This window comes from Protopterus annectens, chromosome 2.part0 (assembly GCF_019279795.1).
Source record: "Protopterus annectens isolate FY-2018-M chromosome 2.part0, PAN1.0, whole genome shotgun sequence".
NCBI classification, from domain to species: domain Eukaryota; kingdom Metazoa; phylum Chordata; order Ceratodontiformes; family Protopteridae; genus Protopterus; species Protopterus annectens.
The window spans coordinates 1,870,514,845-1,870,586,933 of NC_056728.1; positions in this window are offsets into that span (position 1 = coordinate 1,870,514,845).

The following is a 72,089-nucleotide window of genomic DNA, read 5'->3' on the forward strand; positions in this document are numbered from 1 at the left end:
TTTCTCTTAAGAGCACAACGAGATTACAGTCAGTCCAGGGGTGGTCGCTCCCTTGCTCCCCAGGTCCACAATAAGACTCCCCAATGGCACAGCTATAGGGTCCAGATCTCAGCCTAGCTGGCAAGTTAACCTCCAGTACCCTCTCTGTCTAACCAGTGCTTTGTGTCCCTGCCCAAGTAGCTGACACACATACACACACACTTTGACATAAGTAGTTATACAACTTCACAGACACTTCTGGGAAAGGCTGACACAGATTCTCCAGCTGTGCCCCTATACCCAGACTATATCATAGTAATTTCTGCCACCACCAGCTAATAATTATCAGCTATCCAAAGGCCCTTAAAACGGTGTACAGTTATTACTGTGCAATATTATTATCCAATTGGAAAGTGTGACTAAACAGTCTTAAGGCTTATTAGAGTGGCTTTGTACAATAAACTCTATAAATATGTAATGTACTCTAAAGCTTAACTTATCTCTACATAAACCAGCCACAGTTTAAAAGGATTTAAAATTATTTAATAATAAATACTAAAAACACAAGACAATACTACTACATCGCAGTGCTATTCCAGTTCAGAGATCACACAGAAACTTAAAATAATTCCATAATATAGTTCTGACATAACAGAAAAACATTTAGTCTAATCTTTTCTAATTTCCTAACTATTGCTACAAGAAAACATACTTCTAAAGCAGTGTTAAGTTGGATGTCCAACATCAAAATGTTTACGGTCTCTCTCTGAGCAATAGTTTTTAAAAGCACTAACAAACATTTCTGCTGGACCCTCCCAGATTACATCATTCTCATTTAGTTCCCATTGCATCATTTCTTTGGCACTTAGCCTGGAGTTCCCAGGCCAACAGGCTACATTATTTAGCAAGCTAACACCTGCTCAGGAAGTTACAACAGTAAAAGACATTTCATATGTACACACTAGTAATTATTCCTTAAGTTAAAACAATATAAAAAATGTGCTCAGCTAGCCTCTTCGGCACCACCATCTAGATCAAAGGTCAGATTTGAAATAATTTTAACTTCAAAAGAAAGATTTGAAATGCTTGACTTAGTTTTCCTTACAGCAGATGGCAATGTTGCTACAATCTTGAAGTTCAACATTTTACAATATTTTTCTTTCATTTAAGAAACAAGCCTGTATTTTACATTTGTATTTACAAATGCCAGAATTATGTATCAAATTCTATTTGGCTAGGCTAGCAGCCTTCACCCTTCTCTACCAGTCTTCACAGGTACTGATAAATGTTAAAGTATTGCAGAATAGGGGGAATCTCACAGAACAAGAAGAGAATCAACTGCAGTATGCGAAACAGAAAGTAAGGGATTACCTCAATAATATGCACACGTTTAGAAAGATTGCAGTTAAGCAACTGTTTTTTTTAAATAATAACACTAGAGCACAAAAACTTTTAGCACAGTGACTCAGGCAACAGAAAGTAAAAAGGGCTGACGCCAAACTTAAGAAGCCTATAAACCTATAGCAAGGAAGGTAATAAGAGATCCTGTAGAGGTATTAGAAGTATTTTAAAAATTCTACGGGAGTCTGTATAAAGCAGAAAAATATGAAAATCAAGAAAAGATACAAAAGGAAATGTTAATGGAAGAGCTTTTAGCACAATGACTCAGGTAACAGAAAGTAGAAATGGCTGTCACCAAACTTAGGGAGCCTATAACAAAAAAGGTAACAAGAGATCCTGTGGAGGTATTAATTTTCATCAGGCAGACAGCAAATTTTGGAGGTGTGAAGGGGAAGAAAGAGGTAATTGGGAACTTATTTTCTGGAAGTGCGGTAAGTCGGTGGACCTTAAGGATTCTCTGCGGAATACACTGCTGGATATGCTGGTTTTGGTAGATTGTTCTGATGAGGGAGAAGACTTTTCTGAGCTATGATACAGAACCGGAATTTCCTAGACATGGTAATGCCTTTCTATGTCTAATAATGGTGGCTGCCAAAAAAGCAATGACTAGAAAATGGAAATAAAAATTTAAACCAACTATACTGGAAGAAGTGAATATAGTAACAGATATTAAACAACTGGAATCAAGATCTTTGGAAAAAGGTAGGAGCAAACTACATAGGAAAAAATGGGAATTGTGGGAACAATACATACAAGGGAGGAATGAGGATTAAAAGGCAGCAGGACTTGAGCTATGTAATGTTTGAGTGAGAAAGATTGGGTAGATTATAAGTGATCTATAATGTTTGCAACTGGGTGTGTGTTAGTATAGTTTGTGATGTAAAATGCTTGCAACTAGGATTGTGTCAGTGTGGTTTATTTTTGTTTATATAAATTTATGATTGTCTGTGTAGTAAGTGATGGTTTAATAAAGATAGTTCTCATTTAAAAAAAGGCAGGAATTTAATCATTTCTGTAATATTGCTTAGGTTATATGATATATAGCAATATATGTGCATTATAATGTTTATGTAAATATAGTTTGATTACTTTTATATGAATGTAAACTTGCCTATGTCACAAGTGATAATTCAATAAAGGTGTTCAAAAAAAAATAAACAGTTGCATGTGATATAAAAGAAGACTACATTAATTACATTTCTTAACTCAAGTAGAAATATCAGTTGCTGCAGATATTTTTGGAGGTATTTACGATTAAGGCATGTCACAATTCAGTCTCCAGTTTGAAACCTAATTCCTGAGACTAATATGTGATACTGAATTTTATTCAAACTAAATCGTCTCCATCTGCTAAACAAGATGGCTGAAAGCTTCACACTTTTACAGATATCTTTCTTCACTGAGCTTACTAGCTACATTTGTTATTAAAAAGCACCATGTGTGATTAGGGTTGCCACCTGTCATGAAATTTTCCTGACAGTCAGGAAATTGGGATCTCTATCAGGAAATCTGGAAATCAGGCATTCTATCAGGAAATCCAATTATGGGGAGCACTTGAAATGAATTTTGAATCATTCTGAGAAAGCTAACACATTTCTCAAGTATGTTTCTTTAAATATTTACTATTTCACTTGGATTTACTATCTGCCCTCTAATGCAGTGTAAAAGCAGTCACTGCCATAGCTTATATTTTTGGATGTGTTGGGGGTGAAATGTATATAAGAGCAACAAGTTGGCTATAGCATTTTCTTTAAATTTCCATCACTGACAAACATCAATGTTGCACTCAATAAGTGGTTATTTGGGGGGAAATGAGCAAACCGTGTGGGGAAAAGATCATACAATTGGTACAGGGGTACAGAGCTACCATCTCACAGCTCTTTTCTCCCAGTGTGAGTTCTTGGCTGTGTCTCCATCTGTATGGAGTCTGTATGTCCTCTCAGTCTGTGAGTGTGTGTGTGTTTTTTTTTCAGGAGCTCCCATTTTTAGAAAGCATTTTATATGTGTGTGTGTGTGTGTGTGTGTGTGTGTGTGTGTGTGTGTGTGTGTGTGTGTGTAAAAATAATATTGGTGTGTGCATATTTAAATCTCCTATGTGGTGAAAAAATAAGGCATACAATACATCATAGAATGTCTAGAACATCAAAGCTTCTGGGGCCCATCATTCCTGGCTGTATATCTGGCTTAGTGACGTCTAAGCTGTGTGCCACCTACTCTAAATCTTACCCTATTCAGCTGTAGGCACAGAGATTGTGACAGCTAGTGTTTGGCTGAAGACAGTGGGATCATTATTTCTTTTAATGTTCTCAAAAATCCCCCTTGATAGGTGTGCACAGAATGACACTGTAGCTTGTCCAGGAACAGTACACTGTGCTGGAATAACATGTTGGGAAGGATTGCTGTTAAGTATTTTTTTCACTTTTTTTTACAATTGAAATCTGATATGTATACAGGAGGTTGTACAGTTGACAGCAACAGATCACAACAACATATTTCAACCTATTTCATCCTACTTTGACTTCATATGGATACACAGAAAAGAGATATGGCTACCCTTAGGCAAGGGGTGTGGTTTTATTATGCAGGGGTTGTGGCTTATTTTTCAGGAAATGGAAGGATGCAAAGGTAGCAAACTTAAGTTTGATACCGTCCAGGAAAAACACATAGTCCACCAGGCTGCTGTAATATCTCCTTTGTGCCCCCCTCCAAAAAAAGGTCATGAGAATCTGCTTGCTTATATATATATATATATATATATATATATATAAATATATATATATATATATATATATATATATATATATATATATATATATATATATATGAAGAGTGTCTGACACAATCACAGTAACTATATTGGGGTAGCTGTACTGTAAAATATACAGGAAGTCTGTATTTGTTAACACACTCAAAATATAAGGAACATGACTGCCATTCTGCACTGACACTTTCTCCAAGATCTCTAATTTAGTCCCCAATGTCTTCAATAAAAAGAAAAAAAAACTCTGCAAATGTACTGAAGATCTGGTAACCTGATCTCATCTCTCAGTCATAGATTCATAGGTTTATAGGTTTGTACTAGGCCAATGGCCCTGGAGCCTTTAGGAGCCTAGCCCATAGAAGTGCCCTGGCATCATGCTGCCAGTAGTTCCTAGTGCCTCCATCAAGTAGAGCCACTGGAGTGATCCCCTGGGTGAACTTTCTATTTCCCATCCACTCAAGATTTCTCTTGAAAAGGGACAGTGAGGTGCTCTGCTTGACATGTATGGGAAGTCTATTCCAGAGCATGGGCAGTCTCTGGGTTATGAACCTGTCCCTCCAGCATGTTCTGTTGATTGTGGTAATGAGATTGAGGTCCCTTGAGCATGTGGTGAGGAGGTATTGGGATTTCTTTAGGTGTAACATTTCTAAAAGGTTTGGGACAGACATGGCTTTGTAAGTCAATCAGAGATCACCTCTTAATAGGTGATATTAGACTGAGAAAACCTGGAGTTTTTTGAATCTGTCCATGTAGGGCATGTGTTTAAGGCCTAGGATACTCTTTGTGAGGTACTTTTGTGGCCTTTCCAGCTGTTGCAGTTGTTTAGTGAGGTACATGGCAAATGGGGCATTATACTCAATGACTGGTCTAATGAGGGAAGAGTAGAGAGAGATGATGACCTCTTTCTTCATGAATAGAAAACCCTTGGTAATGAGATGTGCCACATAGAAGGACTTTCTGGCCACAGTGGGAATGTGGTGGTCGAAGGAGATTTTGCTGTCAACCTGTGTTCCCAGATCTCTTATTATGCCTTCAGTATTCAGTGGGCTACCATCAATGTGGTAATTAGTGGGAAATGAGTTTTTCCCAAAAGAGAATGACAACGCATTTTTTTGCATTAAACGTATGGCCATGGTTTTGACACCAGTTGTTGGTCTCAGTGAGGCCTTTCTGTACGATGTCTACATCACTTGGGGAGTTAATAATGGCTCCCAGCTTGCAAATGTCGGTGAACTTGGTCAGCCAGAGTCTTTCTGTGTTGGCCTGGACTTCTGAGAAGTAGATGCCAAACAGGAGAGGACCTAGGACCGATACCTGTGGGACTACAGTCATGACTGTTCAGCAGTCTGAGTTGGAGTCTGGTACTTTCACACTGTGGGTTCTATCTGTGTGCCAATTTGCAACCCACCTAGTGATACAGGGGTTGATGCCAAGTTTGGAGAGTCTATCAATAATTTCTGAGTGGGAAATGGTATCAAAGGCCTGGGCCAGATCAAGGTAGGCTGTATGAGCTGCCTTGCCCTCATCCACAACTCTGGTGACTGACTCAAAGAAGTCAACCAGGTTGAGAAGGTATAATCTACCCTTCACAAAACCATATTGTGTGGGATCCATAGTTTGCAAATTCCCTATATCCTTGTTAATTAGGTCCATGATGATGCGCTCCATAGCCTTACATATCAGAATAGTCAGGCTAATGGGGCGATAATTCCTACGGTCTGTAGTCACTCCCCCTTTATGGAGAGAGATGACTTTAGCAGTGCACCATTCTGTAGTGACAAAGTCTGAGGTGAGGCTGTGATTGAACACGGCACACAGGTTCATAGGTTCATAGGTTCATAGGTTTATACTAGGCTATCTGCCCTAAGGCATTTATAAGCCTAGCCCAAATTTTTGTGGCTTACGCCACCCCTTATATGAAAAAATACTGTGCCCATTAGTTTGTTGTGCCTCTGTCCAGCAGTGACACAGAGATGATTCCCGGGATAAACCTACGATCTCCCATCCACAGGTCAAGATTTCTCTTGAACAGAGCCAGCGAGGTGCTCTGCCTCACATGGACCAGGATTTTATTCCACAGCATAGGGAGTCTCTGAGTGATAAATCTATCCCTCCAGCATGTCCTATTTATATCCGTGCTAAGGTTTAAGTCGCTTGCTCTAGTGGTTTTGGTGGATTTGGATTTTTTGAGGTGGAGCATGTCCATTAATTCCGGGTTGGACATGGCCTTGTATGTCAGGCACATGTCACCTCTGAGCAGATGGTATGCAACTGAACAGAGCTGGAGTTTCTTCAATCTGGCAGCATATGACAGATTTTGGAGTCCCTTTTTCCTTTTGGTGAGGAACTTTTGGGGTCTCACCAATTGCTGCAGATGTCAGGTGCGATACATCCCGAATGGGGCATTGTACTCGATCATTGGTCTGATAAGTGAAGAGTACAGGGGAACAATGACCTCACTAGATCTGGATGTGAATTCCTTCATGATCAGGTGGGCAATGTAGAAGGTCTTTCTAACCACTTTAGCAACGTGAGTGTCAAAAGAAAGGCCACTGTCAACCTGGGTCCCCAGGTCCCTGATAACCTCTTCTGTGCTTAGTGGATTGCCACCTATATGGTAGCTTGGGGTTAGCTTGTTTTTCCCGAAGGGTATGACTATACATTTTTTGGCGTTTAACTTCAGGCCATGGCTCTGGCACCAGCTATCTGTTTCCGTGAGTCCCTTCTGAAGGATATCCGTGTCCGATGCACTTTCCACTATGGCGCCCAGTTTGCAGTCGTCTGCAAACTTTGTCAGCCAAAGTCCTCCTATGTTGGCCTGTACTTCTGAGAAGTAGATGCTGAACAATAGGGGGCCAAGGACCGAGCCCTGTGGGACACCGCTTGTGACCGGCTTGGAGTCTGACATAGCGCCAGCAACTCTAACCCTGTGGGTTCTGTCCTTAAGCCAGTTCGCAACCCATCTTGTGACATATGGGTTTACATTTAAGCTGGTAAGTTTTTCTACAATACCCGAGTGGCGTATTGTGTCGAAGGCCTTTGCAAGGTCAAGGTAGGCTGTATGGACTGCCTTTCCCTCATCTATGGCCTTGGTGACTGTTTCGAAGAAGTCGACCAAGTTCAAAAGGCATGATCTGCCCTTGACGAAGCCAAACTGGGTCGGGTCCAATGTCTGCAAGTCCCCTATATCTTTGTTTATGAGCTCCATTATGATCCTCTCCATAGCTTTGCAGACTAGACTTGTTAAGCTTATGGGGTGGTAATTACCAGGGTCCGTAGAGGCACCGCCTTTGTGGTCTAAAAGGAACTGATTACTATGAACTGTAAGTTTAATTGATTTATTTTTGGTCTGCAGGTAAAAATCTACTGTGTGGTGCCAATTAACTTTGTACTTCATGTAGATCACAGCCAGGGATATTGTCAGGTCCCATGGAAGCTGTATTCTTGGCCTTGGACAATGCAGCTTTAACCTGTGCTGCAGTAATGCTAGGTGCCTGGTATTCTTCTGGTATTGTGATTTGTCCTTTGGGGGGGAGGGGTAAAGTTGACCACTAGCATGGAGTGGTCTAAAAGGAACTGATTACTATGAACTGTAAGTTTAGTTGATTTATTTTTGGTCTGCAGGTAAAAATCTACTCACACTATTTCTGCATGATTTAGAAATGTTTCCTCAAAGGTGTGCTGTGTGCTTAATTGTTTTAATTTGCTATTATTTTGACCTGGGCAGTTCTAAATTTGACACTTGAGATCTCTTACAATATATGCTATTGCAAAATAAATTATTATTAAGCTGCAAAACAGTCTATTAACTGATTTGAATATATGCTTTTTTATGAAAATGTGATTCATATTACCACAGCTAAATGAAGTTAAAACAACTAAACCAATAATCTTTGTAATTCATTCAAAGGTACAAGTTGGTCCTGTGCAGATTCCCAGCATAGTTGACTACAACACTTGTTGTCTATTTTGGCAATCAACAAAACAAGTCCAGGAAAGTTCAGCTGATGAAATTACTCTTCTAACAGCTGCATGACAACCACCATTTTATAATTCCAGTATTACTGCTTACTGTTGAATTGCTAGACATAGGTTTTAATGTTGAATGTTTCTTTTCTAATTTTTATTCTTCATATTCCTAACCACACTCATTTTCAAATACAGAACTTACAAATGAAGCACGTGCATTTATTATTTATGGTTCACAATATTCTCTTCTTTTTCAAAGATTTTTACCATTCCCATGTTTCTTTAGTATAATCCTAAATTTGCAGGTAAACACTACCCAGAATTAAGAGTATTTGTCACATGGTGGGTCTCACATGAGCCACTATAGCAAACAAAGTGAGTGGACACCTCAACAATGTGCTCACAAGGTGCATTGATTCCTGACTCTTTCTGGTTGGAGAGTGAGTGTCTGTGCTTAACGTACCTGATTGGTCTGGTTGCTATTCGAGGCATCTACCAGAAAAAGGCTACAAGCCTGGAGACCCTTGCAACATCTGGAACAAGATGTGGATCACCAAACAGGCCATGGCCTGCTTCTCTTCTTGGGATTGGTGCTAACATTTTGCTTCTGGTGAGAGAAGAAGCAAATGAGTATTGTATCCCAATAGAGTGAAATTGTGCTGAAATCAGCATTAGTAGTAGCCAGGCAGTAGCCTTTCATGCGACTCCCCTCTTTTCATCATTCTTGACAAGATAATTCTTTATTTTCAGTAAGTGCTGCTTGATTTCTTCCTAACTTTAGAAAATCTGCCTAAATACTTCATCCTTAAATTTTCAGGGTCTACGTATTAGTTTCCCCTCAAGTGTTTAGCAGTGCTCTGTACAGACTCAGACACTTTGAGTGACATTTTTCCCTGTAAAAGGCTTCAGTACTTAATATACTGAGTTCATATCCAGGCATGTATAAAGGTCAGTGCCCTGTGTTTTCTCCTGTCAACCTTGTGAACTTGGTCATTCTGAGGCAATGTAGCAACTGCCTCATGTACACAGACAACACCCTCCTCTTACCTCCCAACACTAATACTTGTGATAAATGCACATATATAGCCAGATTGTAAGCCAAGCACTCTCCAGCCAAGACTGAATTAGCCAGTCAAGAGGAGAAGGTTAACACCTGCACCACACCACATTCAATACATAGCCCTCCAGAACTTACACCACCACAACCGTCACATAGTATTTTAAAACACACAACTACTTTTGTGGAGATACTCAATGAAAATCTGCCCAAACAATAGAGACCTCCAAGGCAGAAACACAAACAACCACCACATCCCAGCACAAACCATGAGACACATAGCTCACATAAACAGTCTGCCACTCAACCAAAGCCCATAAGGCAAAACAACTTACCCAATACACTAATCATAGGTGACTCAATAGTAAGATGCACTGATGTCCCACTAACTAGGTTGAATAAGTGAAAGTTACGGTCAGCTTCCTGTCTGGTGCCACGATCCACCACATAACGCACACAGTTAGGTCACTCCACAACAGGTACAAATATGACTCTGTCATTGTCCATGTTGGTGTGAATGACCTGAGATGTACCTCCCTGGACTACATGAAAAGAGATATAGAGGGGCTCTCAGATCTTGTAGCCTAGGCAGGTATTATCCTTGCTCTGAGTAGCATCCTACCATCACCCAGAATGATACCACAGTACAAGCAGAAAATGATTGACTTCAACAATTGGCTAAGTTTCTGGTGTTAGTCAAAGGGAATCCAATATATATCTGCCTGGCGTGACATGATTGACAGACCTCAATGCTTTGCCAGAGATAGCCTGTACCTGTCACCCCAGGGATTCTAGATACTGGCCAAAGATCTTGCCAACCCTATAGTGCCTTTTTTAGGCAATGTCCTAAAAGACAAAATTACCACCATAACAGCTACAAGCAAACTACATTTGATGGTTATGCTACTCAATGCTAGAAGTCTAAATCTTAAAACACACTTGCTCAAAGCACTCCTTAAAATGAAGAACATCAACATCTGTGCAGTGACCAAGACCTGGTTCAAGGCTCTGGAGAGCACCCCAGCACTGTAATTCATACCACACCTTTTGGTACCTAAACCTGGACCGAAGCACTAAAAGCGGTGGTGTCTCCATATTCATAAAGGATATGCACACCTCCAGACTAGTAGCCCAACATAACGCATCAGAGATACTTCAGGTACAACTAAAACTGGGTAAAACTGCAATCCAGGTTGTAGACTGCTATTGATCCCCCACCATGTCCTAAGACTCCCAGTCCACATTCCTAAACACACTGGAAAATATTAGGGTGCAACCCAATACCCTTATCCTGCGAGACTTTAACTACCTTTCCATTAACTGGGAAAGTTACTCATGTACAAACACACTTGCTCAAGTTTTTCTGGAATTCATTAATTGCAACGCCCTGGACCAACTCATTCTTACCCCCAAAAGGGGTATAAGCATCCTTGACCTGGTCATTACTAACATGGGCGACCGTTGCTCTACACCAGTAATCAACTCCGTCCTGGTCAGATCTGACCACAAGCTAATCATCATGGATATCCACATCACACCCTCACCCGCCTAAAGGAAACCACTGCAAAAAACTTCTCCAAAGCCAATTTTTGGCTTCTAAAAACACAGGTGGCTAACTTCACAACACCCATGCAAATGGAAAATAGGTGCATGACTGCTGAATCATACACCAATGCACTGTATGAGCACATACACAAGTGCAAGGAACGGGTCATACCAAACAGAACCAAGATGCTCTCCTCCAAAAAAAGGAAGCCAATCTGGTGGTCCTTCACCATAAACAAACTCTACAACAGAGGGAAAAAAACTGTTGCAGAAAAGGGTGAATTCCCAATACTGGAAAAACTCCCTTATTAGCCACAGGAAAACACTGAGATCCATAATCAAATCCTCTAAAGCTAGCTATGAAAACAAAATTGCTGCAGATTCTAAAGACAACCACAAGGCATTCTATAGTTATGTCAAGAATCTACATGGCAATACTCAGATCTGCTCTGAGTTACAGCAAAATGGCAGTAGATATACAGAACCAACTGATATTGCCAACATATTGGCCGACATGTTCAGTACAAATTTTACCCCCCTTTCACCCCCTAAAGGGCCTATCACAATACCTGAGGAATGCCAAGTCCTTATTATTACAGCTACACAGGTAAAAAATGCACTGTCCAAAGACAAGAATACAGCTTCCATGGGACCTGATAATAAACCCTGGCTGTGTCCTACATGAATTACAAAGTGAACTGGCACCACACCTGAGTACCCTGTTCAATCATGGCCTCATTTCAGGCTTTGTTCCTACTGAATGGTGCACTGCTATGGTCATCCCACTCCACAAAGGGAGAGTGATTACAGACCCTGGGAACTACCACCCCATTAACCTGATGAGTCTGATATGTAAGGCTATGGAGCGCATCATCATGGACCTTATAAATAAGGACAAAGGGAATCTCCAAACTCTGGACTCTACACAGTTTGGGTTTGTGAAAGGAAGATAATGCCTGCTCAACCCGATAGACTTCTTTGAGTCTGTCACCAGAGCTGTGGATGAGGGCAAGGTAGTTCACACACCCTACCTAGATCTTGCCAAGGCCTTTAACACCATCCCTCACTCAGGAATCATAGATAGAATCACTAAACTAAGCATAAACCCCCATGTCATAAGATGGTTTGCCAACTGGCTCACTGATAGAACCCACCCTGTGAAAGTAGTGGACTCCAAATCTGATTACCGACCAGTTACAAGTGGTGTCCCACAGGGATCAGTCCTAGGTCCTCTCCTGTTTGGCATCTACTTCTCTGAAGTTCAAGCCAACACAAAGGGACTCTGGCTGATCAAGTTCACAGATGATTGCAAACTGGGAGCCATTATTGATTCTCCAGCTGATGTAAACATTCTACAAAAAGGCCTCACTGGCACCAATGACTGGTGCCAGAACCATGGCCTTAATCTCAATGCCAAAAAGTGCATTGTCATTCCCTTTGGGAAAAATTTGCTGCCCATGAAATACCACATAGATGGTAGTCCACTAAACACCAAAGGTGTGATAAGAGACTTGGGGACACAGGTTGACAGCAATCTCTCCTTTAATAACCACATTGCCACTGTAGTCAGAAAGTCCTATGTGGCACATCTCATTACAAAAGATTCCTCATCCAGGAAGAAAGAGGTCATAATCCCTCTCTGCTTGTCCATCATTAGACCTATTATAGAATACAATGCCCTATTTGGTATGTACCTCACTAGAAACCTACAACAACTGGAAAGGCCACAAAAATACCTCACTAAGAGGATCTTAGGCCTTAGACACATGCCCTATATGGACAGACTCAAAAAACTCCAGCTATACTCTGTCTCTTACCGCCTACTTAGAGGCAATCTCTGCTTGATCTACAAAGCCATGTCTATCCCAGAGCTGCTAGATATGCTACACCTAAAGAAATCCCAATCCCTCCATGCCACACGCTCCAGGCACCTAAACCTCATTACCACAATAAACAGAACATGCTGGAGGGACAGGTTCCTAACCCAGAGACTTCCCATACTCTGGAACAAAGTTCCCATTCACATCAAACAGAGCACTTCAATGGCCCTCTTTAAGAGAAATCTTGATGAGTGGATGGGCAACAGGAATTTCACCCCGGGGATCACTTCAGTGGCCTTGCTTGACAGGGGCACTGGGAACTATATTTGGGAAGCAGGATGCCAGGAAATCTTCTTGGGCTGGGCTTATATAGGCTCCAGGGCCATTAGCCTAGTACACACCAATGAACCTATGAACCTTCCAAGCCCTTCTAAAGACCAATGATGCACCAGCTAGAGCTGCAATTCAAAAGTGAACAGGCTGTGCAACTTCGTGTGGTGCTGGATTGTGTGGCTCTCTATTCTTGGAAATGAAGTACAAAATAAGAGATGAGACATTGCTAGAACCATGAAGGGAAGCAGTTGTTGTCTGTTGAATATATCAATGTTATGTTACACAGTAAAGTTTATACTCTAAGCTGCCCATCCTCTAAGGACAATGCACAACCTAAGAGGGGATGTAAAAAAATGGAGTTGTTTAGGCACTGTTCCAAATCTGCAGGAGTGTGACTGAGAGGCACAGCCTTGAAATGAAGAATCATGTTATTCTGATTAGTGTAAGAAGCAAGTTTTTAACAAATATCCTCTTAATATATTGTGTATCAAATGCTAGCTCACTGACTATGTCATAAATAACCATTAGCTTATTTTGCGGCCATCTTGAATAATACTTTTTAGTTGTAACAAGGAAGCTTTTAATCTTAGGAGAAAGTGATTATCAAGCTGCTTGTAACAGTTTTGCTGTGGAACTTGTCTCCTCCATCTCATTACAAAAAAAGGCATTTATCCTGTGGGGCACACACAGTCAATAATGTACAGCAAATAAAACAAATTGTTTCCTTCGGTACTATATGACTTTGTGTTGCAAACTGAATATCACTTATGATGTTTCCATCATTTCAGTAGTTCTGTTAACATCTATCACATATGTTACATACTGTATGCCTGTATTGCTCACAGTTTTCTTAAAATTGTCAGATAAACTATTATTAAAAAACAGGTGAAAACAGGAACTTCTATGGCTGTGTGATTATCACAGCATATTTCCAGTTGCCTGTTTTCCTTACAGAAAACAGGCCTTGCCAAATATGTCTGCCAACCTTACTACTAAACTGCTTGAAGTTTTCTGCTTCATATGTGTTGCTGCACTACGTGTTCTATGAATGTAACACAATTAAGCATTGTGAGGAGTAGGAGCCCCGATTGCTTTGTCATTTTGTCCGGTAGTTATCTAAGCCATATTAAAACAGCCACACTATTGTGTAGGTGTTATTTGCTTTGCTATCTCTGTAAATAGCACATTGCATTTTCCTTGCCATGCTGTACATTTGACAAGAACCTGTGACAGGCTCTTTTCCACAAACAACAGACTGTGAGCTGTAAGTATGATTTTTTTCAAAAATGTTGGTACTTTTAGTTGGAATTATCACTGCAATCACTTTCAGTTCAGCTGAATAGTGGATATTCCAAAGAAAGATAAATGGTTTAAAGTATAGGCTTTAGCTGTTATGCTCATGCATGAACGAGCACGTGCACACACAGACAGACAGACACACACACACATAAAAATAACTATACCTTTGCTTTATTTCTGCTATAGACTTAAAACAGTTCAGAGAGCAACAAAAGCATTAAAGGGAGTTAATACTCCAATATGTAAATGAAATGATTTACGTTAGCAGATACAAAAGAATAGAGATCATTCACTCAACAATTAAATCTTAACCCCCCCCCCCCCACACACACACACCCACATAACTAATGCAATCTCACACTTTTTTATGAAGGGTCATTTGTCTCACTCCTGAACTTGTTAGAAATTAATTTTTGCCCACACTGCACATTTCTCTAACAAGATGTTATTGTTTAAGCAGTCACCACCTCTGTCACTTAAGACAATTATAGCATATAATAGCAGGTTGTTACTAACAGAAAGTAGCAGCATCGCTGACCGCAGTGTTACTTTTACTACATCACAGAACAGTCATCTACAAAAGCAGTCAAACAAAAACCTGGAACAAAAAAATATATTCTTCACACAGTACTGGCAAAGAAACTCGGAAGGGTTCATGGGTTTAAATCCTACTTTTGCCTAAACCTTTTGTGAGTATGACATGTAGCATCCATGACATGTTTTATAGTTCTCATTCTTTGTTGTGATGAACACACAGTTAACCATTTGGGTACTGAAAGACTTATGAAACATTTCTCTTCAGTTCCAAGAAATGCCTCCTTTTATCTTACCCATTGGTCTCAGATGCCCTTCATTTTGTAGAATATCCATGATTTTGTCTCTGTTCCTCTTTACATTTTTCATTTTCTGGTATATCACTGAAGATTAGTTAGTCAGTAATGCCAGGCATTTGTTTGTTCGTTTGTGTCTTTCGGCTTTTCCCGTTTAGGGGTCGCCACAGCAGAACTCCGGTCCGCTAATGATTGGTAGTTGATTTTAACGTGCCAAGTTACCAGCCCTGATGCACAACCTTCAACAAAGGTACGCCCATTCACGCATGTCTCCACGCAGAAGATGCTCTAGCTGAGAATCGAACCGGACAGCGTCTTACTGTGAGGCGACAAAGTAATGCCAGACATTAGAGTTTCATATTTCTAGTTGTTCAGAAAATGCATGCTAGCAGAAAACGTACTGTTCTAGTAACATTTACAGTGATTTACCTCTGATTTTGGGTCTTTACTTCTCATTAATGTTGACTTTGGCCAAAAATCATGTGCAAGTTGAGAAGAATGATACTGCCAAAGAGCCAATTACATTGCTTGTCATTATAAAATAATAGTCACCCCTTCAGCTGTTATACTTACATTAGTCTCTTAGATGCATACAATTACTTTTCCACTGTCTGAATCTCACTGAACATTTCATGTTATTTTGAATTTTTAAACTCAAGAAAGATTATTTACAATTTGTCATTCAGACTAAATCTTTCTAAAATAATACATTGTTTTAATAACTCAGTCTTTTAGAATTTGTTTTATTCCATGTAAGGAATTGCATGATTGCTAGATTTAACAATATGCTTTGGTGCATATAGACTAACACTTTGGTGCTTTTCCAATATAACTAATGAATAACATCACAGATGACCTTCATTATCATTGGCTTTCATATAGCATAATTTGGAGCACAGGAAAAGTAAAAATTAATTGCCATCTTCAGACTTAACACAAGTTACCATCTACTGGGCTAATAATGCGTGTACTCCCTTGTGATGGTGCTGTGAAGTAAGAGATGTGGGTATGCTACTGTAAACTGTAATGAGTCCACAAGAGACCGAAATATCCGGAGTTCCGGCAGCAGTCTGGAAAGGGGTAAGCAAAGAAAGGGTCTCCTTACTGAATGGAAAAACATGTGTCATTACTTATTTTTTAATAGGATTACCTTGCATGAGTAGCAAAACATCTTGTGTAAAGTTCATGACAACTCGACTAACTGATTTATTGGATGGTGTGAACTGTGGCATAATATTTAATATGTAATATCTATTTGGCAGTACAAACATAAAATATTGTTTATGTTGTTGTGTCTTTCGGCTTATCCCGGTTAGGGGTCGCCACAGCGGAACTCCGGTCCGCTAATGTTTGGTAGTGGATTTTTACGTGCCGAGTTACCAGCCCTGACGCACAACCTTCAACGAAGGCATGCTCATTCACGCATGCCTCCATACAGAAGGCTCTCTAGCTGAGAATCGAACATGACAACGTCTTGCTGTGAGGCATTGTTTGTATATTTCATAAATAACTGCTCAAAGAAAAAATATACATATATATGCATAGATAGATAGAAATAGGAACACTAGTGCTAATCATGTGATTTATAATTAAGTCATAACATATCCCAGCCAGAGAATGGAATTTTTATGCTATTGATGTTTTACTATGTTCAGATTTGGTTGCTTGCCAATTCTGAGCTTTACTTTTGGGTCACAAGAGGCAGTGAAGAAGAAAAAGAAAAGAAACCTGGTAACCATTCATACTTATGCAACAAACTGGCCTAATTCCACTTTTAAATGGCAAACACTCTAATAACCAGCCACTGTGAATCTAGTTGAGAACAGTCATTGAATAACTTGTACAGGTATGTAGCACTGTACAAAGAGAAGGCAGACAGGGGCAGACCACTTTGCATACCCTGTATGTATTGTCTGCTATCTATGCATAGTGATAAAAACATGGATGGATGTTACCAAGTTATCAAGCGGACATACATAAATATGCAACAAGAACAGGCTGTGTCATACAGTTTGATGAGCATAAATAAACACTTTTTACTGAGACTGTGCAGATGAGTTGTCAACAACCAATTAGTAAACATACAGGGTGTCAAAATGCAGAGTACAAAGTATTCAGTGCAACACATAGGCTGCAGCCCTATGCCATTAACCTTTCTTGTTATTTGGCCAGCATGGCCCTTGCTGAATTTTACTGCCAGCACCCTGGTATCTTCCTTTTCACTATTGTCTATACCACAGGCAGCAAGACACTGATATTCCAGGGTCATAGGGTCATAGGTGTGTACTAGGCAAATGGCCCTGGAGCCTTTATAAGCCTAGCCCATAGGATTACCCTGACATCATGCCACCCCACCTTAGTTCCCAGTGCCTCTGTCGAGTAGAGCCACTGTAGTGATCCCTGGGGTTAATTTTCTATTTCCCATCCACTCATCAAGATTTTTCTTGAAGAGGGCCAGTGATGTGCTCTGTCTGACATGTATGGGAAGTCTATTCCAGAGCATGGACAGTCTCTGGGTTATGAACCTGTCCTTCTCGTTTGTTCTGTTGATTGTCGTAATGAGGCTGAGGTCTCTGGAGTGCATGGTGCGGAGGGCTTGGGATATCTTTAGATGTAGCATTTCTAACAGAGCTGGGTCAGACATGGCTTTGTAAGTCAAGCAGAGATCGCCTCTAAATGAGACACAGAATAGTTGGGGTTTTTTGAGTATGTCCATACAGGACAAGTGTTTAAGACCTAGGATCATCTTTGTGAGGTAGTTTTGCGGCCTCTTCAGTTGTTGCAGATGTCTAGTAAGGTATATGCCAAATGGGACATTGTACTCGGTGACTCATCAAATGAAGAAAGAGTAGACGGAGACAATGACCTCTTTCTTCCTGGATGCAAAACCCTTAGTAATGAGATGTGCCACACAGAAAGACTTTCTGACCACAGTGGCAATGTGGTGGTCAAAAGAGAGATTGCTGTCAACCCGTGTTCCTAGATCTTTTATAATGCCTTCAGTGTTCAGTGGACTACCAACGATGTGGTAATTCATGAGAACTGGGTTTTCCCAAGGGGGATGATGAAACATTTTTTGGCATTGAGCTTAAGGCCATGGTTCTGACACAAGTCTTTGATCTCAGTGAGGCCTTTCTGTAGGATGTCAACATCACTTGGGGATTTAATAATAGCTACCAACTTGCAATTGTCTGCAAACTTTGTCAGCCAGAGTAGATACCAAACAGGAGAGGACCCAGGACCAAATCCCGTGGGACTCCACTCGTGACTGGTCGGCAGTCTGACTTGGATTCATCTACTTTCACAAAATGGGTTCTATCTGTGAGCCAGTTTGCAACCTACATAGTCATATAGGGGTTGATGCCTAGCTTAGTGACTTTTTCTAGGATTCCTAAGTGAGGAATGGTATCAAAGGCCTTGGTTAGATCAATGTAGGCTATATGAACCACCTTGCCTTCATCCACAGCTCTGGTGACTGACTCAAAGAAGTTGACTAGGTTGAGCAGGCATGATCTACCCTTCACAATACCAGTCAGTGTGGGATCCAGAATATGGCGATTCCCTATTTCCTTGTTTATTAGGTCCATGATGATGCATTCCATAGCTTTGCATATCAGACTCATTAGGCTAATGGAGCAATAGTTCCCAGGGTCTGTAGTCACTCCTCCTTTGTGGAGAGGGATGACTGTAGCAGTGCACCATTCAGTTGGGACAAAGCCTGAGTTGAGGCTGTGATTGAACAGGACACACAGGTAAGGTGCCAGTTTACTCTGTAGTTCATGTAGAATACACACACACACACACACACACACACACACACACACACACACACACACACACACACACACGCGCACACACACACACACACACACACATGTATATATATATATATATATATATATATATATATATATATATATATAGGGGATCCATACAGATCCCCAATGGCACTTTCTTCTGAAGCAGAAATCACCGAACATACATAACCGAAAGTGCTGTTCATCGAAGAAGCACTTTCAGTTATGTATGCTGGTTGTGCCAGTCTCACTACGGTGTGGTTAAGGGAGAATTCCCTTTTTCTCAGTGTAGTGCGACCTCGGAGTGAGACTATAAAAGTAGGGGGATGTGTGGGGGGCACATGGGGGGTGCAAGGGGACTTGCCTCCCTGCATAAAAGAAGATTTATTTATTTATTTATTTTTAACGGACTTCAACAAAAGCGCTTTCGTTAAAGTGTGTTCGGGTATTGTGGATTCGGACTATTGAACTTTCTTTCAATAGTCCTAGATCTATATATATATATATATATATATATATATATATATATATATATATATATATATATATATATATATATATATATATATATATATATATATACACATATGAAGAGAAAGAAGAACAATTGTTAATACAGTTTGATTACTTTTATATAAATGTAAATTTGCATATGTCACAAGTGATAATTCAAATAAAGCTGTTTAAGAAAAGCTGAAAGGCACCAGAGGAAAAAAAAAACAGTTTTCAGGGCTGTTTTGAGTGTAAAATTAAATTGAGATGTGTTAGTTATGATTACTCATGTCTTGAGTAAGTCACAAGCTATTAATCATAGTAAATCAGTAACAATATATATAACTATATCTATATCTACATTTATGTATATCTACTGAAGCTAGTCTAAACTTCAGTACAATGACACCAAAAGACTGACTGGAAAAAAAATCAAAACTCTAATACACGTTCCCAAATGTGTAAACTAGAGCCATGCAAAAGAAAAGTGTTGCTTTTCTGCAGGGTGACATATCCTTCTGCACCCCTCAAATCCCCAAAGGAAAGGCTTTGCTCACCATACTCCCTACTACTTAAATATTCTAATGGTAAGATCACACAATACCAGGGAAAGGGCAAATTCCCCTTCCCCAGTACTGTATGGATCTCGTACACTTGTTGATCATTGTTGATCATTTGTTTTGTTTATCAAAGAGCATCAACAAAGCATATGTCATCTTTAACCAGTCAACTAACATTAGAGGTTATATATATATATATATATATATATGTATATATATATGTGTGTGTGTGTGTGTGTGTCTGTGTATTCATGGGTTCAAAGGTAAATAGTAAGCTAACAATCTACTGACTCTTAAAGCCTAGCCAATAATCAGAGATCAGTATCAAACCCTGTAACCTCTGTCTTCTGTCTGTGGGGTTGACATAATGGTTCTAGCAATTACCTCACAAACAAGGGGTACAGGGCTTGATTCTCCCAAGGGAAATTAGCTTAGATTTAAAATGGCCCACACAGGCAGCTAGCCTATTACTTATCTATGAAACTATGAACTTATTTAACCATTATCTCAATGCAGTTCCCCATTTCACCAATCAGTAACACAACCACACATCTTTAGGTATTTTTGTTTTCTATATTCTCCCCAACAAATATAACAACCTTTCCTCACTTGAGACAATACTGTTCTGAACAATAACATAAGTCAGGAAATCATCACATTACAATATGCGGATGTAGATTGGTTCTCATTTATCCAAAAATCCCAATCATCCGTATGCAGTCTATTTGGTTTTATGTAACTGTTCATGTACCAGACACAACAAAACCACAAGAAAGAAAACTCTTTTATTATTTATTTTACATTTGTTTACCAGGAAAGTCCGATTGGGCATGGATTTCATTTTCAATGGAGGCCCAGGGAAAAAGCTCCACAAAGATAAGTACAGCAAATACCGTAAATACGATGTATATGTTAATAAAGTACAGTACAGAGTCAAAAGTTAATAAAGTACAGTTTCAAGGCCAAGAAAGGAGCAAAAAGTAAATATACTACAACAAACACCTTATAGTATAGTAAACTACCCTTAAATGGATATTAACTTGTAAGCCTGATGAAATGGCCAACGCTGAGACCCTACTAGACATCCTTAATGACAGTCATCCTATGAATGCTATTGGAGATTATAACAAAATCCCCAAACTTCTCAGTCTTAACATAGTTAGAAATTTAGCAAAATTTGGCCATGCAAATAATGTAACTGGAGCATACTAACAACTCCGACTACATGAAGCTATGAAAAGTTCAATGTCAGCTTTTTAAGCATATTAAACTAACAATCTTCACAAAGAAAAAGAAGGGGAAAAAAGAGAGAGAAAGTAAATCCAGCCCCTTGGTGAACCCTAGAAAACAAACTCTAATGAAAACTGGAGACAATGCATGGAAATCCTGACACACAAATAAGAAATGTGACTATCACGCATATTGTCACCTGCTCAATATCATACGAAGCTGACCATTGGGGAATTTAAAATTTTTCAGGATATTTTGGATTGCTCCACTGATTTTTTTGTGGTTTAAAATTTCTTGTGTTATTATTATTTTGTAGACTTAAAAGGATGCTACAAACTGTGCTTTTAATACTAGCGTTTTTTATAAACCTGTGGCTAGAAATGCATATTTAGAGATTTATACTATACATCTTCCTTATATAAAAAAGAATGTTGTAAAACAACAATTAATTGTAGTTAGTAGGCTAACTACTATAATTTTGAATTTTTAAAAGAGATTAATAATTTCAAAGAGGGTTTTATTTTAAGAGGTTATCCGGAAAAAGTCATTCAAGAATGCATTGATGAAGTAATTAATGGTAGGGAGAGTGTTTATGCACCCATAACTTCAAATGATGACAATGATTTCAGGAGACGAGGGACTTTCACTCAAGGAAATTCAACTAGCTTCTGTAAAATGGGGTTTATGTTTACTTACAACCTCGAAAGTGGCAATATATGAGATTAACAAAAACTGGAGAATTTTGACAACAGACCCCTGAGTTAGGAATAATATGGGGGAATCACCCCATTTTATTAATAAGAAAGATGTCAGCATTAATGCCATTTTTGAAGGGCAAAGCATCAGTATGAGGAATCTGGAAATGATGGTTAAAGGGACTCGTAGACGCAGTAATTGAAAATTATTGTACATTCATTTCCAAAGCTTCATCATTTTATTGTCCAAGTACTCAGAATACAATACAATACACTGAGAAAGGCGTAATGCCAAATCTGGTTGGGTTGATCTTTTTTTAGTTTAATATTTTTACACTAATATGTTTTGAAACAGTTGACTTATTAATGTTTGATTGATACTCTCACTTAGAGTGCTGGCCATTTTTCTGATCAAATGCTCAGAATAGACATGAAGCCCCAGAAGCCCCAGGATATTTTAATTGTAAATATGTGTGTCTTATATATATATGTGTATATATATATATATATATATATATATATATATATATATATATATATATATATATATATATATATATCTTACTTCTTCTATATCTTTTTATATAGGTGAACAATAAACCTATGAGCATAAGTATGGATTTTCAGTGAAAATGCTCCATACAAGCATTCAGTTATGTGTCATAATTAAAAAAAATATATATACTTTTTTTGGGGAGGTTGCAGTCTAATCATTAGATGTAAATATGAATTAATTGCATGTGAATATCACTGGCAAGTGTTAATTATTGCTACAGTAGTTCCAGCCATCAGTGATGATATGAACTTTAGCATTGTATTGAAAAGAAAAAAAAGAATTAAGCATTAAGGCATTGGTTAGTTTTATCATGTAACTTGTTTTTAATAATTAATTAAGGGCTTTGCTGTGGTGGTGCAGTGGCTAGCGTTGTCGTCTCACAGCAAGAGATTTTGTGGTTAGATTCTCGGTTGGATCACCTTGTGTGGAGTCTGCATGTCCTCCTCACAGTCGAGTGATGTTTAAAGACATGCAGGTAGGTGCGTGCATGAATGGGTGTGCCTTCTTTGAAGGTTGGGAGTGGGGCTGGCACCTTGGCACCATAAAAAACCCACTGCCAATCATTAGTGGACCGGAGTTCCGCTGTGGTGACCCCTAACGGTGAAAAGCCAAAAGACATTAGTAATTAAGGGTTTTACATTTTTAATTAAGTTATCTGAAAAAGTCTCTTTGGGAGACCAAAACACGTATGCTGATGAGTTTAATTTTGATATGTAATGAACAGTTTTTGAACAATGTTCCCTGCCTTATGTTTATTTATTTATTATTTTTTTTTTCATTTATTTATTTTTCTTAAGTTATTTATTTATTTATTTTTTTAATTTTTGGTATACTTGAGAAATGTGTCCATTCCAAACTACTGAAAAAACAAGCTACTCTTCCCCTTGCAAATGTCTTCCAGTCTAGCTGTGGTACAGCCAATAACATGTTGGCATTCCTTAACACAATATATCAGAATAGAATACAGTGAAAACAGTCACATCTGTATTTCTAGATCTCTAAAAGGCAGTTGAAATGGTTTCCATTTCTAACTTATTAGACAGACTTTTGCATCTCAGTCTTTCTAATATAGCAATCAAATGTGTTGACAGTTGCCTAAATTTTAAGAGCTCAGGCACCTAGGTAGTAAGTCATTTCCCTGTGGTATATTTAGTTGGGGACACATGGCTGAAGTAACATTCAGTTGTTGAGGAATATGGCTAGTCTGAATTCCCTGTGGGCAAAGAGACAAATGTGGTGCCGTGTCCACAACATCAATAACCAAATGCACAGGGGGAGAATAATGTTCACGGCCCTCAAGGCAACATGAGATAGTAGACAGTACAGCAGACAACACAACACTTATTATTACTTTCCCACCAAAAATACCTCTAATGTGGACATCTGACAAAAGTGACTTTTTGCTGTCATCATCTAACACAACTAACACAAAATTATCCCCTAGAAAACTGCTGAGTAGCAGCAATAATGAAAATGTGACATTTAAACAACAAATTCCACAAGTAGTAAAAAGGTCGCTAGGAGCATGAATGGTTACGGACTGACCCTGCCCACTCAAACATGGCATCTGATTATTTACTGCTATTAACTTATTGTATCTATGCAATTCCCATTTTCAACAATCGTCATTTGACACAGACAGCAATACTTGACTGAAATTTTAACAAAGTAGCAACGTTTGCAGCTAATTTTCTGAATAGATCCCATCATTGCTTAGATATCAAACAACTAAAATAGATGCAATTTCCTTAATACCTTAATTATGTCCAATTGAAAGTAATTACTATAGTCTTGAAACAAAGACACAAGTGCCCCTGCATAGGACCTCTTCTACAGTTTTACTCAAATGCCAGAGACTTCCACTCTAGAAATAAATGCCTCACCTTTATGTAAAAATCATACACTTCTTTTGGAGGTATACTATACTGAAACTGAATCTCTACATTCTGACAAAAAATTTCCCTCAACTCATAGATCAATAACGTCCATGTTTCAAACCAAACCTAAAATCTTTCTTACCAGAAATATAGCAGCATCCTTGCACCTCCCTTCTGAAATAAATTACTTCAGACTAACAATGTTTTCTCAACTAATTTCTCACCTTGTACCAAAAATAATCTGCATGTTCAATACACAGCTATACAAAATTACTTATATAATTCTCCCTTCAAATTAATATGCTTCTCCATCCATGTGGTTTAAAATGTATCCAGCACAAACTCTGCTCCCTGACATATTTCTGCTGCATATATATCTATATATATATCTATATCTATCTATCTATATATATATATATATATATATATATATATATATATATATATATATATATATAATATATAATATATAATGTGTATGTACTCCCGGAACTATGAAAATGAACCCTGACCACCAGGACAAAACAACAATTAGCAAAACAAAAAAAAAAAGAATGCCCAAGTGGGGGGGGGGGGGCTTTTCCTCCCACACCCCCCAATGTATATCAACTCCAAGATCGCACTACAGTGGAGGAAGGGCAAGAGGTTCCTTTCCTGGGGTACATTTTCATAGTTCTGAGAGTTTGATATAATGAAGATTCATTGAAGTCAGACTCAATGAAGTGGAATTTGATAATGTAAGTATTTGATGTTTTGAAGCTGACCTATATATATTATATACATATTCTGATTTACATGCTTCTCCAACAACTATTCATCTCTAATGTCTAATATAATGACTTATACCCTGTCTCCAGTTATAGTCACTATTTCTTAATGATTTAATGTTATTGCAAGTAATTTAATAATATTCAATGTGTAACCATCATTATGAAATAGCCATTTCAGTCATTCACTGCCTCAGCTACACATATTAGTTTGTGTTAATACAACATAAATATGATGTTCCTATCGCACAGCCTTGTGTATCTTCATCAAGGCATGGGTGTGATCAGACCATAATACTAAAAAGGAATTTCTTCATTGATTATTGTTCACTTTATGGAAACTCTAATTGACTCCATGTGATCATATGTGCATAACAAAAGCAGAGTGGTGAGCTAACTAAACTGTTGACAAACTATCATGAAAGTCATATTTTTCATTGCATTCTAAGTTCTTTAGCTTAAGACAGCACCCCATTGTCATTTTAAAGGAGTGTATGTATTAGACTGGAGCAGAAAACTGAGTGGATGGCTTGTTATGTTTACTACTTCTAAATAATGAACAGAAATCCAAATGATGCCAAAAGCAGTAAACTCCAAAATCACCAGAAAGACTGCACACAACCACTGTCCCAATTCCAATTTGAGTGTTTTAAAAATAATAATAGCCATGTTATAAATGAGGTAGTGATAATGTTTTTCATGTCACATTATGTTCTAAATAATGTTGTTTTGGTAGGTGAGTACAGGAAACCAGAGTGAGTGTTAAAGGATGGTATTTTAGATTTTAGATTTTATACAAAATCTTTGTTGGAGGAGGCAGGACGCTAAATTTGTTAGGCAGGGTGGATTATGGCTGACACTAGGAAACTGTGTACCCTGATGTCATTTTATACTGATAAAGATGTTGCTTGGGTGTGTTAACTGCATGCGGTAGATGAAAAAGTTTTCTTGTTCAGCAGTCAATGAATAACGCACAGTACTTATTCATGGAACTTACTTTAGGAAAAACCTTAATGTTGATAGGAAGCCTCTACTTCATATTAACAAAAAGACCTTCATCAGATATAAAAGTAACCTCAAGACATAATCCAGAGTCTAGATTAAAGACCATCCTGGACTGGGAAATAAAGGAGTAGTGACAACAATTGTATATGATGCAAATGTAGAGTGAGACAAAGATTTTCTTGTCAGAATTACATTTTAGACCCTTATTACTTCAATGATGCTTTAAATTACTTTATCCAATGTGTCAAGTCCTATTTCTGTGTTATATACACATGCTCAATTAAACGAAGTATATGCTAAATTATCAGCTTGTATATCACCAGAACTGAACTTCCTGCTGTCAGAAAGACCACAAAGACATAAATCATTTTTAAAGAACTCATGGGATAAAATTGCTGACACACAGTGAATTCCTACACAAAGCTTCAGAATATGTGCCTGACAGTCATTCCTACCTCAAAAAGTAAATAACCTGAAATAATTGCAGACATACAGTTGCTCACCTCCACTGTCATTATGGGAAGTAGAAACACATTACTTAAGATGCCTTACACATACATACAATGAAAAGCGTATTTTCTTTAAGGATCATGTGCAGCATTTTTACTTACCTGCAAGAAATAATCTTTATTCTGATTTAGCAGGAAGAGTGTTCTTCCCTGTGAATATCATTTATTTGAATATTCTAGTAATTGCTTTCATGATATTTTCACACTTTCGGCGTTCCACAGATTTCAACTGGTAGTGTTTCTTGACTACACATAATCATGCTTGTCACCTTGAAGACTTGATGCTGGGTCATTCCTGTCCTCCCTTCTTTCTTGTTGCCAATGCTCTTTGGACAAAGAAATTTCTTATTCTGTACTTTGTTCAGTCACTTGTCTTGGGACTATGTTTTGTAAGAGTGAAAAAGTCTGTGCTGCATTAGTAGGGAGACAGTGTGCAAAATGGTAAGTAAGTAATTAAGTAACTTAAGTAGTACTATGATGTAAATATTGGTCTTCTAACAGCTCTGTAAACTTCTTGCAGAATAATCAGTGATAAAGCAAACTGATCAGGTGGACCAAAGGCCAAAGTCAGGGACTAGTTTTGCTGTTTTACTTGTTAAGGTAGATAACAGCAACATGAGTTACATTATTTTACATTTTCAGCAGAATACAAAGTGTGAAAGTTGCATGTCTATCAAGGTATGGCCAGAAAACCAGTAAACCTGATGTGACGTCAGCATGGTGCAAAAAAGTGGAACTTCCTGCATAGGACACTGCAAAAAACAGAGTATGTCATTGCTGCAGATGGCTAATGCAAGGTATCAAAACTTATGTCTCTACAGGGGTTGGTAATATTCTGTTTCATTTTCTAAAACTGTCTTTCCCAGGAGACTATTCCTATTTGGAGATAAACAGAATTTTTCTGAGAGGGTTGTGTCCAATCTATGAAAAAAAAATGCCTGTTTAGTTGCTTCCTTATGAATAGAGAAGAACATATAGCTTTTAATCATCAGACTTTCTTAACCACCATTTACAAAAATAATGAGCAGATCTGCACATGCGTAGCCACCAAAGTATTTCAAAGATCACAAGTTGGTGTCCAAGACACAAAATGGAATCTGCCAAGAGTCAGCGTCAAACCTGCGGTGCTGCAGCAAGAAAACACATTTTTCATAGCCATAGCCCTAGGCAAGTGTACTGGGGTATTATATTGTGTCTTCAATAAAGCCTTTGGTTTTGTTTCACATTCTTTGCTTAGACTAAAATGGCTTACTAGTAACCTTTCAGGCACTTAACTAATTATGTCTCAGAAAGGTATCTCAACATAAGTGAAAAAGGATGTTATCTGGACTAACAGCTGTAATGAGCAAGTCCTCTTAATAACTGTCCTTGGATCACTGTCAGTTATGTGGCAGAAGTGTGAAACCCTACCTATCACAAGACATCCAGGAAAGATTGCTCTCAAGTCTTCACTTACTAGTACTTCATAACTAGCCAGCAAACTACAAAAGTCCTTTCAGCAACTAGAACAAGTTATTTATTTTACTTTGTTTACCAGGAAAGTCCAACTGGGCAAATTCATCTTTCCAGTTATGGCCCAGGGAGAAAGGCCCAATGCAACATTACATGTTTAACAAATAGTACTGTACAGAACCAAATAGTAATAATTTCCAGGGTAAACTAGAAAAATAACAGTAGAAATGCTACATCTACAAATGTGAGTGATACATGAACAATGTAGATAAGAGGGTATTAACAGTTGGATTAAAGAAGTGGAATAAGTCATAATTGTTATATATGGTTTCACTCATCTACTGATTGCAACTGAAAGAAACACCAAATATGGAAGTCTGGTTAAATACATTGATGGTGGGTACATAAACGAATAGGATGTGAGAATAGGATGAGAAGATGTGGACGAGTGATCTGATGGAAAAAGGTGAAAAAATAACAGCCCATCTCAATACCAAAAGACTGCCAAATTCCAGTAATCACTGCCACTCAGGTAAAAAACACACTCTCCAAAGCCAAGAATACAGCATCCATGGGACCAGACAACATCCTAGGCTGTGTACTGCATGAACTACAAAATGAACTGGCACCTCACCTATGTGTCATGTTTAATCATTGCCTCACCTCAGGCTTCATGCCCACAGAGTGGCGTACATTTACAGTCATCCCACTCCCAAGGGGGGATCAACTTTGGATCCTGGGAACTACCGTTCCATCAGTCTGACAAGCCTGATCTGCAAGGCCATGAAACAGATTATCATGGAACTTATAAACAAAGACATTGGCAACCTTCAAACACTGGACCCCACCCAGTTTGGGTTCGTAAAGGGCGATTTTGCCTCCTGAACCTGATTGACTTCTTCAAATCAGTCTCCAGAGCAGTGGATGAGGGTAAGGTGGTTCACACAGCCTACCTGGATTGTGCCAAGGCTTTTGACACTATCCCCCACTCTAGAATCATAGATAAACTTACTAAGCTGGGCATTAATCCCTACATCACTTGATGGGTTGCAAACTGGCTTACTGACAGAGCACACACTGTAAAAGTAGCCAACTTCAAATCCAGCTCCAGACAAGTGACAAGTGGTGTACCACAGGGTTCTGTCCTGGAACCACTCTTGTTTGGCATCTACTTCTCTGAAGTACAGGCCAACACTAAGGGACTCTGGCTTACAAAGTTCGCAGATGACTGCAAGCTGGGAGCCATTATTGAATCCCCAAATGATGTGGATATACTACAAAAGGGCCTTACTGAAACAGATACCTGGTGCCAGAGCCATGGGCTCAAGCTAAATGTTAAAAAATGTATAGTTGTCCTCTTTGGGAAAAAACACATACGTGTGAACTACCACATAGGTGGCAGTATACTAAACACCAAAAGTGTCATAAGAGACCTAGGGACACAGGTGGATAGTGGTCTCACCTTTGATAACCACATAGCCACAACAGAAAATCCTTCTATGTGGGCACACCTCATCACTAAGGGCTTTTCATTCAGAAAAAAAGGAGGTCATTGTCCCTCTGTATTCATCCCTCATTAGACCCATTATAGAATACAATGCCCCATTTGGTATGTACCTCACAAGACATCTGCAAAAACTAGAAAGGCCACAGAAATACCTCACAAAAAGAATCACAGGCCTAAAGCAGATGCCTTATGCTGACCGTCTAAAGAAATTCCAACTATACTCTGTCGCATATCTCCTACTCCGAGGTGATCTCTGCCTAACAAATAAGGTCATGTCAAACCCAGAGTTGTTGGACATGCTACACTTAAAGAAATCCCAATCCCTCTGAGCCACATGCTCCAGGGATCTTAACCTTGTCATCACTCTGAATAGAACATGCTGGAGGGATAGGTTCCTGATCCAGAGACTCCCCATACTCTGGAATAGGCTGCCCAGACATGTCAGGCTTAGTCTCTCAATGGCTCTCTTCAAGATGGACCTTGACGGTTGGATGGGAGATAGGAAATTCAGCCCAGGAATCACATCAGTAGCCCTGCTAGATAGGGATCCAGGAAAGTAAATATTTCTGGGAAGCAATAACCAGGGAATCATTATGGCTAGGCTTGTATAGGCCCTAGGGCCGATAGCCTAGTACCTACCTATGAACCTATGAACCTATTAGAGTTTTTTTTTTTATTTCTAAGAAAGTCATCGAGAGAAAGGAGAACTCAGCATAGTGATTAGTGTACTTTTGATTTTAATATGTTGTTAAGCATGAGCATACGCAAGATGCAATCGTGTTGTTTGAGTCTCTGCTTGAAATAATTTATATTTTCAAGTTGTCTTACAGCTAATGGGATGGCATTCCATAGCTTCCCAACACAGTATAAATGCAGTGATTCACCTGCACCATTGTTGTATTTGATAAAGTTTAGAAGAAGTTTATTATCAGAGCAAAGGTCTCAAGTTAACGTGCAGTACATTAACATGGACATAACAGAAGAACTGTTTTCCGGTTTATATATCAAATTGTGGTTTGTGAGTAGCTGGGTTGTGTCATGAGATAGTTCAAGCCAATTTAGTTGTTTTAAGCTGATGTTAAAATAGTAAATAGGTTCATAGGTTCATAGGTTCATACTAGGCTATCTGCCCGAGGGCATTTACAAGCCTAGCCCATAGTTTTGTGGCTTAAGCCACCCCTTTAGTATGGGGAACTATACCCATTATTTTGCTGTGCCTCTGTTGAGCAGTGACACTGAGGTAATCCCTGGGGTATATCTGCGATCTCCCATCCATTGGTCAAGATTTCTCTTGAACAAGGCCAGCGAGGTGCTCTGCCTCACATATACCGGGATTTTATTCCACAGCATAGGGAGTCTTTGGGTGATGAATCTATCCCTCCAGCACGTCCTATTAATAGCCGTGTCGAGGTTTAAGTGTCGCGCCCTTGTGGCTCTGACGGATCTAGATTTTTTGAGGTGAAGCATATTCATCAAATCTGGGTTTGACATGGCCTTGTATGTTAGGCAAAGGTCACCTCTGAGCAGCGGTAGCGACTGAATAGAGCTGGAGTTCTTTCAGTCGGGCAGCATAGGACAGATGTTTGAGACCCTTTATCCTTTTGGTGAGGAACTTTTGTGGCCTCTCCAGCTGCTGCAAGTGTCGGGTCAGATACATTCGAATGGGGCATTGTATTCAATCATTGGTCTGATGAGTGATGAGTATAGGGAGACTATGACCTCCCTTGATCTAGATGAGAATCCCTTCATGATAAGGTGGGCAATGTAGAAGGTCTTCCTAACTACTTTAGCTACATGGGTGTCGAATGACAGACTACTATCAACCTGGGTCCCCAGGTCCCTGATAACTTCTTCTGTACTCAGTGGATTGCCACCTATTTGGTAGCTAGGGGTAACCTTGTTTTTCCCGAAGGGTATGACTATGCATTTTTGGCATTTAACTTTAGGCCATGGCTCTGGCACCAGTTATCCATTTCTGTGAGACCCTTCTGAAGGATATCTGTGTCAGATGTGTTTTCTACTATGGCCCAGTTTGCAGTCATCTGCAAACTTTGTCAGCCATAACCCTCCTGTGTTTGCTTGTACTTGGAAAAGTAGATGCCAAACAAGAGTGGGCCCAGGACTGAGCCCTGTGGTACACCACTTGTGACAGGCTTTGAGTCTGACATGGCGCCAGCAACTCTGACCCTGTGGGTTCTGTCACTCAGCCAGTTTGCAACCCATCTTGTGATGTATGGGTTAACATTTAAGCTGATGAGTTTTTCAATGATACCCGAGTGGGGTATTGTATCAAAGGCCTTAGCCAGATCGAGGTAGGCTGTATGGACTGCCTTTCCCTCATCAATGGCTTTGGTGACTGTTTGAAAAAGTCAACCAAGTTTAGAAGGCATGATCTGCCTTTGACAAAGCCAAACTGGGATGGATCCAAAGTCTGCAAATTCCCTATGTCTTTATTTATGAGGTCCATTATGATCCTCTCCATGGCTTTGCAGATAAGGCTTGTCAAGCTAATGGGACGGTAATTTCCAGGGTCGGTGGAGGCACCGCCTTTGTGAAGTGGGACCACAGTTGCAGTGCGCCACTCCCTGGGTACATATCCAGAGGTAAGACTATGATTAAACAGCTGTCCTAGCTGTGGGTTTAATTCCTCGTTGAGTTCGTGGAGCACACAGCTGTTACTATTTTATTGTTAACAGGCATGTAGTTTGTTTTGGGGGGCTGAATAAAAATTTGTATGTATTGGTGATGCATAGAAGAGTGATATCTGGATGGAGAGTTTTGCTATCGTTTTCCTAGCTGCACATACCTTTCAACTTCTTAGCACAAGAAATCTGGACACAAGCAAAAATAATGGTGGGACAAAGACTCTAAAATAGGGGCAGATTTTAAATATTACTGCTATAAACTTATAAAGTTACTAGAATAATAGGTTTTGCATTGGCATGCATTTTCTAAAGGATATGAAATCTGAAACTCAAATGTCTATCATTATTTAGTGGTTTCAATCTTCGGCTGCGGTGGTGCAGCGGTTAGCATTGCTGCCTCACAGCAAGAGGCTCTCTGGTTCGATTCTTGGCTGGGGTGCCTTCTTTGCAGAGTCTTCATGTCCTCCCTGTGGCCACGTGGGTTTCCTCCGAGTGCTCCGGTTTCCTCCCATATCTCAAAGACATGCTGTAGGTGACCTGGACACTCTAAATTGGCCCTAGGTGTGAATGTGTGCATGTGTGTGACTTCCATGGAAGGTTGGGTGATGGGCTGGCAACTCGACACCTAAAACTCTACTGCCAATCATGAGCAGACAGGTTATCTGCTGTGGCGACCCCTAACCAGGAAAAGCCAGAAGAAGAAGAATTTTCAATGATTTTCTAGAAAACCACAAATTTTATGAGGAACCGACCAAAAATATGAGGCAAAAATCTGAACATTCTGCGAAAATCGTGAAAGTTGAGAACTATGTAGCTGTATATGAGAGATGTTTTGCCTCTTTAAAGTATTCTCAGTTTTTTATGAGTACACTTTATTACCTGTTGAATGCATGTCATAGTTTAAATAACTGTCTGTTGTAACTCCAAGTAGTTTAGTGTAGGACTATTTCTATGGTGCTGTTATTGTTTGAAGTAATAGTAAACATACAATCATGTTTGGAAAATCATGTGGGAGTGAATAGCATTAATTTGATTTTTTTAGCTTTTAGGAGCAAGTTTTCATTTTCAAATATGTGTCTGGAGCATTTTCCACGTGCCTCCACTGAAAATTGGCTTCATTCCAAGTTGGACTTTCCCAGTTAACAAATGTTAAATAAATAAAATAAATAAACTATTTTTCAATTGATGACAGATTCCTGATTGTTTTCTGTAAGTTCTTGAGAGCTGCTACTGAGTAAATGGGGGTATATTTACATACTGCACTATGGTGACATGTTTTGTGATAGTGCAGAAATTGCTAATGAATATATTAAATAACAGTGGCTCTAAGACTGATCTTTAGGCACTCCAACAGTAGCATGTAGGAAAGGTGGCGATTCATGCTGACAATTCAGTGCCTGTTCCCTGTTGGTGAGGTAACTACAAAACCTGGAGAGAACTGAAAGGGAGACCACTCAGAGAGTTTTGTGTGAGAGATGGCATCAACAGCTTTAGACAGATAAAAGAAGAGAGAGGAGTCTAGGTTGGTTGATAATACTGGTGAAACTAAGGAGGACTGGAGTTGCGCTGTGGTTTGAATGGAATCCATGCTGGGTGGCAGAGTAAGGTTATTTTTGCATGGGTATCTAGTGAGTTGTGAATTAGTATGTTTTTGTCTCTAGAATTTTTGATAGGAGTAATAAAAAGGCTATGGGTTTGTAGTTGGTGAAATCAATGGAGTATCCACCTTTGTGAAGTGGTATGATGTCAGATTTTTTTCAGATAGTGGGTATACGGTTTTCTTTTAAAGAGCAGTTTATTAGAATAAGACTGAGTAAGTCAGGGTATCCGCTGCAAAGTCAGTCTGGTGTATTTGCCTGGCATGTTGTCTGTGGCAACCACAGATGCTTTTAGAAGTATTTTTTTTTTATGTCTGAGGTAGAAACAGGTTAAAAGGAGAAGGATTCTAACAGTTTGTTAAGGAATGGAAGGATGAAGGGAGGGGTCAAGATATATGATTCACTAGACAAATAAATGACTGAATGAAGTGAGCTTTGAGTTGAGAAGCAATACTGTCTGAGTTATTATTAGTTGTTGGTGTTAGGTAGCAGTATGGCTTGGATGTAGAAGATTTTTATGAAACTCTGGAATAACTTGAATTTGTATCTAGTCTTTCTACTTCACTATTTACTAACTTATGCAAAATAATTTTCAGTAACAGTCAGAAAAGTCTACACAACTCAGTGTCTCAACTATCACACAATGGATTCCTGGAATACCTTACCAAATGCAGCTGTGGCCAGGGCTGTCTTCTTCCAATCTTAACTTTTAGAAGTCTTGTCAATCTAAACTATATAAAGCTACTCAGTCATTGACAATCTTTCATCTATTTAAAACAATAAAAGATGTCCAAATGGATTGTGGCATAGTACCATGTGGTGTATGAAACTTTGAGACATGTTCCTTTAAACTCCAGCTACAACATCCCCATCTGTACCTAAGTGAAACCAGATTGTCATTGAGCAGGAAGATATTTCATAGGATCATAGAAGGTTACTAGGCTAATAGGCCTGGGGCCCTTAAAAGCTTAGCAAAGAGTTTATCCCTAAAAAAGAAACCTCAGTCTGCACCTGTCAGTAAGGGACATAGGTGTAACCCCTGGGACAAATTTGTGGTTTCCTATCCACTCATCAAGGTTACGCATGAAGAGGGTCAGCAAGGTGCTCTGCTTGACATGTATGGGATGTCTATTCCAGAGACGGGGCAGCCTCTGGGAGACAAACCTGTCTCTCCAGCAGGTTTTGTTGATGTTGCATATTTGATTTAGGCCTTTTAAGCAGGCAATGTGCAAGGACTTAGATTTATGGATATGGAGCATCTCTTGCAGGGCAGGGTCTGATATTGTTTATGTATGAGCAATCTGTACGATACTGAGTAATGTGATAGTGATTTGAACCTGTCCACATAAGACAGGTGTTGGAGGCCATGGATTCTTTTTGTGAGGTATTTCTGTGGCCTTTCCAGTCGGTGCAGGTGTTTGGAGAGGTACATACCAAACAGGGCATTATACTCAATTGTTGGCCTAATGCAGTGGTGCACAACCTTTTTGTGGGGAGGGCCATAACACAAATTCTTAATGCATCTGTAGGTCATCTCAAAGCATAGTAAGTCGTTATGAGTTAACAATAGGTACAGGTGATTGGCATTTTTACTTAACAGAGCAGTCATGAAATTGCCTGTTTTCTACATCAGCTTTGTGTTTAACTTTATTCTGGCTTGTAGCCATGACGTATTACAAACTCTTGCAGAAAGTTACTACTGTTTACAGACTACAAATTATAAACAACAAAGAATAGTTACTTCCGCAGCTAAAATTAGAGGTGTGCACAACTGCAGTCAATTAGGTAAGTAAGCACGTGCTGGAAAGTATGCATGACTGGAGTAAGGCATGGCATTTTTTCGCTTTTTTAAATTTTTGGTTACTCTCTGGGTGGCCAGATGGTATTGCTTCAAGGGCTGGGTTTGGCCCCAGGGCAGACATTGTGCACCACTGGCCTAATGAGTGAGGAGTACAGAGAGGCATTATATTGCCACTAGGTGGTGATATATTCCCACTCATTGTATTAGGCAATTTTCAATAATGTTTCCCTGCTCCCTGCAACTCTAAGGCCTGTTGTTTTTCCCATTGTTTTTTGCCCAATTGTGTCTCCTGTTCAAGTCTCCTTGAATTAGACTAAACCTTAACTCATACATAATATACCTCCGAGCTTGTTAGTACCTTTGACTGCTCGAGAATGCCTGTATGACTGATTGTTTTTGTTGGTCTTTTCTGCTCCTTCCTCCTTCTCAGCATTGTCTCACTTTGGATATTTCCTCCACCTCCACTCATTTCACTCAGTCCCTTCCCCCTCTCCTCAGTACTGTCTTCCTTTGAATAGTTTCCCCACTTCCACTCATTTCACTCAGTCCCCTGCCCTCTCCTTCCCCTTCCTCTCTCCTAAGTCTATATCTAGTGGTGCTACCTGTGGCGCCATTTCTTTTTAAATTAACATTCTTACCCCTCAGTCACTGCTGCAATACACTGCGTGTGTGTTTGCCATAAGTTACAGTGCCTAATTACTTTTGTATTTGCTAAACAGCTTTGTATAATACATTTTGGTCTTACTGCTCTGTTCATTGCTCTGTAATTACACAGTTACTGTTGCCAGTTCTCATTGTTTGCTCTGTGCCTGACTTGCTCTACTTTTGTTGTATCCTCGACTGTTTTTGCTATTTAATTACAAATGTAAGTTTACTAATTGTTTTTTGCCTAAAATTACCATCCCTGTGGTACTTGCTAAACAGTGTGGAACCTCTCCACCTGTGCACAACCTGGTCAGAACTACCCTAATTAGTTTGCTTTCCTAATGTGTATGAGTGTTTAAATGTGATAACTGAAATGCTCCTGCTTGGCAAATGCTTACAATTGTACTATATCCTTACCTACATCCTCCCAGGTCAGAGCCTGCTCATCTAAGCTCGCTCTTAAATGTGTGTGGGCATTTTATGTGTTTAGCCTGTGCTTCTGTTTAGTATTTGACATTTCTGCTTTGCTACCTGACCTAACTGATTCCTACAATACAGTTTAATAGCATACCATACTTTCAAAAGCAGGTAATGCTTAGAGCATGTCCAGCAGTGCCTTCCTCCAATACAGTGTATTGTAAAATATATTTCAGTCCTGCTATGATACCACACATTCAATGTGCCCTGGTATTACCAAACAATTCAGTCTGACCCCTCCTATTAATATAACAGAAGTTTGACAAATACAGATAGCCCCAATACATACAGGATCAAAACGCAGTACCACCAATCACGTAATGTGTTGTTCCTCTGACTAGCTCTTGCAACTAGTGTGGACAAAGGGAGATATACAAAATATTATCTACACTAATGCCATATGTGTGCAATACTTCTGCTGAGGTCACTTCTGGCCATAAAATGCATTAGCTCCTGCTGTACTCTGGTATCTGCAAAGTGAATAAGCTGATGTTGTCAGCTCTTATAGAACAACTTGTATATGTATATGCTCACTATATAGTGAATAAGTTCCCGCTGTTGTTGATTCTCCTAGAGCAACTCAGTTTTGCATTTGCACCCATTGCCTATTGAATTGCATTTAACTGTGCTGTTTCCATCTAATGCTTTTATTTCTCCTTGGAACTGCTCTCATATTTATATTCTGAACCCTCTTTCCCTCTTCTTTTCTGCTGTACTTATCACATGTAACTGGATCTCTCCAGCCTATCCTATTACTGCCTCTTTCAGTTATCCTATGCCTCTGTATTAAAGTACTTCTTTCTCTTTTTCAGTTCTCTTGGGTATTTTTCTCTCTGCCCCCCCTCCCCCACCTTCTACAGCTCCATTTAGACAGAAGAATATACCTCCCAAAGAAGAAATCCGGGGATATTCTGAAAAATAAACCCCCTCCATCTGCATGTATGTGCAATGCTCTTTGTTAAAGCTTATTTTTAAGGTGTTTGTATTGTTGCTAACACACAGTATGCACACTAACAGTTCTGCAGCAGTCCCCTTTCCCAACTCTCTCCCCACCTGCCACTTCACTCCCTGTAATAGGTAGATTCTGCATTTTACTTTTCTCAGGAATTCCACTGGGTCTCTTCTGCTCCTTCCTCCTTCTCAGCTCTGCCCACTCTGTTCACCCTTCGGGCTCACTCCACTCTCCTACCCTGCCCCAATTCCCACCCACCCCCAGTGCCTGTAAACTTATAACCCCAAAACCACACCCCCTCAAGCATTCAGCCTATCTGAACAATCCCCACCCATCTCTTCATCCACTAGTCCTTGCTGTTTCCACTACCCACAAACCTCCTCCTACCTATTCTTACCTTTCCTCCTTCCCCATTTTTACTACCAAAAACCTCACACCACTTTACCTTTTGCTAATTCCTTCTCCCTTCTGCACATCCTCACTGCATACTATAATCTTATACTACCATGTAAATCAAACCTACACATGTTCTACCATTAATATGTCTATCTTTCCTCCTCTACTGCCTAATCTATCTTACCAGACTACCTGATTTTCTTACTTCCCTCCCTATCATGCAACTTCAATATATGCCTTAAAAGAATCTCACCTCTCAACTTATATCTCTCCTTACCACTGTTACTATAGTAACACACTCCTCTTTACTAGAAAAATTCTTCCTGATATCTGTAATACAGTCCTAGTCCGTCACAATCCATACTTCTCCAGCTACCCTGCTCTCAACTCCAACTCCAAAGAATCTAAAGACCTTGCCTCCTTCCTACTCCAACTAATAAATCCTCCTCTATGGTGACATACATTCTAATCCTGGACCCTCAGACAATCATGCTTCTAACCATAGCTTGTCTTCCTCACTCTCTCATCATAAATCTCTCCTTTTTTTACCATTAACACCTAATGTTTATGCAATAAACTTCCAACCCTTCATGCCTGGCTATCACATTGCCACCCTGACATTCTCTCTGTCACTGAAACATGGCTAAAACCCCACATAAAAAACTCCAAAATTACCCGTCCCAACTACAACATCATAGGAAATGACAGAACTCTAAAGAGAGGTAGTGGAGTAGCTCTACCTTTCTCCTCCTCTCTAACAGTGACACCCTTTACCAAGCCTATACCCAATTCACAACAGTTGAACTAACCCTGGCCCTCCTAAAAATTAATAACCATAAAAACATATGTAGAGCTTCTCTTTATATTCCACCAGGAAATAACATCCCCATTCTTGAAGATATCCTGTCTTGGTTCTCATCCAAAATAAACAATGAAACTATACTCCTAGGTGACGTAAATATAAACTGGGCTTCTATTCAATCACCTACATCACCTCAGAATATAAACCTATACAACTACACCCAAATAATTACCTCTCCTACCAGATTTAATAAAGATAACAACTCTGGTAGTATTTTGGACTGGATATTAGTTTCTCACCCCAACTCCATTTCTGACAATGGCACCCTATCTGACTTCATCAGTGATCATCTCCCTGCCTTTGCTCATCGCTCACCATCCTCCCTCCATCTTCACTACAACTACATAACAACTCGTACCCTAAAAAAACCTCAACACTCTAGCTTTCTCTGACTCACTAAAACATATGAATTGGAACCCTGTAAAAACTCTCCCTCTTGACGACGCTGTTACATACTTCAGTACTACATTCAATAACCTACTAGATAGCTCCGCTCCCCCCAGAACTAAAATAATCAAAACCAAATCTACCCCTTGGCTAACTAAAGCAACTATTACACTCATGCATCTCTGAGATAAATTTTGAAGCATTACCAAAAATCTATAAACACCTAATACCCTTATTGAGTATAAGCAACTTCGTAATAAAGTGAAAAAACAAATTGCTTTAGACCAAAAATCCTACTACTCCAAGCTTCAAAACAATCATAGATCAGACCCCCAAAAATTTTGGAACAGTATATCTGCTCTCCTTTCTCCTGGCAAAAAAGACAATCCCTGCCCTGACCCTAACTCTCCAGATAATATCTTAGATACCCAATTCAACTCTTCCTTTTTTGATTCAATAGCAAAGCTCACCACATCATTCTCCAATAACACAATTCCACACTCATTCCACACCACCTGCCTCTCTACACCTGTCTCTCTACACACCATAAAAAAACTTCTACTAAAACTAAAACCATGGTCTCATGCCCCAGACAACCTTCAATCTAAGTTTTTTAAGCTAGCTGCAGATGGCATAGCCCTTCCCATCACCATACTTATCAACTGTTCAATCCAAGAATCCTATGTACCCGAAAGCGTTCATCATTCCTCTTCACAAAGGAGGCAAAAATACTGAAATCTCCAACTTCAGTCCTATAGCCGGCCTATTACTTACCTCAAAAGTCCTTGAAAAATGCATACACTTGCAACTCCTTCCCTACCTCCTGGACAGCAAACTTCTTTCTCCAACACAACATGGATTTAGACCTGGACATAATACTACCACTGCCCTTCTCTCCTTCCTTGACATCATCAACCGTGCCCGAGTCTCTGTCAACATTGTATCTACCCTTCTCCTAGACTTATCAAAGGCCTTTGATACTGTTTCCCGCAAACTTCTCTTGTCCAAACTCTCTTTTCAGTCTCTTCCCCTCCTCTATTAACTGGTTTTCCAGTAACCTTTCTAATAGACAACAAGCTGTCAAGTGGAACAATAGAACCTCTTCCTTCCTTCACACTCCAACAGGAGTTCCACAAGGCTCTATACTGGGTCCCTTACCCTTTAACATCTTCAATAATAATTTTCATCAATGCATTCCCAATACCAAACTTATCCAATATGCGGATGATTCCACCATAATTTGCTATGCTCAATCTCTCCCCTAACTCGAGCAACTAACACAAGATGCCTTCTCTTGTACCGAGTCTTGGATGCTGAATGATCACCTTGTTCTCAATGCATCCAAAACCAAAATAATGATCCTTTACCCCATCTAAAAATACCTCTATCAATAAAAATTCCTTCTCTATAGTCAGTCAGAATAAGATTCCGATTGAAATAGTTTCCCATACAAAACTTCTAGGTTTAAAGTTTGACATTCATATACAAGCTAGAATTATGAAAACACACCAAAAGCTCAGAATGCTGTATTGCCACAGCCATTATCTCAGTCCCTCATCCAAACATATACTCTCTATTTCCTACCTCATCCCCTCTCTCTTGTATGACGCCCCTCTCTTCACCAGCCTTCAATCCCCCCTAAAGTCAAAACTGTCATCCTGTTACAAAACAATCTCTAAGTTTGCTACTGTGACCAAATCCTACTCCCACCACTGTGATGCACTCCACTCTTTGAACTGGCTAGAACTTCCCCACTAATTCTTTTGCATTCAACTGCTAACTGATCAAAAACTCATTTTTAAACCCTCTAACTGCCCTTCCCTCTCCTTCATACTCACCTTGCATCATCCTGACAGACTACTCAGGTCCAGTAACCAGAATCTTCTCGAAGTGTACAAACCCTTATGCTCACCTGGGCAATTTCTCCAGTCTTTCTCCCTTGCTCGTCTATGGAATTCATTTACCCCCACATTCGAATCACCCAAAATTACTCTGCCTTCAAGACCATGCTCCATTCCCATCTCTCTGCTCACTGGGAATGCTCATGCTCTCAGCCCACCTGACCCCTTCTATATCATTTCTATTCCCCCATGCTTTTTTCTCCTTTCTCATAACTCACCCTAGTGACTCCCTTCATTTCATTTCCACTCCCTCTCCCTTTCCTCCTTTCTCATAACTCACCCTAGTGACTCCCTCCCTTTCATTTCCACTCCCTCTCCCTTTCTCCTTTCTCATAACTCACCCTAGTGACTCCCTTCATTTCATTTCCACTCCCTCTCCCTTTTTCCTTTCTCATAACTCACCATAGTGACCCCCTTCATTTCATTTCCACTCCCTCTCCCTTTCCTCCTTTCTCATAACTCACCCTAGTGACTCCCTTCATTTCATTTCCACTCCTTCTCCCTTTGTTCCTTTCTCATAACTCACCCTAGTGACTCCCTTCATTTCATTTCCACTCCCTCTCCCTTTGTTCCTTTCTCATAACTCACCCTAGTGACTCCCTTCATTTCATTTCCACTCCCTCTCCCTTTGTTCCTTTCTCATAACTCACCTTAGTGACTCCCTTCATTTCATTCCCACTCCCTCTCCCTTTTTCCTTTTTCATAACTTACCATAGTGACTCCCTTCATTTAATTTCCACTCCCTCTCCCTTTTTCCTTTCTCATAACTCAACCTATTCCCCTTTCACTGTTCTACTCTCCTCCTCTAATTCTTCCGCCCACTCACCTTATGAAACTTTGAGTGTATAAATGCGTGCACTCCAATTACACTTATGTACTCCAAAATACTTATGTTTTAATTTTTTTCAATACTATGTTACAACACTTTCCTCAAATGTTATTATTCTGTCTTGTATTTTACTGTGTTGCTCAAATGTTATTATTCTGTCTTCTATATTACTGTGTTTTCCTAGTTTTAGAAAATTGTATTGTAGTTGTTAACTTTGTTGATATTAGCTTTGCAATAATTGTATATGGAGCTTTTCTCTCCGTGCCTCCTTTGAAAACGGACTCATTCTGGTCCAATGGACTTTCCAGGTTAACAAACTGCAAATAAATAAATAATAACCTCTTTTCTTTCTGGATGCAATCCCTTTATTTAAGAGATGAACCAAGTAAAAGGCCTTTCTGACCACTGCCGCTATATGATGGTCGAATGTGAGGTTGTTGTCTACCTGAGTACCCAGGTCTCTCACCACAGGTTGTGTGCTTAGGGGGTTGCCATTGATGTGGTAATCAGTAGGGGGCATGTTTTTGCCATATGGTATGATAATAAATGTTTTTTCATTTCATTTAAGGCCACAACTTTGGCACCAGTTATTTGTTGCTGTGAGACCATCTTGCAGTATGTTAACATCATTTTAGTTGTCAATGACAGCACCTGACTTCAGTCATCCACAAACATGGTCAGCCACAGGCCTTTTGTCTTTACCTGGACCTCTGAGAAGTAGATGTCAAACAGTAGGGGTCCTGGGACAGATCCCTGGGGAACACCACTAGAGACAGGTCTGCTTTCGGAGGTGGAGGCACCTATTTTGACCTTGTGGGTCCTATTGGTGAGCAAATTGGCCACTCAACTGATGAGATATGGATTTACACCAAGTTGCATTACCTTTTTGATGATGTCCATATGGGGGATTGTGTCAAAGGCCTTGGCCAAGTCAAGGTAAGCTGTATGTACTGACTTTACCTCACCCAGGGCCTTGGTGACAGTCTCGAAGAAGTCAACCAGGTACAGCAGGCAATATCTGGCCTTGATGAATCTGAACTTGGTGGGGTCAAGTGCTTGGAGATTGCCTATGTCCTTGTTTATAATATCCATAATAATATGCTCCATGGATTTTCAGATCAGACTTGTCAAGCTAATGGGGTCAGTAGTGGCACCACCTTTGTGCAAGGGGATGAAAATGTCAGTTCTCCACTCTGCTGGAATGAAGCCTTTACTTAAGCTGTGGTTGAATAGGGTGCTAAATGGTGAAGCTAGTTTTTGCTGGAGATGATGCAAAATACAGTCTGGGATACTATCAGGTCCCAAGAAAGCTGTGTTCTTTGCCTTGGATATGGCCTTTAACACTTGATCTACGGAGATGTGAGGTGCGAAACAACTATCGGGGATGTCGAAAGGGCCTTTGGGAGGGATAGCTGGGTGAAGTTTGCACTGAACCTGTCTGCTAGCAGGTTGGCTAAGTCAACAGGATCAGTGTAAGTGTTACCATTAAGTACTAATTCAGAACAAACCCGGGCTTTGCCATGGAGGTTCCTGATGTAACTGAAAAAGGCTTGGTGGTTTCCCTTTGATTCGAGTCTAGTTTCAAATCATAGTTGGCTTTGGAGGTTTTCACTAGTGATCTAATTTGCTTGTTGAAGTTGAGGAGGGAGATTTTTCAATTTGGAATTTGGTCGTTCTTACCCTTGGACAACAGACTAATTAAAATGCTTAAAGAACGTGTGTTGCAACACCTAGGGGATATCAGGAGAAAGAACTCCTTAAGTGCCATTTGTAAACATGTTAAATCTAGTAATGGGCATTCCTTTAATGTTACTGTCATTGAAATTATCAAAGATGGTATTAGGGGTAGTGATATAGTTAATAAAACTGAATTGGCAAAAATGAAATGTATTGCTGCCTTACAGGCACATAGACTACCTGGTTTAAATGTTACTATACCTTAAAAACCTGCACTGAAAGTTCATCCTTTGCCTCATTGAATTATTAGGTTTTTGATTGGTTGTGCTTTGTTTTAAATGGGAGTTTGATTTTAAAGTTAATAAGATCTGATGAAGCACTCTGTGTGAAAGCGCTTATCCTGTTTATACATTTTTCATTGTTTTATTAAAGTGATTTTATGCACCAAGCCTTGGTGGTAGGTTTGTTTTTCCCATTTATATATTTTGTCTTCATAACTAACTGACCTTTAGTCGTGCGCATTGCTATTTCTCCTTTGTTTTAGAAAAGGCGATAAATTTAATCAGGCTACTAACAAGAAGTAATACATGCAGCAGAATAAGAGCACTTGAACACCACAACCTGTGAGAGATGCACTTATCTAGCCAAAATGGAGGTAAAGCTCTCTCCAACCAAGACTGAACTTGACAGTCAAGAGGAAAGGCCTCAAACTTAACGCCAAAAAATGTATAGTCATCCCCTTTGGGAAAAACAAAGTACCCACAAATTATCACGTAGACAATAACCCACTGAATACGGAAGAAGTAATCAGAGACCTGGGGACTCAAGTCGATAGTGACCTCTCCTTTGACAACCATGTTGCCAACGTGGTCAGAAAGACATTCTACCTTGCCCATCTCATCATGAAGGGATTCTCATCCAGATCAAAGGAGGTCATTGTACCTCTATATTCCTCCCTTGTCAGGCCCATGATTGAATATAATGCTCCATTTGGGATGTATCTCACCCGGCACATGCAACAACTGGAAAGACCCCAGAAGTACCTCACCAAGAGGATCATAGGTCTCAAACATGTGCCTTATCCAGCTAGATTAAAGAAACTCCAGCTCTATTCAGTAGCATACCGCCTGCTCAGAGGTGATTTGTGCCTAACATATAGGGCCATGTCCAACCAAGAACTGATGGACATGCTCCATCTCAAAAATCCAAATCCACCAGAACCACGCGAGCTAAAGATTTCAACCTCTGCACAAATATGAATAGGACATGCTGGAGGGATAGATTCATAACACAGAGGTTACCCATACTCTGGAACAAAATCCCAGTTCATGTGAGACAGAGCCCTTCATTGGCACTGTTCAAGAAAAATCTCGATGCATGGATGGGAGATCACAAGTTTACCCCGGGAGTCACCTCAGTATCACTACTAGACAGAGGTATAGTTTACTAAATAATGGGGTCCCACATGTGTCACTACTAGAGAGGCGCAACTATATAATACGGGGTGGCGGAAGCCACATCACTGTTGGCTAGGCTTATAAATGCCCCCGGGCAGATAGCCTAGTACACTACTATGAAACTATGAAACTTGCACCACACCACACTCATGACATAGTCCCACTAAACCTACACTACCAAAATCCACAAGTAGAAACACAAAAACATTCACAGAGGCTCTCAATAATAATCTGCTCAAGCAACAGAGACCTCCAAAGCAGAAACGCAAGCAACCTCCATCCCCCAACACAACCCAAATGACACATAGCCCACAGACGCAGTCTGCCACTCAACCACAGCCCATAAGGCAAAACAACGTACCCAACACACTAGTCATAGGTGACTCTATAGTCAGGCACACTGATGTCCCACTCACCAGGCTAAACAAGGAGAAGGTTACTCTCAGCTGTCTGTCGGGTGCCAGGATCCGCCACATAACCCACGCACTCAGGTCACTCCATAACAAGTACAAATATGACTCTGTCATTGTCCATGTTGGTGTGAATGACCTGAGACATACCTCGCTGGACTACATGAAAAGAGACATGGAAGAGCGCTCCGATCTTGTAGCTCAGGCAGGTATGACCCTAGCCCTGAGTAGCATCATGCCATCGCCCAGAATGATACCGCAGTACAAGGACAAAATGATTGACTTCAACAATTAGCTAAGCTTCTGGGGTCATTCTAAGGGGATCTAGTATCTGACTGCTTGAGACGATGTGGTCAACAGACCACAATGCTTTGCCAGAGATAGTCTGCACCTGTCACCCCTGGGATTCTGGATACTAGCTAAGGCTCTTGCTGCCCCTATAGTGCCTTTTTTAGGCAAGATTCAAATTACAAATTCACCACCATAACAGGAACAGGCATGCAAAAACTGAGGTTAATGCTACTCAGTGTTAGAAGTCTAAACCTCAAAATGCACTCCCTCGAGGCCCTCCTTAAAATGGAGAACATCGATATCTGTGCAGTGACTGAGACCTGGTTCAAGGCTCCAGAGAGCATCCTTGCATTACTAGGCAATAACTCATACCACAGGTTTTAGCCACCTAACCTGGACTGGAACACCAAAGGTGGAGGGTCCTCCATATTCAATAAGGATATCCACACATCTAGGCTAGTTGCTCAGCATAATGCATCTGAGGTTATCCAAGTGCAATTAACTCTGGGCAAAACTGCAATCCAAATTGTAGCTTGCTACAGATCCGCCACCATGCCACATGGATTCCCACTCCTCTTTTCTTGACATACTGGAAAATATTAGGGTTCAACCAAACACCCTAATAATGGGTGATTTCAATTACCCCACCATTAACTGGGAAAGCTACTCATGTACCAACTCCATCGCTCAATGCTTTCTGGAATTCATAAATTCCAATGCCCTGGATCAACTTATCTACACCCCCATCAGGGGCAACAATATCCTAGACCTAGTCATTACGAACATGAGTGACTCGTGTTCCACAGCTGAAGTCAACTCATTGTTGGTCAGATCCGACCATAAGCTAATCACCCTAGATATACACATCCCTCCCCCACCCCCCCATTAAGGTAAAAAATTTGTCCAAAGCCAACTTCATGCTTCTAAAGACAGAAGTGGCGAACTTCATGACAAAACTCAAAAAACAAAAATGAGCCAGCAGCAAGTAGACTGAGTTTGAAAAGAGAGTAGTTTAATAAAAACTACCCAAACAGCATAATAGCATCCACGGTTGTAAACCTAGCCTTCTTCAGTGTACAGCAAGGAGCTTAATCAAAAATGCTGTATTTAAACAAGTAAAGCCATGCTGATTGGTTACAAAGTTTTGGACATTTGCTGATGAACAATCAGCATGAATAACAAGGATTAATATGAATATTAATACATTCAAAAAACCAAATGGACCAGAATACATTCAGCAATATTAAGATTAGCTGTATCTATGTATATATATTTTTTAGATATGCATAAATAATGCTGGGGAAACATTATGGAAATTCAACCGTTTGTTTTTGGATTTGTTTTTGACGTTATTATGCTTTTTGGGTTTTTTTTTGCTAAACTATTTTTTTATTACTACTACTTCTTTCAAACTCAGTCTACTTGTTGCTGGTCTTTTTGTTTTTGAGTTTATTTCATCGGAGAGGCAGTTCCTTACGCTTTGGGGATCATTTTGTATGTTTGAACTTCATGACACCCATGCAGATGGACATTGCAGTTACGACTGCTGAATCCTATACAGATGCACTCTATAAGCACTTACACGAGTGCATGGATCATGCTATCTCAAACAGAACCAAGATGCTATTCTCCAAAAAAAGGAAGCCAATCTGGTGGTCCCCTGCCATAAACAAACTCTACAACAGAATGTAGAAACTGTTGCAAAAGAGAGTAAAATGCCATGAGAGGAGGAGTTCCTTGGTCAGCCTCAGTAAGAAGCTGAGATCCCTTATAAGATACTTCAAAGCTAGCTATGAAAACAAAATTGCCACTGATTATAGGGACAACGACAAAGCATTCTATAGCTATGTCAAGAATCTCAATGGCAACACCCAGATCTGCTCTGAGTTACAGCACAGAGGCATGCAAATTACAGAACCAACTGATATTGCCAACATCCTGGCAGATAGGTTCAGTGATAACTTTACCCCCCCCTCACCCCCTAAAGGGCCCATATCTATACAGCAAGAATGCAGAGTCCTTGTAATCACAACTACGCATGTAAAAGCTGCACTCTCTAAAGCCAAAAACACAGCATCCATGGGACCAGACAACATCCCCGGCTGTGTTTTACATGAAATTCAGAATGAATTGGCTCCCAACCTAAGCACCATGTTCAGTCTTAGTCTCACATCAGGCTTTGTGCCCACTGAATGGCACACAGCAACAGTTATCCCACTCCACAAAGGGGGTGCCACCACTGATCCCGGGAACTATCGCCCTATTAGCCTGACGAGCCTGGTCTGTAAGGTCATGGAACGTTTCATCATGGAACTCATAAACAAAGACATTGGTAACCTCCAAACTCTGGACCTCACCCAGTTCGGGTTTTGAAAGGCAGATCATGCCTCCTGAATCTGATCAACTTCTTTGAGGCAGTCACCAAAGCTGTAGACGAGGGTAAGGTGGTTCACACAGTCTATCTTGACCTCGCCAAGGCTTTCAACGCCATCCCCCATTCTGGAATTATAGCTAATGTCACTAAACTAGGTATAAATCCCTATGTCACAAGATGGGTTGCCAATTAGCTCACTGACAGAACTCACACTGAAAAAGTTGCAGACTCCAAATCTGACGTCAAACCAGTGACAAGTGGACTACCACAGGGTTCAGTCCTGGGACCTCTCCTGTTTGGTATCTACTTCTCTGAAGTACAGGCTAACATAGAAGGCCTTTGGCTAATGAAGTTCACAGATGACTGCAAACTAGGAGCCATAGTTGAGTCCCCAAATGATGTGATCATCCTAAAGAAGGGCCTCACTGAGACAGATGCCTGGTGTCAGAGCCACGGCCTCAAGCTCAACGCCAAAAAGTGCATTGTCATCCCTTTTGGTAAAAACTCTGTACCCATGAACTACCACATAGGCGGCAGTCTACTTAATGCCAAATGTGTGATAAGAGAGCTGGGGACCCAGGTGGACAGTAGTCTCTCTTTTGATAATCACATCTCTACAGTAGTCAGGAAATCCTTCTACATTGCGCACTTCATGACAAAAGGGTTCTCATCTAGGAAAAAAGAGGTCATTGTTACCCTCTACTCAACACTCATTACACCCATTATCGAGTACAATGCCTCTTTTGGAATGTACCTCAGAAGACATCTTCAGCAGCTGGAAAGGCCACAGGAGTACCTCACAAAGAGGATTACTGGCCTCAAACAGATTCCCTACACTGACCGTCTCAAAAAACTCTGTAGCATATCACCTACTCCGAAGTGATCTCTGCCTAACATATAAAGCTATGTCAAACCCAGAGCTGTTGGACATGCTACACCTAAAGAAATCCCAGTCCCTCCAAACTACATGCTCTAGGGACGTAAACCTTGTCACCACAATAAACAGGACATGCTGGAGGGATAGATTCCTGTCCCAGAGACTTCCCATACTCTGGAACAAGCTACCCACCTATGTCAAGCAAAGTTCCTCATTACCACTCTTCAAGAAAAATCTTGAAAAGTGGATGGGAAATAGGAAATACACCCCGGGGATCACTTCTGTGGTGCTGCTTGACAGGGGCACAGGAAAATAACTTTCTTGGGTGGCATAAGCCAGGGAACGTTGTTGGCTAGGCTTACTTAGGCCCTTAAGTCGATAGCCTAGTACCTACCTATGAACACTTAAGAGCACACAGCCAAGCAAAATAAGGTCATAAAGTAGATAGAACAGAGTTACAGTAAGATCAGATTACATAGCATATCAATATCCTGTGCATACATACTTCAAAGCAGCTTGTATGATACAGAGTACAGTGACAGGGCTTTCAGTATTTCAATGTAGGGCATGTTTTACAGGCCCTGGATTCTCTTGGTAAGAAACCTGTGGGATCTTTCCAGTTGCTACAGATGTCTGGTGAGGTACATGCAGAAGGGAGCATTGTACTCAATTAGTGGTCTGGTAAGGGTGGAGTACAGCGGTGTTATAACCTCCCTAGTCTTGGATGTGATGCCATTATTTATGAGATGTGCAATGTAGAAGGCTTTTCTTACCACTATGGACACATGGTGGTCGAAGTTTCGATTGCCATCAGTCTGTGTCCCCAAGTCTCACAACACTGAATTTGAGCTTAGAGAGGTGCTGTCTGTATCATACTTATCAGGGGCTACTTCTTTGCCAAAGGGGATAATGAGGCATTTTCTTACATTAGGTTTTAAACATTGTTGGGGGACTCAAAGATTATGTCCAGTTTACTAAGCCACAAGGCATCAATCTTTGCCTGGACTTCAGAGAAATAGATTCCAAACAGTAGAGGACCTAGCATGGATTCTTGTGGTAGACCACTGGTAACTGGTGTACTAGTGGAGGTGGACTCCCCAACATTGACAGTGTGCCTTCTGACAGTGAGCCAGTTGGCTACCCATCTAATAGTGTATGGGTTAATCCCCATCTGAGAGAGTTTCTCACTGATACCTGAGTGCGTGATTGTGTCAAAGGCCTTGGCTATATCAGGATAGGTGGTATGTACTGCTTTTGCCTCATCCAGCGCTTTGGTGGCATTCTCAAGGAAGTCCTCCAGGTTCAGTAATCAAGATCTACACTTGATGAAACTGAACTGGGTCAGGTCAAGTGCTTGAAGGTCACCTATGTCTTTGTGGATAAGGTACAGGATGATTCATTAATGGCCTTGCAGATAAGGCTGGTTAGGCTTATGGATCGATAGTTCCCAGGGTCAGTTGATGGACCATCTTTGTACAAGGGGATTACTATTCACCACTATGTCAGGACAAAGCCAGTGTTCAGGCTATGGTTAAAGAGATTGCTAAGTCATTTCACTAGGTCTAGTTTTAGATTGTTTAGTAGGCAGCCCCGAATGTTGTCTTGTCCTATACAGGCTAAGTTTTTTGGCCTTTGAGAGTGCTTGTATGACCTGGTCTTTCGAGATAGTCAGTAGAGGACTGGTGCCATGAATGCTTTAGGGTATGTCTAGTGGGGTCAGAGTGGTGAAGTTATTGCCAAATTTGGTGGCTAGCAGATTTGCAATTTCCTCAGGTTCTGTTAGAGTGGTACAATCACACAGCTGGGCATTCTCTTTTAGGTTTCAAACATAGCTAAAGAATGCTTTATGATTGTCTATAGCAAGGGATACTAATTTAGTCTAATAACTGGCCTTAGAGGACTTTACAAGATATATGATTTGCTTGTTCAAGCTGAGGAGGGTATTCTTCCTCTGTTGAGTAAGATTCCTCCTGTACTTTAGATATCAGTTTCTTTATTTTGTTGTATAACTTATTTATACTTACAGTCCATCTGGGCAGATTTTTTTTCCAGGAGGACCTGGATTCTTTCCTGTTAGGTACAGCTGAGTCAGTGCATTTAAGTGGCTATATAGGGCCATTGTGTAATCCTCTGCATAAGAGTCATTGCTGGCTACACTGTCAGAGGCTTTGAAACATTGTATACCATGACTTAACAGGCAATAGTTTGCTTTGGAAAAATGTTTCAGTTTTTTTTTTTTTATTCCTGTGAGGGAGTCAGGTTTGATCTTCAAATGAGAAAGATGTATGGTCTGACCCTACCAGGGAGGGCAATACACAGGGGATAGTGCAGTGACCCCCCCTCTCATATTGGGGAGCACTAGGCCCAGGATATTCGATCCCCTTAAGGGGGGTGTGGACCATTTGTTCCAAGGTATTTGGATTAACAAAGTCCAGAAACCTTGTAGCAATCATGTTTCTGCTCATATAAGTTGCCCAATCAATGAAAAAATAGTTGAACTCTCCCATGAACAACTGTTTGGCTGTATACTAAGTGGCTCTAACAAGGGCAGGTAGGTGGTGTGGTTCTCCTGGTTCATCATGGGGGACCTGTGGCTAGTGTTGATGTAGAGGCGTATTTTAGTAATTTGGACCTGGAGTAGCTCTAGAGAGTCATACTGTTTCAGCAGTCTTGAGCTGTATTTGGATTTAATGAAGATGGATACCCCTCCACCTTTGTTTCTTTCATGCTTGTTATGGGGTGTGAACATGTGAAAGGAAAGACGTAGCCATGTAATGCTGAGGTGCTCTCTGCAGCCTTGAACCAAATCTCAGTGATTGCTCAGATGTCAACATCTTCCAAGGCGAGGAGTGCTTCCAGGAAACGCAGTTTACTGTTTAAGCATTAAGTGGCATGATATTGAGTCTGCCTTTAGTGGATTTCTTTACATCAGAAGTTTTATTGTTTGGACATTGCTTAGAAAAGGGACTATGGGGGAGGCAAGCATCTTTTGCCAGTATCCGAAAGCCTTGAGGAGACAGGTGAAGGCCATGTTTTCCCAGGCTGACAAATACTAGATCCCCCTGGAGTGATACCAGAAGCTAAGTCAGTTCTTGAACTCAATCATTTTTTGTCTGTATTGTGGCATCATCCTGAGTGAAAGTAGAATGCTGTTTATGGCTAGGGACATAACTGCCTGGGACACATAATCTGAAAGTTCAGTCACGTCTCTCTTCATATAGTCCATAGAGGTACATCTCAAGACATTCATTCTAACATATACTAAGACAGAGTCATAATGGTAATTGTTGCTGAGTGACTTGAGTGCATGCGTGACATGACAGCTGTCAGTGACCCTCTCCTTGCTCAGCTTGGTGAGGGGACATCTGTGTGTCTCACTATTGAGTCACCTATGACCAGAACATTAGGTTTTGAGGTGTTTTGCCTTACAGGCTAAATTGCTGAGACACTGAAATGTGTCTTGTTATGTGTAGTGCTGGATTCTATTCATGCACATGTATAGTATGTTGTTTAGATTTGGGAAGTCTTTGGTTGTTAGGCCGACTGTTAGTGAGTATCTCCACATATGTAGGTTTATGTGTCTTAACCTTATCTTGTATGACAGGAGAGGTGTGTGTGCTGACAACATGTTGGACATCTTGTTTATTGTTGTGTGAGAGGACTGGTTCTAGTTTCATAGTACAGTTACATCTCTCACATACAGCATTTGTTTGCTTTAAGAGCTAGTGGTTGTCAGTATACATGAGACAATTGCTACATTGCCTCAGGATGTCCATGTCAGTCAGGCAGGTTGGAGAAATGGTGGGAAACTATCCCTCCATTTTGTCAGGTATATGTTATAGTAAGTAGTGGGGATGGGCTAGATGGACTAGGGTTTGCTGTAGAAGTAACAGAAGTGGCTATTCTGTGAAGGGCTAGGGGTGGCAGTTTGTATCAGTGCCTCAGAATTCACAGCTGAGTTGATCATAGGGCAGCAATGCACAACTGCTTTGCACACAGAGAGGCAGTGGAGCTAGGGAGGGTTCTATATAGTAGATATCCAGGGAAAATTATGTTTCTAAGTGTTTGCATATATACACAGCAGTGCCAAACACTGTTGCACGAATGTGGTGCTTAAATACAAATGAAATTAAATGTTTTTAAAGCAAGCTAACCAAAGGGAAAGCCAAAGACTAAGCCTTTTTCCAGCAATCCCCAACTCAGATGGGACTTGAGCCACATACTTCTGCCACAAGGGTGTAGGGAGGTCCTCTTAATGTAAGATTGCTGGTTTTAGTGCTTCAATCAAACCAAACAGTCTAGATTCAGCAAGTCCGAATCTAGTCGATGTTAAGAAATACAGAAGTACTAGAAACTTAAAGTGCAGAATAAACCACCAACAGCAGTAATAAACAGCAAAATGAAGCAACAAGTTAAGCAAAATACAGTTCAAAAAGTGCAATGGAACATTAAAATATACTTATTTTGTGTTTAAACAGTGGATGGCTTGGATTAAGTTCATATTCACTCCAGATCTCTGACTAAGGTCACCAAACTCTGAGCAGTCTGCCAAAATGATGGACTTATCTTTGCTGGCTTCTTCATAGATATGACTGAAGCTTTGGGAAAATATGAAATTACCCTCATAGGGGTTCAAGCAAGCACTCTCTGAACATCTTCACAGTGAGACTGAATGCAAGTGTTTTAATGACAATGGATAAGCTATATTTTTGCCACATTCCATCCCTCTTAGGTATCTATGAACCTCATAAACACATTGTTATATCTATTGCCATTAAGCTTCTCTTTGTAAATATATGCATCATTTACACTACCTACTGTAACTTTACATAGACTGCCAGTAACTTGTTTTTGTTACTGTATTTATTGTAGTGCTGTCTGTTTATTGCCTTTGAACAGTTCATAGTTTGTAGTGCATTAATCTTCAGTTTGAAAATATGTATTCAGTCCATAGTAAATACCTTAAACAAACTTTATTATGATACGCCTCTTGTATCAGTACAATTGGATAAATTATCAATGTGCATAATGCTAAATTTTTATAAGTCAAACTATTCAAGCTTCTCGTTATGTTTTATCCTAATATTGCATATATTTTTTTTTATCACTTCATATTTTATGCCTATAACTTTACCGATGTAGATAAATATTTTATATACACTGCTTTATGCTTCTCTGCTTGAATCATGGGTGAAAATGGTATTGTACCTGCTCACCAATCCAGTTATTAAATAGTAAATAAATAAAAACATGATATGAAATGAAAAATTGGGAGGGATGTTCTGAAGCTATTAAGAAGAACTTTAGGCATGTCAGTGGCATAGAAGGAGGGGGCCCTGGCTCAGAAAGAAATGGCCGAAGTTCTGAAAGAGCTGACAGTTCATGGGAAAGGAAAGAAGTTGTCATGTTACCAGTGTAGATCACTGATCAATAAATGTCCAATTTCTGGCTCAGCCTTATATTAAAATACAAACCATAAAGTAGTGAGATAAAATAAGTACCACATCAGTAATGACAGAGTAAGTAAAACCGCATTTACAAAACCGAACAAGAATAAGAACTATAATCCATTTTGTTTACAAAATAGTAACATAAAATGGAAGGAGGGAGAGCTAGATAAAAGATGGAATTATAGATGGATCAAAAAGGAGGGAAACAGAGAAGAGAATCAGGGATGAAAGCAGAAGAACAGGAAATGGATGTCAGAGCAGAAAGTATTCTGAGGTGAATCTTACGTACATGCATACAGGCAGCTTTAGGCCAGTAGTGTGTATAAAGGCAACTAACAAGATGGGATGGAAAGTATAGACAGACAAAAACAAACAATAAAGATGGAATTTAACATCAGCTTATGGTATGCCGATAGCAGATCTACCACATATGACATAACTGAACAGTGCATTCTAACCATCCAGGAGATATGATGTTCAGTAAGGTTCTCCCACAGTTGTCATGAATCGATGTTTGTGCATGATCTGAAATTAATATTGCCATTCACTTCTCTGAACTTTGTTAAGGTTTGAATAGAAGCAAGCAGTGCTTCTGCACTTTTGTGTAAAATGCTAAGGAGTACTGTGGCCTGTCTGTCAGTTTCACTTGGCTCAATTTCTGCATGTATTTTGGGTTTCTAATACATTGATGGGAATGGACCTCATCCCTAAGCCAGCCTATGATTAAAGTTCATGAAATTAGAATTTTTTCCATCTTTGATTTTAGCCAAATGTGCTGTCCTCAGTTGCTGCAATGTACCCAGAATTAACTACTTCTGTAATTCAAAAGAATTACATGGATTGGTAACATATCTAGATATGACTGTAAATGCGTTTTTTATAAGACCTGTTGCTCCTACTACTGTTGGAAATGTTTGGCATCTTTGTTTTAAACATTACTCTCATTTCTGCCTGCAAATTCTGTTTTTTTATGACTTTGTGTCTCTCTGCACATAAGACACTGTAATCACTGGGTGTAGCAATTTCACTCATCAGTGTTATTTATCTTTTTTATGGACAACTATATCTAGTTTTCTTGCATCTGTTTTTGAACTGTAAGTAATGGGTGATCTGATGTGATATAAACTTCATAATTCTCTGGTATGCTTTGTGGTTCATATTTTCAATGCTTCTCAGCTATTTCAGCATTATAGTGTTTGCACTGTCCTCAGTGCAACATTCTTGCCATTTTATTGTGCCTTTCAGTATACAGGTCCTCTGATTTGAGTGCATTATGCTTAGCCACAAGATGTGTGACTGTTTCCAGTTCATTTTTACAGAACCTGCATTTGTCTATTTCCCCCAACATTTTCAAAGGGCTTTGTAAACCAACACGTAAGTAGTCCAATATCCTATTATTAGCTTTTGGTTTCAGTTCACCTCTTCTTACGCATTCCTGCATCAGATCTCAGCATGACGTTGTTCCAAGAGATCTGTGTATTTCCCACTATATTTCTGGATTTTCTATCTTTTCCATCTCATCTGATCCTTTTCCTTATAGTCTTCCTGTTTTGTTCTTTTTGTTTTTTTTTTTTTTTTTTTTGGCACATTCAGTTGCTGTCTGATTTTTGTCTTCCTGCAGTTAGATTTCCATTCCCACATTACACTGCTAAGCTTTAACTAAACTAGGCAAGGATGCCATCTTAGACTTCTTTTCCCCATTTTTTTAAAACATTCACCATGTTTGGACCCGGTGAAGTCAGCAGATATATATGCAGTCCCACTATTGCAGATCTGTACAGGTAATCAGTTTTGAGGAAGTCCACATAACTTCAGCATGGGGAATATATAATCTTGGTATGCACTGATTTCTACACATCATTTGATAAGCATGAAACATTTTTCTTGTTTTCCTGTTTCACTAATGCAATATTTTTTAGGGCTAGTCAAGCATTCCAAAACTGTAAGTCAGAACTGGAAGAAAAACGGGTCCAAAGCTTAGACTTTTTCTTGGTGTTATTAGTTTCAGTTTTAGTTTCCTAAAGTATTTTTTACTGCATTTTATTCTCATTTGTTCATGCTTTTATATCTGCAACTTCATTTGTTCCCACATATTTATACACTCCCTTGTTCAAGTTCTTTTATATCACATTCCTGTCCCACATTGTTATTTTCTTGGTGCTGCAGCTTTCCTGCTTTAAAGGTTGCTTTTGCACAGTTATCAAGACCAAATGAGATTATTATATCATCTGAGAAAGTTTTAGCCATTTGCATTTTTGCCTTTCACTCTTTTTCTGATAAGCTATACAATGTTAAGTCACCCACAACAAGTAGATGAGTTGTCTTTAAACAAGATTGGATTCTGGGAGCTAAATAGTAGCCATAGCCTAATCTGTTAAGTAAATATCTTAATGGCTTAACGGCAAGACAAAACAGCAGAGATGACAGAGAATCATCCTGAAGTATTCCCCTTTGAGTTTTTATTCCTGGGATAATAATTTGCACTTTGTTATGGTTTAATTGCAAAGAGGTTTGCCACTATTTCATAGTCATTGTAATGTAGTTGATTAATGTAGGGTGTATAAATCTGTAAGCATTCCTTTATCCATGAATGTAGAATGCTGTCAAATGCCTTTTCTGTAGCATATTTATGCCATACATAGATTATTTTCCTTTTTACAATTCTAATCTACTATGGTTTTATTTAGCAGTAAATAATCCTCTGTTCCATATAACTTTCTTCTGTTGCCCCTTTGTTCTACTGTCGTGACTGATGTTTACCCCTAAATGACTATGAACTTTTTTTTATAGCCAGGAGTGTTATTGATCTCTGATTCGTAGGATGGCTTGTAGGTTCACTCTTACAGAGAGGTATTGGTTTTCCTATTGTTAACCATTCTGGTGTCTCTTCAGGATGCACATATGAGTAATTCTTACTCAGGGATAAATCTTTCTGTGAAGATGTTAATACTTTTAGCCAAATGTTAGGTACTGCACAACCAATATATTTTAACACGTTTGGGTAGTTAAATGCATGGCATTGATGCTTGATACTCCATGCAATTGCAGGTCACTGTTTTTCCAAGGAAAAAACCCCCAAAACTAAAAAACCTTTTTTGGTTTTTTCTCTTTTCACCTGCATACCCAATGATGTAGGGATAGATTTCTTAAGGTTATATTTGTTAAACAAAGGACTTAGCAACAATCAAGTTATTAAACTCACAATGCTGTTAGAAATGTTTTTTTGTCACAATGTTTTTACCTTTAACAATGAATACTTCCTTCAAATTAAAGGAGTAGCTATGGGCACATCTTGTGCAAACTCTTATGCTAACCTTGTGTTAGCATACTGGGAGAATACGTATGTTTTAGAACATTTGGCTTACTCCACTTCTATAAGATATTACAAACGTTTTGTTGATGATCTTTTTTTAATTTGGGGAGGCACACTAGAGCTCCTAAAAGAGTTTGTTCTATATATCAATGGAACTACCACATTTCTTAGGTTGACTGAAATGTATTCACAAAATACAATGGATTTTTTAGATGTGACATTGAGGAAAAAAGACAATACTCTAGAAACAGAAGTATTTAGGAAGGTATGTAGGAAGAATGCTATTCTTCACAGAAGTAGCATGCACCCCCCCCCCATATATACACAGAAACATTGTGAGTAATCAAGTGAAACGTTTTTCTAATATAACTAGTGATGATTTGGTTTTCTCTGATGCATTAAAAACTATAGAAAGTGATTTTAGGCATAGAGGCTATTGCAATAGAGATATGCGTTCATTGGATACTTTTGAATGTACACATCTAGGACGTCCTTTTATTAAAAAACAAGGCAGCATAGATGAGAGACCTATAGTGAGGAACAATGATAAGAGGAGACTAGTGATACCCTTTACTAATAACAATACTTCTATTGTTAACATTATTAAGAGACATTGGAACATTTTACAGTTAGATGATGGTATAAAAGACTTAGTGGTGAAAAACCATCCTTTAGCTATAAGAATACTAAATCTTTAAAACGTATGCTTTGTTATGAGAGAGTGCCTAAAAATAAGATCTCCTCTGAGAGAAAGGGTACATTTGCATGTCGCTCTTGCAACCAGTGTATATATATAATGAAATCTAATGTTTTTATACATCCAGATACTGGTGTTAAATATGAGTTTAATGAATACGCTGATTGTAAGTCAAGAAATGTGATTTATCTAGCTTCCTGCATAAAATGTTACTGTTTCTATATAGGAAAGACTAATAGAACCTTAAGAGAAAGGATACGAGAGCATTTGTATGCTATACATAGAGAGAATGAAGGGAATGCCCTAGCCAAGCATGTACTACAAAATGACACCACACATGCCTTTAGATTTTTAGTAATAGGACAGTTAACAGAGATTGAAAAACTTGGTAACATTGGCAATAAGACAGAAAAAGCTGAGGCAAAATGGATTATTAAGCTATCTGCGAATAAAGGTCATGGTCTCAATGATAAATTTTCATTGAGACCATTTTTATTAGATAAACCTTTGAAACATTAAAACAGTAGTAATAAGTCTCACTATGCAATATGTGTTTTAGTATGTTTTAATATTTTACTTCTACTATTCATTTATTAACATGATATATTTATATAATTTTTATGGAAAGGAAATGATGTATTTTTGTAACTTACATGTGACTTGCTAATGTGTTTTTCATTGGTGTTTTACTTATATATAAGTTGATTTAAATTTTATGGTTTGTTGAAGTCTGACGAAGCATTCCAAGCAACGTGAAAGCGCTTACTTATTCGAATAAAGGACTTGTCTTTTCATTCATCTGGTTTTGCTTCATTTGTTGTGGAGTATCATCCTCTTCTGATTTTGGATTTGTGCTTTTTTTGGGAGGTGATACCTTACCCTGACAGTGTTCTTTTCTTACTATACTTATTTTGTGTTTAAACAGTGGATGCCTTGGATTAAGTTTATATTCACTCCAGATCTCTGACTAAGGTCACCAAACTCTGAGCAGTCTGCCAAAATGATGGACTTATCTTTGCTGGCTTCTTCAGAGATATGACTGAAGCTTTGGGAAAATCAAATCAGGAACTACTCTTTCAAAAGCTCCAAAAATTCATCTTCAGTAGTAATACCATGAACTGGTTCCAAAAGTATCTTAAAAATACAACATTTCAAGTCTCTGCCAATAAACAACTTTCCTCTATAGGCACTTTCTGTGCTGGTGTCCCCCAAGGTGTTGTACTGCACCCGTACTGCTCTAACTTTTTATCAGTGATATTATGAATGACTTACCCACATTGAATGTTATCATGCGTGTAGATGGCATTCCCATTTTATAAGCCAATAAATACCTACCTGCATTACAAACACATTTGCAGAATGACATCTAGAGCTTTGTCAGTGGCCAAAACTAACAAACTCCTCATCAATCCCCACAAAAAAAACAAAAAAACAAAAAAAAACTACATTATGCTTTATGCCTTTAACCTTCTAATTGCAAACTTTCTACTCCGACTAATATTATCATTAAATACATATTGAGAAATATTATCGCACAAGTCACAATATCTAGGCCTTACTCTTGAACCAACACTTTCTTTTTCATTATACACAGATACTGCAGTAACTAAAGTACTTTCGCAGCAGAAAAATGCTATAAATCTCTCAACTGCTGTCCATAGTAACATGTTTTGCATTGGTACAACAAACTGCAAATTACAGAAAATAAAATCTGTAAATTTACTTTATTGGCAGATTCCAAGACACACCATTACCATATCTTAAGTAGATTAAATTGGAAACATATCACATCAAGTTACTTTCATATTTGGTATTTTCCTCTTCACAAATCTACAAACATTTTGTCAACCATTGCTGAAAAAAAAAACTTCCCATAAGAGAAGAAGCATACTCCCCTAAAAATCCTCAAGATAACATTTTCACCCTAAGCGCACCACCTTTCAAAGCTGTTGTAGGGAGCAAGCCTTTTCCTAATTGGGCCCTGCTCTTTGGAGTAAATTTCCTTCTGAGGTAAAATATGAAATTACCCTCATAGGGTTCAAGCAAACACTCTCTGAACATCTTCACAGTGAGACTGAATGCAAGTGTTTTAATAACAATGGATAAGCTATATTTTTGCGACATTCCATCCCTCTTAGGTATCTATGAACCTCATAAACACATTGTTATATCTATTGCCATTAAGCTTCTCTTTGTAAATACATGCATCATTTACACTACCTACTGTAACTTTACATAGACTGCCAGTAACTTCTTTTTGTTACTGTATTTATTGTAGTGCTGTCTGTTGATTGCCTTTGCACAGTTCTTAGTTTGTAGTGCATTAATCTTCAGTTTGAAAATATGTATTCAGTCCATAGTAAATACCTTAAACAAACTTTATTATGATACGCCTCTTGTATCAGTACAACTGGATAAATTATCAATGTGCATAATGCTAAATTTTTATAAGTCAAATTATTCAAGCTTCTCGTTATGTTTTATCCTAATATTGCATTTTTTTTTATCACTGCATATTTTATGCCTATAACTTTACCGATGTAGATAAATATTTTATATACACTGCTTTATGCTTCTCTGCTTAAATCATGGGTGAAAATGGTATTGTACCTGCTCACCAATCCAGTTATTAAATAGTAAATAAATAAAAACATGATATGAAATGAAAAATTGGGAGGGATGTTTTGAAGCTATTAAGAAGAACTTTAGGAATGTCGGTGGCATAGAAGGATGGGGCCCTGGCTCAGAAAGAAATGGCCGAAGTTCTGAAAGAGCTGACAGTTCATGGGAAAGGAAAGAAGTTGTCATGTTACCAGTGTAGATCGCTGATCAATAAATGTCCAATTTCTGGCTCAGCCCTATATTAAAATACAAACCATAAAGTAGTGAAATAAAATAAGTGCCACATCAGTAATGACAGAGTAAGTAAAACCGTATTTACAAAACCAAACAAGAATAAGAACTATAATCCATTTTGTTTACAAAATAGTAACAGAAAATGGAAGGAGGCAGAGCTAGATAAAAGATGGAATTATAGATAGATCAAAAAGGAGGAAAACAGAGAAGAGAATCAGGGATGAAAGCAGAAGAACAGGAAATGGATGCCAGAGCAGAAAGTACTCTGAGGTGAATCTTACGTACATGCATACAGGCAGCTTTAGGCCAGTAGTGTGTATAAAGGCAACTAACAAGATGGGATGGAAAGTATAGCCAGGCGAAAACAAACAATAAAGATGGAATTTAACATCAGCTTATGGTATGCCAACAGCAGATCTACCACATATGACATAATTGAACAGTGCATTCTAACCATCCAGGAGATATGATGTTCTGTAAGGTTCTCCCACAGTTGTCATGAATCAATGTTTGTGCATGATCTGAAATTAATATTGCCATTCACTTCTCTGAACTTTGTTAAGGTTTGAATAGAAGAAAGCAGCGCTTCTGCACTTTTGTGTAAAATGCTAAGGAGTACTGTGGCCTGTCTGTCAGTTTCACTTGGCTCAATTTCTGCATGTATTTTAAGTTTCTAATACATTGATGAGAATGGACCTCATTCCTAAGCCAGCCTATGATTAAAGTTCATGAAATTAGAATTTTTTCCATCTTTGATTTTAGCCAAATGTGCTGTCCTCAGTTGCTGCAATGTACCCAGAATTAACTACTTCTGTAATTCAAAAGAATTACATGGATTGGTACCATATCTAGATATGACTGTAAATGCGTTTTTTATAAGACCTGTTGCTCCTACTACTGTTGGAAATGTTTGGCATCTTTGTTTTAAACATTACTCTCATTTCTGCCTGCAAATTCTGTTTTTTTATGACTTTGTGTCTCTCTGCACATAAGACACTGTAATCACTGGGTGTAGCAAATTCACTCATCAGTGTTATTTATCTTTTTTATGGACAGCTATATCTGGTTTTCTTGCATCTGTTTTTGAACTGTAAGTAATGGGTGATCTGATGTGATATAAACTTCATAATTCTCTGGTATGCTTTGTGGTTCATATTTTCAATGCTTCTCAGCTATTTCAACATTATAGTGTTTGCATTGTCCTCAATGCAACATTCTTGCCATTTTATTGTGCCTTTCAGTATACAGGTCCTCTGATTTGAGTGCATTATACTCAGCCACAAGATGTGTGACTGTTTCCAGTTCATTTTTACAGAACCTGCATTTGTCTATTTCCCCCAACATTTTTCACGTAGTCCAATATCCTATTATTAGCTTTTGGTTTCACTTCACCTCTTCTTACGCATTCCTGCATCAGATCTCAGCATGGCGTTGTTCCAAGAGATCCGTGTATTTCCCACTATATTTCTGGATTTTCTATCTTTTCCATCTCATCTGATCCTTTTCCTTATAGTCTTCCTGTTTTGTTTTTTTTTTTTTTTTTTTGTCTTCCTGCAGTTAGATTTCCATTCCCACATTACACTGCAAAGCTTCAACTAAACTAGGCAAGGATGCCATCTTAGACTTCTTTTCCCCATTTTTTTAAAACATTCACCATGTTTGGACCCGGTGAAGTCAGCAGATATATATGCAGTCCCACCATTGCAGATCTGTACAGGTAATCAGTTTTGCGGAAGTCCACATAACTTCAGCATGGGGAATATATAATCTTGGTATGCACTGATTTCTACACATCATTTGATAAGCATGAAACATTTTTCTTGTTTTCCTGTTTCACTAATGCAATATTTTTTAGGGCTAGTCAAGCATTCCAAAACTGTAAGTCAGAACAGGAAGAAAAATGGGTCCAAAGCTTGGACTTTTTCTTGGTGTTATTAGTTTCAGTTTTAGTTTCCTAAAGTATTTTTTACTGCATTTTATTCTCATTTGTTCATGCTTTATATCTGCAACTGCATTTGTTCCCACATATTTATACACTCCCTTGTTCAAGTTCTTTTATATCACATTCCTGTCCCACATTGTTATTTTCTTGGTGCTGCAGCTTTCCTGCTTTAAAGGTTGCTTTTGCACAGTTATCAAGACCAAATGAGATTATTATATCATCTGAGAAAGTTTTAGCCATTTGCATTTTTGCCTTTCCCTCTTTTTCTGATAAGCTATACAATGTTAAGTCACCCACAACAAGTAGATGAGTTGTCTTTAAGCAAGATTGGATTCTGGGAGCTAAATAGTAGCCATAGCCTAATCTGTTAAGTAAATATCTTAATGGCTTAACGGCAAGACAAAACAGCAGAGATGACAGAGAATCATCCTGAAGTATTCCCCTTTGAGTTTTTATTCCTGGGATAATAATTTACACTTTGTTATGGTTCAATTGCAAAGTGGTGTGCCACTATTTCATAGTCATTTTAATGTAGTTGATTAATGTAGGGTGTATAAATCTGTAAGCATTCCTTTATCCATGAATGTAGAATGCTGTCAAATGCCTTTTCTGTAGCATATTTATGCCATACATAGATTATTTTCCTTTTTACAATTCTAATCTACTATGGTTTTATTTAGCAGTAAATAATCCTCTGTTCCATATAACTTTCTTCTGTTGCCCCTTTGTTCTACTGTCATGACTGATATTTCCCCTTAAATGACTATGAACTTTTTTTTATAGCCAGGAGGCAAGTTATTGATCTCTGGTTCGTAGGATGGCTTGTAGGTTCACTCTTACAGAGAGGTATTGGTTTTCCTATTGTTAACCATTCTGGTGTCTCTTCAGGATGCACATATGAGTAATTCTTACTCAGGGATAAATCTTTCTGTGAAGATGTTAATACCTTTAGCCAAATGTTAGGTACTGCACAACTAATATATTTTAACACATGTTTGGGTAGTTAAATGCATGGCATTGATGCTTGATACTCCATGCAATTGCAGGTCACTGTTTTTCCAAGGAAAATGCTTTTCTTTACTCCGATCTTATTTCTTTAATTTCCTTAATCACATCTTTTATGGGGTGATAATCAGACACTCGTAAGTCATGCAAGGCTGATTTTTTTTTTCAGTTAGGCAACTACTTCTCTATGCTGTTGGCTGTCTAGCATGATACAATGGATGTTACTCTGTGCTGGGTGTGGTTAAGTGTTTTAGAGGTGGTCACTTACAGCAAACAAGGGGATGCTCTGTGCAAGCAGCATAGTTAGCAGTCATGCGGCTTGAAGCTTCAGTATTCGGACTCTCTAACTTGCCTCCCCTTATCAACAAATGATGGGACCCCAGAGGTTGTTTATATTAGTTATGGGGGGGTAGGGTGCATAATATGCTTGCAGTCTCATTACTCTCAGTGTTCGTAAGTTAGGTTCCTTAAACCTGTGAGTTAATCTCCAATTTTGAGAAGCTGCTAACCAGGCATTTATCAATAAGGATTGCTCTAGAATGGCATATAGTCATCATTCTGGTAATCATATTAATACGATAGCAAAATGGACCCTACAGACCAACAAATGAAATGGAAGACAACAAATGCAACTAGTGAAAGTATAGCATCACTCTTTCTTATCTCCCTCTCACTTGCCCTTTCTTTGGCTTACTTGTAATTGAAAATTCATGGCTAAACTCCGTTTTCTTGTCTTGTTAAATGTTTATTATTTTGGGGTGGGTTTTTAGATACATTAAATAAAAATAATATATAACAAATGAATGAATTAACAAATAACAGCTTTGTTGACATTGCACTTCTCTTTGTGGTGTGTGTGGATTTTACTTTTCATCTTTTTTCATTTGCCACATGGTGCATACCTCTTAAGTGTACCTGATTTTTCAAGGACATCCTTCTGTTTGGGTCAACATTTTGCTCTGTCTCTCCTAGTAATGTCTTAGTAATGTCTACAATTAAAGATCTGGGGAGAAAAGGTGGTGGATTGCACTTAATAAATCATGGCAATAATTACAGTTACAGTTTTCTTTATTTACGAAACTGTTGTTAGCTTATATTCTTTTATTCTATCAGCATCTTGAGTTAATAGTGGTGATATGTTTAAAGTGTCCCTCACTAGCACTGATTATTTATGGAATTTTACCTGGTTCTAAAGGGAAGAGTTTTCTGATATATTTTGCTTGGGTATTTTTGTGGTAGGTTTGTTCCTTCTTTGTTTGTCTACTATTTTTTATTGGGGCAGTGATGGTTCACCCACTCATATTAGTTAGAAAAAATATATGAGTTTTTATTGAAGATTTTCCTGAAGTCCTTGGCTCCTGTCTGTCTAATGTTCCATTTGTAATTAAGTCACTGTTTTGAGTATTCAGACATTTTGCTTAATTATTATCTTTTAAGTGCCTTCTGTGTGGAGTCTGCATGTCCTCCCTGCGGTCGAGTGGGCGTTCGAAAGACATGCATTGAATGGACGTGCCTTCGTTCAAGGTTGGCATCGGGCTGGCAACTTGACACCATAAAAAACAACTGCCAATCCTTAGTGGACCGGAGTTCCGCTGTGGTGACCCCTAACCAGGAAAAGCCGAAAGACAAACAACAACATTATCTTTTAATTTAATGCTACATATTTCTGAAGAAGGGTTACAAATATACAATGATAAATAATTAATTGTGGGATTCAATAAACTCCGTGTAGGCTTTGCATGAAGCATAAATGGAGATTACGTGTTTGTGCAGTGAGCAGTAGATCTTATTACATATTCATGCTGTGCACTGTGTTTAAACATAAACAAGTATGGTTTTCTGGCCAGCAACAGTTTTGCCAGCCAGGAAACTATGTAAAACAACACGAATAATAAACTTGTTTACAGTAGAACAAACTAGGTTAGTGAGATTGTGTGGAATACCACAATGATTACCAGGGTTTATTTTATATTAATGTGTCTGGTCCAAACACAGTATAGGACAGTGTATACAGTGCAGAGAAATGAGAAATCCCTTTCCAGGCATTCTGCACAAAAGTTGTGTAAATGATCTGTACATGGAGTGCCATTTAAAATAAACACTCAGGGGGAGTGTGTGTATTGAATAGGGACACACAGATGAATTGTAGGAATGAACACAGGGAAACAGGGCAGGTGAAGCATCATAATGTACAACAGATAAAGGTATGTCAATGGAAGACAGTTGTAGCAGAAATACTAATACAATATCAACATGATACAGGACAGACTTGACAGTGAAAATGTATATTATGTGACTCAGACAAGGTGACATAACAATGGAGAAGTCTTTGTGAGATAAGCATCCTAACGTGGAAATAGAGAGGACATCTATCAGAAATGTTATATAGAATTGGTGTTGGGTGCATATTGTGAAGCTGTACAAACTAATTTGCCTGAATATGAGAGTAATGTCAGCAGAGATCTCCAACAACACAGATACAGACCCATGGGCAACAGTAAAAGAAGCATGCACAATCATGGACAATATCAGAATAATACTGCCAATAATCCCATGCCTCTGACACAACATACGTTATTCTGAGTGATCACAGATAGTTCAGTATCAACACATTTGTACATTCAGAAAGTAAAGTTCATGAATAAAAAAAATACCTAGGTATGGCCAGTAAGATATGTAACAGCTCACAGTGGCAAAGGCATTGCACTTCAGTTACACATCACTGGAAGATGTGTAGGGAGGTACATGAAGAAGGGTGCATTGTACTCAGTTATTGATGTGATAAAGGCTGTGAACTATGGAGGTATTATGGCCTTTGATGTGGATGTTCTGCACATACTCAGTAGTTGTGTTATACACAAAGGAGTACACACCACTGTGGCTACATGCTGGTGAACGTTCCACATACCGTCTACCCGAGAATGCAGGTCACATACCAACTGGCCTGCTTATAAGGTGTGATGCCTACATTATTCTTGGTTTGGGCATTTCTTTTCATAATGTAACAAATCCCCACATGAATATATTTCATCTCATGTGTTGTCATGGCTGTGGAGCAATATCTGGTGTGTGTTGATACTGTCTGTATTATACTAATATCACAGCTGGAGTCAATTATTGCCACAATCTGTAGTCCTCTAGACAGCTGTTTGAACACTATATGTGTATGTCTTTCTTGATGTCTGTGACTTAAATAATGGACAGGAAAGAGCCTAGCAGCATACCTCTCAAATGTACAGATTTTCACAGAATGTCCAGATTTTTGCCTCATATTTTTCTTCCGTTTTTCATAAAATTGTGATTTTCTGGCAAATTATTAGCAAATCATTAAATACTGAATTTAAAAAATAATGGGAGAAATTTGAGTTTCAGACTTCATACCCTTCAGAAAAGTCAAGCTAATGCAAAATCTGCTATTCTATCAATGTTCTAAGTTTGTAAGAGCAATATTTAAAATTTGCCCTTATCTTTGTGACTTTCAACCACATTTATATATGGCTTTGTCCAGATTTCTTGCTCTAAGAGGTTGAGAGGTATGCCTAGTAGATAGCCATGATATGTGGAACTGATCACTAGACCAGAATGTGATGATGTAAGGTAGTGCCAGCTATGCCAGAGAGAGAGAGAGAGTAGGGCAGTGAATATGTAACACATACTATAATAGGTAGCTGGAGTTCTGTAAAGAATTATATGTCATTTGTATATGAAAAATGGTTTGTACAGATGTTGTGTTGAAAACGTATTTGTAAAGCTGCTTGAATTAAAAATGTGACAACAGTAGCTCCCGTTGGACAGAAAATAAATACACCTGTATGCCAGACTGTATTGTAAATGTTGAAATGAATATATTGTAACAGAGGATACTGGAGAAGAGGTTCATCTCTGTCCAGCTTACTGAAAAATAGTCAGAAATTAAATTACCTGGTATAAGCCATACATATTTTATCTTACAGTTCTGATTGCAGCCAGAGACAAAAAACATCTGATAAAACCAGGGCTAGGAATCTTAATGTATTGTTCTTGGGGGTAATCTAATTGCTATGCTGGAAGGGGGGAAGCTTTTGAAATGATTTTATAGCTTTCAGATGCTATAACAAATCTTAGCAAAGCTCTACGTGTGTATATGGTAACACATATGTGCAAAATTCTGGCTTCTAGTAAAGGAGGTAGTATGGGAACCAGAAGTCCGATGGCCAGATGTATGTGATGTCATTCTGTAATCCAGCACTAAAATGATATTTTAATACTAGATGAGACAGAAGTATCAGAGCAGTCTGTTTTTGAAACCTGACAAAGAAGGATCACTTACCCACTTCATCTTGACTTGCTTTAGTAAGGAACCAGGAAATAGTAATTCTTTAGATCACTTGGGAAAATTTAGTGAGATTAGTTAAGTATTGTTTTTTTCTATATCTGTGTGAATCTATCCATCTGTGTTGTTTTTAATATTTTCTGTGATTGATACTTGTCTGTTTATTGTAAATAAATATTTAGTATTTTCATGCTCCTTTATTATTTATTATTAAATATATTTAAACGTTGCATTGTGGCTGGTATTTTATAGAATAGTTTAACCATTGAGAGTACTTACACTTATTTGGTGACACTGTGGCCACTTCTGAAAGCCTTGCTGCACTGGTCAACTTCTGCCATTTGTATTAGTATCAGTTTTACTCAGTATAATTCGGTACACTTGTAAGAGCCTTAGAGTAGCTGGCTTTGGAGTGTTCTGGTGGCAGTATATACATTATAGTCTGGGCAAAGAGATAGCTGGTAAATCTATGTCAGTCTTTCCCAAGTGTGTGTGCGTGTGTGTGTGTGTGTGTGTGTGTGTGTGTGTGTGTGTGTGTGTGTGCGTGTGTGTGTGTGCGTGTGTGCGTGTGTGTGTGTGTGTGTGTGTGTGTGTGTGTGTGTGTGTGTGTGTGTGTGTGTGTGTGTGTGTGTGTGTGTGTGTGTGCGTGTGTGTGTGTCTGTGTGTCAGCTGCTTGGAGCAAGGACACAAAGCACTGGTTTCACAGAGAGGCTGGAGGAGGACTTGGCCTGGAACACTTGGCTGAGGACTCAACTCTACAGCTGTGGTCAGTGTGGAATCTTATTTGGGGCTTGGTGAGAGTGAGAGTAATCCTAGCCCCAGGACAGAAGTGTGTTCCTTGTGTGAGCTTAAGGGAAATTGTGCTTAGTGCAGACAGCTGCATCTGGAAATACTGTGTGTATCTATTTTTGTTCCAAGTGAATGTCCCTCACTGGTGTCAGTGGTGAGGATTGAGGATCCTTGATTACTGGCCCAGAGGAGGGAACATCTCAGAGATAAATGTCACTCCACAGATTTCCACATAGTTAGATGCTACATATGGGATCCGGTGATCTACTAACTTTGTAATATATGTGTTTATGGCCACATCTGATGGTGCTCATGCAATACCTCAATGTGGATTTGTGTCAAATGCCCTGGCCTGGTCAAGTTCCACAGGATGATAATGTTCTTATCATGCATGCACTTGATGACCTGTTTCAGGGTATTTAACAGATGTGAAAGACATGGATATAGGATGAACAACTCACACTTGTCTGTTGCACACAGCCGGGTTATTACTAATGTCCATACAGAATAGGTCCATGATTTCTCACCATAAGAATGCAAGCCATACAAACCATGCCATGACATATGTGGATACACAGAAAGCCCTGTCACTGTAATATGTATAATATAGAATGACGTGACTTGTGACTGACCTATAGGCCAGTCTCAGGCCATGCCCTGATTGGAATACCACACATCTGCAAATCAGCTATAGCTGATGACTTCAGCAGTGTCTGGTGAGGAGAAAATGCTAATAGCAGTGTCCCACATGCTAAAGTAAAATGCTTCTTGTATTGTCAAGCAAGTGCACAAACACATTTTGACAGTTGAATACGGTGATAACAGAACACCTATCTATCTAAGTACACTGACTAGAGAACTCTGTATTTAAGTCAAGTACCACAGCTCAAGTCTGACTTGAAGAATTTAAGACAACAGTTTATAGGTGATTAACTCATGAGTGTTTGGTGAGGAGAAAATGCTAATAACAGTATTCTGCATGTTGGTGTAAAATTCTCTATGTAATGTCAAACAAGTGGCCACTGCAGTGAGAACATCACCCATACCTACATACAAAGACTAGAGAACTCAGTATTTATGTAAGCATCAATACACAATTATGACTTTTACAGGGCTGCAGGACAATTTATGATGGATGACATCAGCACTCTATGTTGGAGAGAAAATGTTGGGAGGCCTGCAAAAAATGGATGTGTAGGCATGTGCAAGTGTAAAAATATTGTCAGTCCATGGTACTGGAGTGGTATCTTTTGGATACACACTTATGCTGCTCTGGAAAGATAGGCACACATGAATACATACCCCCCAGTTGATGGCATAAGTCTCACTTTTACAAGGCTATAGGATAACTTACTATGGATGACATCAGCACTGGATGTTGGAAAGAAGTTATTGGGAGACCTGCATGAAATGGATGTGTAGGCATGTGTAAGTGTCAAAATATTGTCAATTCATGGTATTGGAGTGGTAACTTTTGGATGCACACTTATGTTCATCTGGCTAGATAAACGCACGCACACACACACACACACACACACACACACACACACACACACACACACACACACACACACACACACACACACACACACACACACACACACACACACACACACACACACACACACACACAATTCCCAGTTGACTGTACTGAGAACACAGCCCCTACCTAAGTACACTGACTAGAGAACTCAGTACTTTTTGCAAGTGCCATGGCACAAGTGTGTGATTCTGACTTTTTGAGCATATTATAGGTGTTAAAATGTGGTAGATATGAAAATGGTGAAATGGGGGCAAGCAGGAGGAAGAACAAAGGGAAAGCAATATAGGAATGTGCAGGAAAGATGTAGGGAAAAATATGCACAGAATATTAGCTGAATTTGGACTGTCGCCTCCACAACCATGCCTCTCAACTGTACAAATTTTCACAGACTTTCCAGATTTTTGGCTGATATTTTTGGCTTGTTCCTCTTTATTCCTGGCAAATAACTGGCATGATCTGAGGATTAAAGTCACTAAATAATGACATACATTTGAGTTTCAGACTTCAAATCCTTCAGAAAATATATATTAAAATAAATCATGTTACTCTAGCAACTTTTTAAGTTTATAAGAGCAATATTTAAAATATGTCCCTATTTGTATCCCCATTTTGTCACACTTTGTCCAGAGTTTTTGCATTAACAGGTTGAGAGGTATGGGGGTGACAACAACACAATCATGTTGTATAGCCAATTGGACCAAATCAAGTGAGTCAAGAAGGCACATGTGTGAAATGGAGAGCAATGTATAGGATAATTTATTTATATATATATATATATATATATATATATATATATATATATATATATATATATATATATATATATATATACACACACATATACATACATATTTTGTGGCTAGGTGCCTATTTTTTATTTACTTCACTAAGAGATGAATACTGGGTAAGGGATACTGGTGTTTCTGGGTCAGGTAAGTTGGGTAGGTGAGGAAGCAAATCCAAAGAAAAAGCACAAACAAGACAAGACACAGGGACAGTGAGGGACACAAAATTTGGGGGGACACCATAATTGGGGTAAGGCAGGAGACAACACAAGCTCATGCCCATCAACTATGGAGACAGTGAAATCTAGTCCTCACCAGCAAAACTGTCATCACTGTCCCCTTATACGTTGGTTGCTGGAATGCTTGACATCTTGTCC